Source organism: Ranitomeya imitator, chromosome 4 (genome assembly GCF_032444005.1).
Source record: "Ranitomeya imitator isolate aRanImi1 chromosome 4, aRanImi1.pri, whole genome shotgun sequence".
Lineage (NCBI taxonomy): Eukaryota > Metazoa > Chordata > Amphibia > Anura > Dendrobatidae > Ranitomeya > Ranitomeya imitator.
In genome coordinates, this window is record NC_091285.1 from 520,845,919 (window position 1) to 520,918,007 (window position 72,089).

Genomic DNA, 72,089 nt, shown 5'->3' on the forward strand with positions numbered 1-72,089 from the left:
TGTCAGCTGCTGGTGTTGGTCCACTGTGTTTCATCAAGGGCAGGGTCAATGCAGCTAGCTATCAGGAGATTTTGGAGCACTTCATGCTTCCATCGGCTGAAATGCTTTATGGAGATGAAGATTTCATTTTTCAGCACGACCTGGCACCTGCTCACAGTGCCAAAACCACTGGTAAATGGTTTACTGACCATGGTATTACTGTGCTCAATTGGCCTGCCAACTCTCCTGACCTGAACCCCATAGAGAATCTGTGGGATATTGTGAAGAGAAAGTTGAGAGACGCAAGACCCAACACTCTGGATGAGCTTAAGGCCGCTATTGAAGCATCCTGGGCCTCCATAACATCTCAGCAGTGTCACAGGCTGATTGCCTCCATGCCACGCCGCATTGAAGCAGTCATTTCTGCCAAAGGATTCCCGACCAAGTATTGAGTGCATAACTGAACATTATTATTTGTTGGTTTTTTTGTTTGTTATTAAAAAACACTTTTATTTGATTGGATGGGTGAAATATGCTAATTTATTGAGACAGGTTTTTTGGGTTATCAGGAGTTGTATGCCAAAATCATCAGTATTAAAACAATAAAAGACCTGACAAATTTCAGTTGGTGGATAATGAATCTATAATATATGAAAGTTTAATTGTAATCATTACATTATGGTAAATAATGAAATTTAACACTATATGCTAATTTTTTGAGAAGGACCTGTATTTACAGATATGTCAAAAATTTGCCCTAATTTTTACAGACTGTCCACGAATTTCTGGATGGATGGCAACCCTGCCCTTCATCACTCCAATGCGCGTTTTATATCCAATTTGTAAGGGAGTGATTGATAACCTCATTGATAGCATGCCAAGTCATGCAAGTACATTTATTTCTGTGTCTAATGCTCATATTTGTTACTGAATGAATTTAGATGTCTTTAAAATTTGTCTTTATTTTTTTCATTACTTGCATATCATTAACATGTCTGTCTTTCCATAGCTCCATGACCTTGCCTTCTCTGTGTTGCAATGATGAGGAGCATATATGTATATAAATATATATATATATATATATATACAGTGGGTACAGAGAGTGATGAGACTAGTGATGAGCGAGTATACTCGTTACTCGGGTTTCCCCGAGCATGCTCGGGTGTCTACGAGTATTTTGGCGTGCTCGGAGATTTAGTTTTTGTCGCCACAGCTGCATGATTTGTGGCTGCTAGACAGGCTGAATATATGTGGGAATTACCTAACAAACAGTCAACCTCCACATGTGTTCAGGCTGTTTAGCAGCCACAAATCATGCAGCTGCGGCGACGAAAACTAAATCTCCAAGCACGCCAAAACACTCAGAGATCACCCGAGCATGCTCAGGGAAACCCGAGTAAAAAATATACTCGCTCATCACTAATTCAGACTCTTTGTTTCATTGCAGCCATTTGGTGAATTCAAAAAAGTTCATTTTTTCACATTAATGTACACTCTGCTCCCCATCTTGACTGAAGAAAAGTAGAAATGTCAAAATTTTTGCAAATTTAATTAAAAAAAAAACTGAAATATCACATGGTCATAAGTATTCAGACCCTTTGCTCAGACACTCATATTTAAATCACATTCTGTCCATTTCCTTGTGATCCTCCTTGATATGGTTTTACTCCAGCATTGAAGTCCAGCTGTGTTTAATTAAACTGATAGGACTTGATTTGGAAAGGCACACACCTGTCTATATAAGACCTCACAGCTTACAGTGCATGTCAGACCAACTGAGAATCATGAGGTCAAGGGAACTGGCCAAGGAGCTCAGAGACAGAATTTTGACAAGGCACAGATCTGACCAAGGTTACAAAAGAATTTCTGCAGTACTCAGGGTTCCTAAGAGCACAGTGGCCTCCATAATCCATAAATGGAAGACTTTTGGGAGCACCAGAAGTCTTAGACCTAGCCGTCCAGCCAAACTGAGCAATTGTGGGAGCCTTGGTGAGAGAGGTAAAGAAGAACCCCAAGATCACTGTGGCTGAGCTCCAGAGATGCAGTAGGGAGATGGGAGAAAGTTCCACAAAGTCAACTATCACTGCAGCCCTCCACCAGTCAGGCCTTTATGGCAGAGTGGTCCGACGGAAGCCTCTCCTCAGTGCAAGACATGTGAAAGCCCAGACAGAGTTTGCTGAAAAAAAACAAAAACAAGAAGGACTCCCAGACTATAATAAATAAGATTCTCTGGTCTGATGAGACGAAGATAGACATTTTTGGTGATAATTCTAAGCAGTATGTGTAGAGAAAACCAGGCACTGCTCATCACCTGCCCAATACAATCCCAACATTGAAACGTGGTGGCAGCATCATGCTATAGGGGTGTTTTTCAGCTGCAGGGACAGGTCAGCTGGTTGTCATTGAAGGAAACATGAATGCGGCCAAGTACAGATATATCCAGGATGAAAACCTCTTCCAGAGCGCTCTGGACCTCAGACTTGGCCGAAGTTTCACCTTCCAACAAAGCAATGAACCTAAGCACACAGCTAAAATAACAAAGGAGTGGCTTCGGAACAACTCTGTGACCATTCTTGACTGGCCCAGCTAGAGCCCTGACCTAAACCTAATTGAGCATCTCTAGAGAAACCTGAAAATGGCTGTCCACCAACGCCGATCATAAGCATAATGGCAATGGCCGACACATGCGCACTGATATGTTGATGTTGTAGTAGAATTCATCATTGAAATGGCGTCAGAGTCAGTGCGTGCTCATACCACGCTATCTGGCACCATTTTTGTGAAGACACTGTGTCTGCGAATTCGCATATACAGTATCGTCAATAAAATGATGCCATAAATTAGAGTATGCCCACGTGCTGACTCTAATGTAGTAAGGGGATAATGGCGACGGCTGGTACTTGTGCAATGCTATGTTGACGTTGTAGTACAATTCTTCAATAAAATGGTACCAGAGTCAATGTGTGCGCATTACACAATATCTGGTGTCATTTTGTTGGAGACACTGTGCCTGCGATTTCGCACATACAGTGTCTTCAATAAAATGGCACCATTTTGCAATATGCACTCTTGCTGACTCCGGCGCCACACTGCGCAGGCGCTGCCCATCCCGGAAGGATGCATCCACCGTTATATAGAAGATATACATATTTTTATTATATAATAAAGAGTAACAGTAATAATATTTCTCTCCTAGCAAATGAAATCTGACTACTGCAACCAAAATCAATGTATGTGACATTTGCATGTAATGATTTCTTCAGCTCAGGAAGCAGTAATGATGTTAAGAATACCTGAATTGTCATCATTCTCTTTTATGCTCTCTTGAACATGAAATAACAGTGCAGCCACGCTATGGAAAAATGACAATCAGCGGTATTACTTGTCACCTGCAAGATTATGAAAAGACTAGTTTCCTATGGCAAAGTTATAATGTGGTACAATTCTATCACGTAATTACTATTACAATAAAAGACAATAAAAGATTGATGTCTTCCTGTGTATGTTTTCATATCAAATTTATGCTATTTGGAAGGTAAAGGGAAGATATTAAAATTCAATTTTAATTAAATAAAGCAATTAAATCTAATCCAGGCATCAATTATGCATTCAAGGTAAACATAATCAAATGTATCTAAAAAGAAGGGTTATTCCAGGTACCAAGTCACTTTTTTTCTGTGTGATATTTCAACCCAAATCCTCAGAAATAGCCTCGTCAGATCTCTTCTGGGTGGTGCATGCATAAAGAACATGTACAACCCCTGGCAAAAATTATGTAATCACCGGACTTGGAGGATGTTCATTCAGTTGTTTATTTTTTATTTAAAAAAAGCAGATCACAGACATGGCACAAAACTAAAGTCATTTCAAATGGCAACTTTCTGGCTTTAATAAACACTAAAATAAATCAAGAACAAACAATGTGGTAGTCAGTATTTGTTACTTTTTTAGAACAAGCAGAGGGGAAAAATTATGAACACACTCAATTATGTGGGAATAAATTATGAAATCACCCTCTAAATTTCAATTCCAAAAACTAAAACCTGCATCAAATTAGATCTGCTATTTATTCTGCACCTAAAAAGGAGTGATCACACCTTGGAGAGCTGTTGCACCAATTGGACTGACATGAATCATGGCTCCTACACGAGAGATGTCAATTGAAACAAAGGAGAGGATTATCAAACTCTTAAAAGAGGGTAAATCATTACGCAATGTTGCAAAAGATGTTGCTTGTTCACAGTCAGCTGTGTCTAAAATCTGGACCAAATACAAACAACATGGGAAGGGTTATTAAAGGCAAACATACTAGTAGACCAAGGAAGACATCAAAGCGTCAAGACCGGAAACTTAAAGCAATATTTCTCCAAAACAGGAAATGCACAACAATACAAATGAGGAACGAATGGGTGGAAACTGGAGTCAACGTCTATGACCGAACTGTAAGAAATTTCCTAAAGGAAATGGGATTTACAGAAAAGCTAAACGAAAGCCATTACTAACACCTAACAGTCATTGATGATATGGGGCTGCACGTCAGGTAAAGGCACTAGGGAGATGGCTGTCATTACATCTTGAATAAATGCACAAGTTTATGTTGATATTTTGGACACTTTTCTTATCCCATCAATTGAAAGGATGTATGGGGATGAAGAAAACATTTTTCAAGATGATAATGCATCCTGCCATAGAGCAAAAACTGTGCAAACATTCCTTGAAAAAAGACACATAAGGTCAATGTCATGGCCTGCAAATAGTCAGGATCTCAATCCAACTGAAAATCTTTGGTGGAAGTTGAAGAAAATGGTCCATGACAAGGCTCCAACCTGCAAAGCTGATCTGGCAACAGCAATCAGAGAAAGTTGGAGCCAGATTGATGAAGAGTACTGTTTGACACTCATTAAAGGGAACCTGTCACCTGAATTTGGGACCGGTTTTCGGTCATATGGGCGGAGTTTTTGGGTGTTTGATTCACCCTTTCCTTACCCGCTGGCCGCAATATTGGATTGAAGTTCGTTCTATGTCCTCCGTAGTACACGCCTGCGCAAGGCAAGGCAAGGATCGGGTGAGTGCTGTTTTTCTTGTTAGTTTTTCCAATATAATCAATTGTATTATACAATAAATATAAACATTTCAGTTAGTTAGATCATTTTAATGGATTTGTCTGTAGAGATGTGTGTGACGCCCGAGAGACCGGGGTACCCAGCACCGGACCAATGGGGTCTGTCTCTTGAGGGGGATGTCACGGGTGGCTTGACCCGGTGCTGTGGCCTCAGGCAATGCACAGTGTAAAGGGTATCGAGAGGGAACAGGCACTTACTTGATCAGCAGCAGGTTCTCCCAGCGGTGATGATCCCAATCCTGGATAGATGGCTATTGTCCAAATGAAAGACTGAGGCACTGAAACGTTTAACCAGTTTACTTTAACAAAAAAGGATTTACAACCAGTCCTGTCACCGGAGTCTGTATGGGAACTCTGAGTTACTTTGACCCTGCCGGGGTCTTCGCCTCTTATTGTACGCAATATCTGTGTGGCCCTGCTGCTGTATGTGAACTGGCTGCCGGCCCAATCTGTCCCCTCCGGGTCCTGGTTCGACAGGCAACCCGAGTCCTTTTATCGGCTTACCCCCTCCAGGAGTACCGCTGAACTCTGTGACTGTTGCTGCGTCCAGCCCTAGTGAAGCTGATATCACCTCACGTTTTTCCGGTTGCTGTATTATATGTAATGAATACAGCCACGGATCCGGTATCCGTCTTTGCGCCTGTTCTGGGTAGTGATTAATGCTACCCGGTTCTCACAATGTCCTTTTTCTCTATCCCTCTTCTCCTCAGGCCGGTGATTTGGGCCTGGAAACCGTCATAGGGCTGTTAGACATTCAGCTGTATGACCTCTCACTTTCAGCTCCTTAGCCCAACTCCCCAACTGCCAGTTCTTCTCTCAGACCAGAATGGATCAAGGGGAGTCTCTGGAGCTCCCCCTTCTGGCCGGAGGAGGTAGTGCAGTCTTGCTATTTTAGTATTTGTATTCAGTGTCAGTAACTATATTTGTGGCAAATACCTCTAGGGGTGCCACATTCCCCCTTAGTTAAGAACAGTACTCCGGGACTGTGGGACGATAACATTTTGAAATAACAATTAATATGTACAGAGTCTTAAAAATGAAAAGTTACAAAAACCACTCAAGGAAACAAAAATAGAGTTCTGTAAAAAGTCACTTCAAATAGCGTCCATTAATACAGTTCTATCCTTGAAGGTACTAGGAAAGGCACTGCACTTTGTGTCCAAGAATTTAGTTCCATTTTTCCAACGGAGTTATCAATATAACGTCTAAAGAAAGTTCAAAAAGAGCAAAAAGCAAAGTTCAAAAAGCAGTCTTTCCGGAGCTTTGATTTAGTGCCTCCGGGCTGATAAAAAGTTCAAGAATATGCAAGAAGTTCATACAGACAAGTCTCTGTAGGTACTGGGCTTAAACGTTGCAGAATGATAACAATGACTATAGTTTTATAGTTGGTAATCTGCATACCTGGCCGGTAATTGACCCTGGGTACTACACTGTGATCTACGTAACAGCGGTATCTCTCCATGTGGTGTACTACTGTCTACTGCGGATGTAGTATCTGCCCGCTCTGCTAAAGATAATTCCACGACTATGGAGTTGGCAAGTCCACCGTGAATGGGATCACTCTGATCAGGAATCTGTTCTTCCTGGCCTGGAATCTCCTGTAGTACGGGGTCAGCCTCTTCCTGTCTTGGGACTTCTGGTATTGGGTTCGGTGTTGGGTAAAAGGCCACCATGGGAACCACTACTGCACCATGGTATGTTAGTAGGGTTTTGGGAAAGTCTCCTATACAGGTGTGATACATTTCCTCTTCTTTTTCCTTTACTGGTTGGACCTGCATGGGTTGAAAAACTTCTGGTTCTGGCTGGACAACGTCTGTCTCTTTCAATGCTTCCGGACATAATTTAAGATTGTCTCTTGACACTAGTACAGATGATAAGCCCCCGTTTTTGCTAATGAGACACATTTTAGGATTATCCATTCTTGTTGGTAAAACTGTGTAGGGTACGGCTTCCCACTGATTGTCTAGTTTATTGGTTCGACGATTTCTCTTGAGCACTTGGTCACCCGGTCTTAATGGGGTCGCTAGAGCATTCTGGTTGAAAGTTCGCTCTTGTCTTTCTCTAGTTTCCTGAAGGCTTCTTTCCACACTCTATTGCACTTGGCGATACTGCTTTTGCCGTATGATATCCCAATTGGAGTCTTGGACTTCTGCGTCTGCTTTCAGAATTCCCATTTCTAGATCGATTGGTAATTGGCCGGGTCTTGCACGTATAAGGTAAGCTGGGGTGCAATTGGTGGAACTCACCGGGACATGATTATACAGATCCACCAAGTCAGGCAATTTCTCTGGCCATTGATTCCTTTCTGCCTCAGGTAAAGTCTTTAGTAGTTCTATTACAATATGGTTCATCTTCTCGCATAAGCCGTTTGTTTGTGGATGATAGGCCGCCGTCCGGATCTTTTTGCAACCATACATATTACAGAATTCTCTGAAGATCTCTGATTCAAAGGCTGTACCTTGGTCGGTGAGAACCTGTTCCGGATATCCATGGGGTCTACAAAAGTACGTTTGGAACGCTTTGGCTGCTGTTTTTGCTGTCAGATCTTTTACGGGTACTACTACCAAGAAGCGTGAATAATGGTCCACGATGGTCAAGGCATAGACATAGCCGGACCGGCTTGGTGTCAACTTCACGTGGTCCATGGCTACAAGTTCAAGTGGTTGTTTGGTGATTATGGGCTGCAGTGGTGCTCTTTGGTTCTTTTGATCGTTTCTTCTGAGGTTGCACGGGCCACAATTTCTGCACCACTGTTCGATTGATTTTCTCATCCCGACCCAATAAAATCTTTCTCTTAGAAGTACTTCTAACTTTTTCCAACCGAAGTGACCAGCACCATTATGGTAAGCTTCGAGGACCATCTTGACATCTTGTTTAGGCACGATAATCTGCCAAACCAATTCATGTGTTTTCGGATTGGTGTACCTTCTACAGAGCTTCCCTTGATACAGGAACATTTTGCCTCTCTCTTTCCAGAGTTGATGCGTCTCTTCTGGGGCATCCTCATCGGGATATGCACTTTGCTCAGTTAACAGTTCCTTCACCAACTTCACAGCCGGATTGCTGTCTTGGGTATCAGCCCATCTATGGTGTGCTAACGGATTAAAATTCACCTCTTGTTGTTTCTGATAGGTACTTGACTGATGATGTTTTGCCTTGGGATGATGGAAGGCTGGTAGTTCAATTTCTTCAAGCTCCCCCGTTTCTTCTTCTACATCTCTCAAGTGTGGCATCCGGGATAGGGCATCGGCATTTCCATTCTTGCGACCTGCACGATACTTGATCTTGAAGTTGTAATTAGATAACCGGGCTATTCATCGCTGTTCTAACGCACCTAATTTGGCTGTGTCCAGGTGGGTCAACGGATTGTTGTCAGTATAGACAATAAATTCTGCAGCAGCCAGATAGTGTTTGAAACGTTCAGTCACAGCCCAAACTACTGCCAGTAGTTCCAATTTGAAGGAGCTATAATTTTCTGGATTTCTTTCAGTAGGCCGGAGCTTTCTACTTGCAAAGGCGATGACTTTCTCCCGACCTTCTTGCTTTTGTGACAGCACCGCTCCTAGTCCCACATTACTGGCATCGGTGTAGAGGATGAAAGGTTGATGGTAATCTGGGTATGCCAGAACCTCTTCTCCGGTTAGTGCCTTCTTTAGTTGTTCAAAGGAGTCTTCCCTTTCATCGTTCCACTGAAAAGGAGGGTTTCGGTTTGAAGGTTTCTTCGTCTGCCCTACCAAGGCGTCTTGCAAGGGTGCTGCCAATTTGGTAAATCCTTTTATAAATCTGCGATAGTAACCCACCAATCCCAGGAATTGCCTCACTTCTTTTGCGTTGGTAGGTCTTGGCCAATCCCTTATGGCGCTTATTTTCTCGGGATCCGGTGCTACTCCCTCCGAACTCACGATGTGTCCCAGGTACTGTACCTTTGGCTTGAGAAGGTGACATTTGGATGGCTTGATTTTCATGCCATACCTGGATAAGGCTTCGAACACTTCTGCCAGGTCTATTAAGTGTTGTTCGTAAGTCTTTGAGTAGACGATCACATCATCTAGGTACAGGAGGACGGTCTCGAAGTTCTTGTGTCCGAGGCAGCATTCCATCAGCCGCTGGAAGGTACCGGATGCGTTGCAGAGTCCGAATGGCATGCGATTAAATTCACATAGACCCATTGGTGTGGTGAATGCCGTCTTTTCCTTATCTCTCTCAGCCACAGGGACTTGCCAATACCCGCTTGTTAAGTCTAAGGTGGAAAAATAATTAGCAGATTTCAAAGCAGTCAAGGACTCTTCTATCCTAGGCAAGGGGTAGGCGTCTTTATGGGTGATGTTATTAATCCGCCGGTAGTCTACGCACATTGTCATGGTTCCGTCCTTTTTTTTGACAAGCACTAGAGGGGCCGCCCAGGGGCTACAGCTGTCTCTTATTACCCCGGCCTGTTTCATCTCCCTCAGCATATCTTTTGCACATTGATAGTGAGCGGGCGGTATGGGTCTATATCTTTCTTTTATTGGGGGATGGTCACTGGTGGGGATTGTGTGTTCTACCCCTTCTATCCGTCCGAAGTCCAATGGGTGTTTACTGAAGACTTGTTCATATTCCGTCACTAGCCTATACACCCCTTGTTTTTGATGGGTAGGTGTTGAATTTATGCCCACGTGTAGCTGTTGACACCAATCCTCCAATTCTCCGTCTGAGCCGTTGCCTTCCACCTGACAGGTTGGTTCTAAGGGCTCAATGGTTGTGATGGCATTGTTGTCAACAGTATATAGCTTTGCCACTGTAGCATACCTTGGCAAAGTGACCTCTTCCTCTCCACAGTTCAAAAGTCGTACCGGCACTCGTCCCCGGTGTACCTCGACTACCCCTCGTGCTGTGAGTATAGTGGGCCTGCTGTCGGTGTACACTGGTTCTATTAAGGCTTGATAATCTCGTCCCTTAGTACCAATGGCTGCTCTACACCATACCAGCATTTCTGTTTTTGGTGGGATTACAATAGATGTTGGATCACTTACCCTCACACTGCCGATTTCTCCACCTGCAACTTCTACCTGTTGCCTTAACATCAATACTTTTATTTCCCTTTGGAGAACTCTCTGCTGGCAGGATTGGGCAGTTTCAGCAATTTGCTGTAAGACAGAAATAACTTCGGAAAAGCAGTTCTCTAACACATTCATTCCTATCAATACAGTTGGTTCACAGTTCCGCCGGTCAACATCAACAACAATTATACCCTGTTTCTTCAATTCTACTTTACCAATCTTTATAGTCATCTCCCTGAATCCTAGTTTCGGTACCAACTTACCATTACTGGCCCATATATCTAGTTCAACATCAGAGGGCCCTTTATCAATATCTGCATCAGCCCAGTATCTCTTATAAAGGATATACGGTGTAGATGAAATCTGGGAACCTGTGTCCAGCAAAGCATTGAGGGGAATTCCGTACAGCACGATAGGGATAATGGGTCGTCCTCCGATGCACCTGTCGTGCCAGGGTGTTGGGCCTTGAAAGTTCATTCCTGCGAAGCGGCCCGCATTCACAGGGGATTCCCGTTTAAATCACAATCTCGTGCAAAGTGGCCTGGCTGCTGGCAACGGCGGCAAATGGGCTGTCCATCCGGTTGGTAGCGGTCGCGGGGTCGTCCTCTCCATGTCGGGTATCTCCGGGGTCTCATCCATGGAACATCCTCTCTACGGTTTGCGAACTCTATCTTGGGTCCTCTCATCTCCTGCATGGTTTTAGCCATTGAAGCAAAAACATTAGTTAAAGAGTCAAGCTTTTGTTGAAGAGCCTCATTAGTACTGGGCCCCAGGGGCTTAGCAATGGCCCCGGACATAGCTGATGTCACTGGCACTCCCTGTTGTTGAGGTGCCTCTGCCATAGGTTGCGCAGGATCCTGATCCCGAGGTGCCTCTGCCAGCTCGAGACGTATAGCGCTCTCCTTTAATTGAGCAAATGTCAATTCAGGGTTCTTAAAAACAAGCATGCTCACATGCCCCCAGTGAGAAGGGGTGTAGAGTCCCTCAATAAATTGATCTCTTAGCAGTTTATCCGCTCCGGTGTTAAAAATGGGTTCAGCCAGTGTAAGTGATTTAAGGGCTTCCTGCAGGTTTAAGGCAAAGTCTCTCACGCCCTCATTAACTTTTTGTTTGCAATTAAAGAATCGTATTTTAGCTTTGCTGCTGGCAGTGGTTTCAAATGTAGCTTTTAATCCAGCAAATATGCGTTCAACAGTGCCTTTTAGATCAGCTGCCCATGCTGTGACTTCTCGCTTAGCATGGCCACTTAACTGCATCATCAGGAGACTAACACGCTGAACTTCACCCACAGGGAACATGTTAAAATGGGCCAGCATCTTTTCTCTGAAATCGTCAAGGGTATTAGGCTCACCTTCATACATTGGAAGCCACGGGCCACCTGGGGTATATGGCATCAGCACCGGTATGATGGGCGCCACTCCTTGCACAGCTGTGCTACCAGACGCTCTATCGACACTCTGTCTTTCAGCTGCATTAGCGCCGCCGGGTGCTGCGGCGTCTCCGTGCTGCGACATACTGTGCCCCCTTAGTTAATCCGGACCCTTCCGGTCCTCCGCTTCCGTCGGGATAGTGTAGATTCGTTCTGCTGTGCAGCAGGATTGGTTTTCCCCTTGCTCTGACGTCAGAGCGCTCAGCTTGGTGCCGCCCACAATGACACGCCCCCTGCTGCTCCCGCCTGCCGCACGCTCTGTAATGGCGGATTCTGAAGTTTTTCAGTTAGACTGGGGCTCAGGTAATGGCGTAGCTCAATTAACAGTCTCGCACCTAACGGTTATGAGGTGATTACCTCAGGGGATGGCGGCCATCTTTACTCCATTATAACCAATGGGGAAAAGTCACTTTCAATAGTTTTTAATGGGAAATGGAATTCTCTTTAATAAAGTCAATTTTCACGATTTTTCATCCAAGTTTTCAAAGTTTTGGGCTCCAATCACGGCACACAATACCCGGTATATGGGCTGGCTCAATCCTGTTCGTGACGCCAATTGTGACGCCCGAGAGACCGGGGTACCCAGCACCGGACCAATGGGGTCTGTCTCTTGAGGGGGATGTCACGGGTGGCTTGACCCGGTGCTGTGGCCTCAGGCAATGCACAGTGTAAAGGGTATCGAGAGGGATCAGGCACTTACTTGATCAGCAGCAGGTTCTCCCAGCGGTGATGATCCCAATCCTGGATAGATGGCTATTGTCCAAATGAAAGACTGAGGCACTGAAACGTTTAACCAGTTTACTTTAACAAAAAAGGATTTACAACCAGTCCTGTCACCGGAGTCTGTATGGGAACTCTGAGTTACTTTGACCCTGCCGGGGTCTTCGCCTCTTATTGTACGCAATATCTGTGTGGCCCTGCTGCTGTATGTGAACTGGCTGCCGGCCCAATCTGTCCCCTCCGGGTCCTGGTTCGACGGGCAACCCGAGTCCTTTTATCGGCTTACCCCCTCCAGGAGTACCGCTGAACTCTGTGACTGTTGCTGCGTCCAGCCCTAGTGAAGCTGATATCACCTCACGTTTTTCCGGTTGCTGTATTATATGTAATGAATACAGCCACGGATCCGGTATCCGTCTTTGCGCCTGTTCTGGGTAGTGATTAATGCTACCCGGTTCTCACAATGTCCTTTTTCTCTATCCCTCTTCTCCTCAGGCCGGTGATTTGGGCCTGGAAACCGTCATAGGGCTGTTAGACATTCAGCTGTATGACCTCTCACTTTCAGCTCCTTAGCCCAACTGCCAGTTCTTCTCTCAGACCAGAATGGATCAAGGGGAGTCTCTGGAGCTCCCCCTTCTGGCCGGAGGAGGTAGTGCAGTCTTGCTATTTTAGTATTTGTATTCAGTGTCAGTAACTATATTTGTGGCAAATACCTCTAGGGGTGCCACATGTGCAAGTACTAAATTTTTAGGTGCTCGTTGCTCGAACCGAGCAATTCCTAATACCCACATGCTCATTTCGAGTAACGAGTATAATGGGAGTCAGTGGGACCCTACAAACAAGTTTGAGGGGGCAGTCAAAATGTTCAAATGGATGGGAAAAGTGCTGAATGAAAAGAAAACAGCATGGTGAAGACTTCTGGAAGTATGTGCTGTCACACTTTTACTCCACTTTAACCCCTTTCTGACCTCGGACGGGATAGTACGTCCAAGGTCAGAACCCCCGCTTTGATGCGGCGGTTTGATGCGGGCTCCGGCGGTGAGCCCGCATCAAAGCCGGGACATGTCAGCTGTTTTGAACAGCTAACATGTGCCCGCAATAGCAGCAGGTGAAATCGTGATTCACCCGCCGCTATTAACTAGTTAAATGCCGCTGTCAAACGCTGACAGCGGCATTTAACTGGCTCTTCTGGCCATCCAGCCGGAAATGAGCGTGTCGCTGACCCCCGTCACGTGATCGGGGATCAGCGATGCTTCTGCATAGTAACCATAGAGGTCCTTGAGGCCTCTATGGTTACTGACCCGGCTAGCTGTGAGCACCACCCTGTGGTCGGCGCTCATAGCACACCTGCATTTCTGCTGCATAGCAGTGATCTGATGATCGCTGCTATGTAGCAGAGGCGATCGAGTTGTGCCAGCTTCTAGCCTCCTATGGAAGCTATGGCAAAAATAAAAAATATATATATATATATAAAAGTTTAAATCACCCCCCTTTCGCCCCATTCAAAATAAATCAATAAAAAAAAATCAAACCTACACATATTTGGTATCGCCGAGTTCAGAATCGCCCGATCTATCAATAAACAAAGCATTAATCTGATCGCTAAACAGCGTAGCGAGAAAAAAATTGAAACGCCAGAATTACGTTTAATGGGTCGTCGCGACATTGCATTACAATGCAATAACGGGCGATCAAAAGAAAGTATTTGCACCAAAATGGTATCATTAAAAACACCAGCTCGGCATGCAAAAATAAGCCCTCAACCGACCCCAGATCATGAAAAATGGAGACGCTACGGGTATTGGAAAATGGCGCAATTTTTTTTTTTTTTAGCGAAGTTTGAAATTTTTTTCACCACTTAGATAAAAAATAACCTAGACATGTTAGGTGTCTTATGAACTTGTAATGACCTGGGGAATCATAATGGCAGGTCAGTTTTAGCATTTAGTGAACCTAGCAAAAAAGCCAAACAAAAACCAAGTGTGGGATTGCACTTTTTTTCCCATTTTCTAGTACACGACATGCTAAAACCAATGATGTCTTTCAAAAGCACAACTTGTTTCACAAAAAATAAGCCCTCACATGACCATATTGACGGAAAAATAAAAAAGTTATGGCTCTGGGAAGGTGGGGAGCGAAAAACGAACACGGAAAAATGGAAAATCCCAAGGTCATGAAGGGGTTAAGGAGTGACAATAAAGGATTCCAAATAGATGAGAAACTGCATTTTACAGGAGAAAAGAAGGGTTAACAAACACTTTTTCCTGTATAATGACTCATATATAAGGCAAAATTTAGGAAGAAATAAATACATTTGAATTTAAGTAAGCGTAAATTGATTTTTTGTATTTAAAAATTGGAAACTTCATTGCAATTTATGAAGGATGCAAGAACTGCCAGAAATTAGGGACTCAGATACACCCTGTATTAGTGCAGTCTCACACGTCCAGATAATTCCGGTACCGGAAAAATTGGCACCGGAATTATCCGTGTCCGTGTGCCGGTGCGTTTCTGTGGCACATCAGTGTGGCACACGTGCGGCACACATGTGCCGCCGGTGTGCCCACTTGGTACCACACGCACCGTGCAGGAGACAGCACTAAAGTTTAGCGCTGCCCCCTGCATCTGGTGCTGAAGCCGCGATTCATATCTTCCCTGCAGCAGCGTTTGCTGTAGAGAAGATATGAATAATCGTGTTTAAAATAAAGATCCATGACCCCACTCCCCTCCCACCCCCTGTGCGTCCCCCCCCCCCCTCACGCTGTTATTAAAATACCCACCCGGCTCCCTCGCTGGCTGGCGCTGCTTCCTGTCCTGGCCGCACCTTCTACTGTATGGGCGGTCACGTGGGGCCGCTCATTTACACTAATGAATGTGCGGCTCCACCCCTATGGGAGGTGGAGCCGCATATTCATGATTGTAATGGGCGGCCCATCGTGACCATAGAGGTGGAGCCACATATTCATTACTGTATGAGCGGTAACGGTGACCGCTCAATACAGGAAGAAGATGTAGCGGTGGAAGAAGCAGGGACGGAGCGCCAGGAGCAGGTAAGTATACAGGGAGGGGGAGCGCAGCGCTGCGCGATATTTACCTCTCCTCGTTCCAGTGCGGCTCCGTCTTCAGCGTCCTCTGGCAGTTATGCTCAGGTCAGAGGGTGCGGTGACGTAGTCAGTGCACGCCCTCTGCTGAACGTCAGTGCCGAAGACGGAGCCACACGAGGAGTAGGTAAAAGTGCCAGGGTCCTGAGCGACGGAGAGGTGAGTATGTGATTTTTTTTTTCTTTTATGGCAGCAAAAGCAAATGGGGCAAGTGGCTGTGCGGAGCATCTTATGAGGCCATAACACTTGTGCAGCACTATAAGGGACAAGTGTCTGTGGAGCATCTATATGGGGCCATAACACTAGTGCAGAATTATATGGGGCAAGTGACTGTACGGAGCATCTGTATGAGGCCATAACACTTGTGCAGCACTATATGGGGCAAGTGACTGTACGGAGCATCTTATGGGGCCATAACACTTGTGCAGCACTATAAGGGGCAAGTGGCTGTGCGGAGCATCTTATGGGGCCATAACACTTGTGCAGCACTATAAGGGGCAAGTGGCTGTGCGGAGCATCTTATGGGGCCATAACACTTGTGCAGCACTATAAGGGGCAAGTGGCTGTGCGGAGCATCTAATGGGGCCATAACACTTGTGCAGCACTATAAGGGGCAAGTGACTGTGGAGCATCTTATGGGGCCCTAACACTTGTGCAGCACTATATGGGGCAAGTGACTGTGGAGCATCTTATGGGGCCATAACACTTGTGCAGCACTATATGGGGCAAGTGGCTGTGCGGAGCATCTGTATGAGGCCATAACACTTGTGCAGCACTATAAGGGGCAAGTGGCTATACGGAGCATCTTATGGGGCCATAACACTTGTGCAGCACTATATGGGGCAAGTGGCTGTGCGGAGCATCTTATGGGGCCATAACACTTGTGCAGCACTATAAGGGGCAAGTGGCTGTGCGGAGCATCTTATGGGGCCATAACACTTGAGCAGCACTATAAGGGGCAAGTGGCTGTGCGGAGCATCTAATGGGGCCATAACACTTGTGCAGCACTATAAGGGGCAAGTGGCTGTGTGGAGCATCTTATTGGGCCATAACACTTGTGCAGCACTATAAGGGGCAAGTGGCTGTGCGGAGCATCTTATTGGGCCATAACACTTGTGCAGCACTATAAGGGGCAAGTGGCTGTGCGGAGCATCTTATTGGGCCATAACACTTGTGCAGCACTATAAGGGGCAAGTGGCTGTGCGGAGCATCTTATGGGGCCATAACACTTGTGCAGCACTATATGGGGCAAGTGGCTGTGCGGAGCATCTTATGGGGCCATAACACTTGTGCAGCACTATATGTGGCAAGTGACTGTATGGAGCATCTTATGGGGCCATAACGCTTGTGCAGCACTATATAGGGCAAATATCTCTATGGAGCATCTTATGGGGCCCTTATTACCCTTTATGCATGATTATATGGGGCATATTTTAATATGGACCATCTAATGGGGCCCATCAAACTTTATGGAGCATTATATGGGGCTCCTGATTCAATATGGATATTCAAAAACACTTAACCTACTGATGTCTCAATTAATTTTACTTTTATTGGTATCTATTTTTACTTTTGACATTTACCGGCAGCTGCTGCATTTCCCACCCTAGGCTTATACTCGAGTCATTAAGTTTTCCCAGTTTTTTGTGGCAAAATTAGGGGAGTCGGCTTATACTCGGGTCGGCTTATACTCGAGTATATACAGTACAGACCAAAAGTTTGGACACACCTTCTCATTTAATGATTTTTCCGTATTTTCATGACTATGAAAATTGTAAATTCACACTAAAGGCATCAAAACTATGAATTAACACATGTGGAATTATATACTTACAAAAAATTGTGAAACAACTGAAAATATGTCTTATATTCTAGGTTCTTCAAAGTAGCCTCCTTCTGTTTTGAAGACTGCTTTGCACACTCTTGGCATTCTCTTGATGAGCTTCAAGAGGTAGTCACCGGAAATGGTCTTCCAACAATCTTGAAGGAGTTCCCAGAGATGCTTAGCACTTGTTGGCCCTTTTGCCTTCACTCTGCGGTCCAGCTCACCCCAAAACATCAGGTCATCTGTCATAGCACCCCATCACTTTCCTTCTTGGTCGAATAGCCCTTACACAGCCTGGAGGTGTGTTTGGGGTCATTGTCCTGTTGAAAAATAAATGATGGTCCAACGAAACGCAAACTGGATGAAATACCATGCCGCTGCAAGATGCTGTGGTAGCCATGCTGGTTCAGTACGCCTTCAATTTTGAATAAATCCCCAACACTGTCACCAGCAAAACACCCCCACACCATCACACCTCCTCCATGCTTCACGGTGGGAACCAGGCATGTAGAGTCCATCCTTTCACCTTTTCTGCGTCGCACAAAGACACAGTGGTTGGAACCAAAGATCTCAAATTTGGACTCATCAGACCAAAGCACAGATTTCCACTGGTCTATTGTCCATTCCTTGTGTTCTTTAGCCCAAACAAGTCTCTTCTGTTTGGTGCCTGTCCTTAGCAGTGGTTTCCTAGCAGCTATTTTACCATGAAGGCCTGGTGCATACAGTCTCCTCTTAACATTTGTTGGAGAGATGCGTCTGCTGCTAGAACTCTGTGTGGCATTGACCTGGTCTCTAATCTGAGCTGCTGTTAACCTGCGATTTTTGAGGCTGGTGACTCAGATAAACTTATCCTCAGAAGCAGAGGTGACTCTTGGTCTTCCTTTCCTGGGGCGGTCCTCATGTGAGCCAGGTTCTTTGTAGCGCTTGATGGTTTTTGCAACTGCACTTGGGGACACTTTCAAAGTTTTCCCAATTTTTTGGACTGACTGACCTTCATTTCTTAAAGTAATGATGGCCACTCGTTTTTCTTTACTTAGCTGCTTTTTTCTTGCCATAATACAAATTCTAACAGTCTATTCAGAAGGACTATCAGTGGTGTATCAACCAGACTTCTGCGCAACACAACTGATGGTCCCAACCCCATTTATAAGGCAAGAAATCCCACTTATTAAAACTGACTGGGCACACCTGAGAAGTGAAAACCATTTCCGGTGACTACCTCTTGAAGCTCATCAAGAGAATGCCAAGAGTGTGCAAAGCAGTCATCAAAGCAAAAGGTGGCTACTTTGAAGAACCTAGAATATAAGACATATTTTCAGTTGTTTCACACTTTTTTTAAGTATATAATTCCACATGTGTTAATTCATAGTTTTGATGCCTTCAGTGTGAATTTACAATTTTCATAGTCATGAAAATACGGAAAAATCTTTAAATGAGAAGGTGTGTCCAAACTTTTGGTCTGTACTGTACGTTAAATGTACACTCCTAATGTGAATTTCCAAATCTTAACCCTGAGATATGAAAAATAGTGAATATATTGTGAGAGGCTGTCACAATTCCTCTGCTCAGACTGTCTGGGACTCTATGATGGACAGCTCTTTTATCCTATTCTGTGCTGGGGCGTGCTGAGCTGTCGGTGCTTTGATTGACAGCTCGGTTGACCTATCTGACTGGATGGTACAAAGATTTCCACAGGTGCTCCATGTTCTTGGTATTTGTCCTGCTATTTAGGTGAGCTGTCTGGCCCAGATCATTGCCAGTCAAAAGCTTGTTCAGAGCTTGTGCTCTCTGGTGTGGTCACCTGTACCATGTGCTATAAATTCTGATCTTCTGCTGCTGACTTTTGGACCGTGTTCTGACTACCCATTTGTTATTGCCCCTTTGCATCTGATATTCTGCTGCTGACCTTTGGACCGTGTTCAGACTACCCATTTGTCATTGCCCCTTTGGTTATCTGCTATTTCTCTGGTATTCTGACCCTGGCATGTGACCTGACTTACGACTTTATATTTTCCCTTGGTTCCCTTGATCTTTTGGTGTTGACCCCGGAAAGCCTGAGTGTGCTGAATCACGGCCTGGCCGTCGGTTGTGACTAGCGTCACAGAAGCGTTCAGTTGTTTGAGTTGCTCTGGTCAGATCACACATAATGATGAATATTAAGAAATGTTCAAATGCACAATAATAATTTGATTCTAGCATGTGAAGCTTTTTAGTTTACATACATTGTCTATTACCTTTTGTTATCATGTTTTACTGCCAATGAGCAGCCAGTGAATGGCAGATAATACTTTTAGGTGGCGCATGTGTAACACCCCAAAGTCCTGGTTGTTACAGTGGCATTGCTTTCCTCACAGGGAAAGTGATGTCTTGCTTGGAAGCGAGGGAAGATCTCTTTCATCAGGTAAACACAAGCATACAACATGCTCACACTCCAGGCCAAAAGGGGGAGCTCTGATCCAGCTTATGGGTGGCTTCCCATATTCTGGTCTGGAGGGATAGTCAGTCAGTTAGTTAGTTCCTGTCAGGGAATGCCAGAGAGGAGCTTGTCAAGGAACATCAGCTTAAGCAGAGCTGGTAAGGAAGGAGTATAGCTGAGCAGACGTGGGAGTCTGCAGCTCCTTGCAGACAGTAAAGTGAGATAAAGGACTGAGGGGCCATACAGCCATGAGAAAGAGCTGCAGCTCCTGGATAGTGATAACACAGAAAGATGAACAGATTTGTAGTGAGCATGCAAGAGAGCGAAGCACAGACGAGTGACAACAGGGGAGGACAGCTGCGATTGGGCTACCTACCTGCAAAGTACAGATACCGGTATCCGGAAGACTGAGGTTGTGAGGGACTCCAAGACTTACTACAGAAACTGGCAGGACAGCTGAGCTACACGTAACCTGTCCACACTAATACCCAGGAGACACAGTGGTGCATAGAGTCTGGGTCGTGATAGAGACCCTGTAAAAAGGCTAGAGTTAGTGAGGACCTTAAAAGAAGCCACAGGCAGTAAGGGACTACACCACTGCGCTAATACGAAGGCTTTTAACTCCACCTGGTAAAGGGGACTCTGAACTCGCTTCCAAGCCGGCCGGACCCTGCCTGTACCTGTGATCTGGTGCCCTATACTGCGGTTGCCTGAAGCCTACAGTAAATCAGGTAAAGAGACTGCAAACCTGTGTCCTCCGTTTCTTACCGCACCGCCCACCATCTTCATCTACACAGCGGGAGCCCTGGGGACCGACTTCACCTGTGGGAAGTTATACCATCTTAGCTGCCATAACATCACCCCAGTGGACCCCTTTAAGCAGCGTCAGTCCACACTGACCAAATACCACAGGTGGCGTCACGTACGCAAACAAAAAGAGGCCCGGCCACATCCTGCAAAAAAAGGACTATGAGGACCCTTGACGTTGGGCTGCGAGCTTACTTTATTTTGGCCAAAATATTAAACCAATACCTCATATAGTGTATGTGTTTATCATATGCATACATTTTTTGCACTATATCATAATTTTTTTTTTGCAGGATGTGGCTGGGCCTCTTTTTGTTGGTTAGGTTTTTCTGGGGCGTCTGTCACTGTGTTCTGCATATTATAGTGCTGGGCAGCCCGCCTGTTAATACAAGGGGCGTCATTAATAGGTTGCATACCAGACACTGTGCACCACACTTATCAGTGTGACTGGCGCCCTATGTGAGTTATATCAATGTGCATTTTTTCTACTAGGCGGCCAACCCCTGCAATGTCTGGTTGGTGTGGGGGTGGCTGTTTTTATCAGGTAGTTTGCACCTGTGCCGCCCCTAGCCTTTATCAGTGGAGGCCTGCTGCATCCTGCTAAGTGTGCATTTGTCATCAGACAGGGTTTTGGGAAGGCCATATCTCATGGTATGTATTTAAACTTCCCCACAACAGTATCACGGACCTGCCTGTTGTGTTCCTTAGTCTTCATGATGCTTTCTGTTCTTCAAACAGAACCCTGAGACTATCACAGAGCAGGTGCATTTATACGGAGACTTGATTACACAGAGGTGGATTATATTTATCATCATTAGGCATTTAGGACAACATTGGATCATTCAGAGATCCACAATGAACTTCTGAAGTGAGTTTGCCGCACTGAAAGTAAAGGGGCAGAATAATATTTCACGCCCCACTTTTCAGTTTTTGAATTTCCACAAAAATTTAAAATAACCAATAAATTTCATTCAACTTCACAATTGTGTTCCACTTGTCGTTGATTCTTCGCCAAAAATTTACATTTGGTATCTTTATGTTCGAAGCATGATATGTGGGAAAAGGTTGAAAAGTTCCAGAGGGCTGAATACTTTCACAAGGCTCTGTATCTCTCCATCTAATCTAAAACTATGACTAAAACCAGGACATGTTCCTCTTGTTAACTGACCCTGCCCCTCCCACACTGGAGCTGTTCCTGTATACATTAACTGTATCTATCTTAAACCTGCCTACTTCCTGAACTTATTGTGCCCAATCCTATCTTATTTCCAAATTTTAACCTATGTCCTATGTGCTCATCTTATCCTTTCCCTATATCTAATACATTTATCAGAACACATTGAGTCATCCACATAATATAGCAATACATTAACCACGTACCTTGCTGCCTATAAGGTTCTATGCAATATAAAACACTTTTTCGTATACACAGGTTATAACAGTTTTTCAAATCAAGGGAGAATCAGATGACCGTCCAACAAATATGAAAGGCTGAAGCCTACTTTATGAATGTAAGAAGGTGTTCTTACATTCATAAAGTAGGCTTCAGCCTTTCATATTTTGTTGTTCTTTTTAGCTTGTGCAATGAATAGGAGTTTGTAAAGGGAACCTGTCACTTCATTTATGCTGCCCAAATCACGGAAACATGGATCAGAGCCTGACTGCATGATTTCAACCATGTTTTTTTTAGAACCTTTGAATGTCACATCATTAAAGATTTCAAATCAACACTGAAAATGTTTGTTTGAAGAAAAAATCAATTAAAAAGTTTACTTTTTATTTCAATTTTGTCACATAATTTCTAGACTCATAGGAGATTAAAAAAGGGGTCTTCAGGGAGAGAGGAAGCAATACAAATGGTACACCCTGTCCTGCTCCTACATACCTCAACATGGCTGGTGAAGGAACTGCAGCATGCTCTGATACTAGAATAACGGATCAGGAAGCTTTATTCCAATACTTCTAGAATAGAGGGAGAGAACACAAACTAAACCAATGCTTAACAAGTCACACATTACTAAAGCAAAAAGGTAAGAATCATTTTCCCTGTGTCTTTCCTTCTGTTGCAGTGGAAGCACACACTATTATCAGTCCATTTACTGTACTGGTTATGTTATGTTCACATGTAGTAGATTCATTGCAGAAAATTTCTGCATCAGAAGTATATTCTATATATAGGGCTAAGTTTACACATGGTTGATTTGTCAGGATTTAATGGAGCTTGTTGAAATCTATGTTCATGCTGCACAATCAACTTCAGATGTTTCTGCATCACGGGCATTGATTTCTTACAAATCATTCAGTTGTTTAGAACATTACCATAATTTCCGCAATAAATTTGCCATTATCTCTGAATTTCAGATTCCTAAAACATGAATTCCTGTTCCACTAATGCACCGACCTTCAATTTCATTATTGTAAAATGAAGATTACAGGTTGCATATAGTTAACATTAATCGTTGTAACAGAACTCATAATTATACTGGAAATTCTAGGATTTCTTCTTTTTTATGTTAGCTAGAAAATCACAAATAAACAAAAAAAATCTAAAAAGAAATGAGTAAGAGTAGAAGTCATCCACATTTGCAAATTTAAATTCAGAATCAGATATTAGTATTTGTTAGTTATATAAAATGATCCCAATAAAATTCAAATGGGAGTCTGTTGGTGATCCATCATTTATTCCACTGGAACCTGCTGCACGCTTCTATTCTTGTTTATGGTGTCTACAACACAAGTGCCTACATTACATTAAGCATTGTTTTTAATAGGTACAAATATTTATGCTCCTATTTATTAAAATATGAAATAAATTAAATGATTATACACATCATAAAAGGAGTATACAATACCAGTACAGATATATACAGATATTAAAACTATGTATTGAAATATAGCTGGAAGTATATCACTGCATTAATATTACTTCAGGGTTGCTATTTGCTCACTATGATATCTAGTATCTATGTCTAGCTAACAGAGGATTGCTATATACAGCGTTGTAAGAAAATGATACATTATGCTCAATATTAGAAATGGTGGAATCGGTCCATCTGCAGCGTCCAACCCGCAGCGTCCAGATGTTTCAGCATGGTGGATGGGAGATGCAGAGACGCACATGCAGCGCGTCTTTCCAGACCGCAGCATGTCTATTTATCTTGCGGAGACGCGAGTCTGCATAAGAAAAATTTCACCCGTGCAATGTATTGAGAGGCGGTGATTCCGCACGGTTCAATGAACACATGAGAATGCTGGGTCTGGGGGAAAATGTGTGTAAATGGGTAAGTAACTGGCTTAGTGATAGAAAGTAGAGGGTGGTTATAAATGGTATACTCTCTAATTGGGTCGCTGTGACCAGTGGGGTACCGCAGGGGTCGGTGTTGGTATTGGGACCGATTTTCTTCAACATATTTATTAACGATCTGGTAGAAGGTTTACACAGTAAAATATCGATATTTGCAGATGATACAAAACTATGTAAAGCAGTCAATACAAAAGAAGATTGTATTCTGCTACAGATGGATCTGAATAAGTTGGAAACTTGGGCTGAAAGGTGGCAGATGTGGTCTAACAATGATAAATGTAAGGTTATTCACATGGGAAGAAGGAATCAATATCACCATTACTGTTCTGAATTCAGCTTTTGGGCTCCCTCCGGTGGTTGTAGAGGGTAATGCAGTTGTGCCTGGACTGCAGGAGTGGACAGGTGTATCTACTAATTGCAAAACTGACTGGGGTATATAGCTTTGCTGGATCCTTTAGTCAGTGCCAGTTGTCCATTGTTCTTGAAGGATTCACTTCCCTGCTGGTCTCTCCAGTTTGCTGTGTTTTTCTACAAAGATAAGTCCTGGCTTTGTTTTTGCTGTCCACCTGCAGTGGACCTTATAGTTCTGTGCATTTTCATGTTTTTGTCTTGTCCAGCTTGGTCTGTGAAGGATTTTTTGCAGCCTAGCTATTTCTCTGGAGATGCAGATATACCCCCCATGTCTTTAGTCAGATGTGGTGATCCGTATTTTCTGCGGTGGATATTTTCTAGTGTTTTTATACTGACCGCATAGTACTCTGTTCTATTCTTTCTTTTTAGCTAGTATGGCCTCCTATGCTAAAATCTGATTTCATATCTGCGTATGTTTTTTCCCTCTCCTCTCACAGTCAATATTTGTGGGGGGCTATCTGTCCTTTGGGGATTTTCTCTGAGGCAAGATAGGTTTCCTGTTTCTGTCTTTAGGGGTAGTTAGATCTTAGGCTGTGTCGAGGGGTCTAGGGAGTGTTAGGTACCCCCCACGGCTGCTTCTAGTTGCGCTGCTAGGTTCAGGGTTTGCGGTCAGTACAGGGACCACCTTCTCCAGAGTACGTCTCATGCTGCTCCAAGGCCACCAGATCATAACAGTACAACTGGCCAACAATGAGTTAATTGCATCTCAGAAGAAGGGTGGAAAGATTTTGAGCCATTTTTTTTTCCTTAGCCTGTTTGGTCTGTTCCTCCCTCTTTACCTCTGGGTGGCTACGGAGTCTAGTATTAACATGAATGTTCAGGAGTTAGTTTCTCGGGTGGATCAGCTTGCTGCTAGGGTACAGGGTATTTCAGATTTCATTGTTCAGACTCCTGCCTTAGAGCCTAAGATTCCCACTCCTGATTTATTCTTTGGTGACAGATCCAAATTTTTGAGTTTCAAAAATAACTGTAAACTGTTTTTTTGCATTAAGACCCCGGTCTTCTGGTGATCCTATTCAGCAGGTTAAAATCATCATATCTCTGCTGCGTGGTGACCCACAGGATTGGGCATTTTCCCTGGAATCTGGCAATCCTGCTTTGCTTAATGTTGATTTGTTCTTTCAAGCATTGGGGTTGTTGTATGATGAGCCTAATTCTGTGGATGAGGCTGAGAAAATCTTGTTAGCCCTGTGTCAAGGTCAAGAAGCGGCAGAATTGTATTGCCAGAAATTTAGAAAATGGTCTGTACTGACTAAATGGAATGAGGATGCCTTGGCGGCAATTTTCAGAAAGGGTCTTTCTGAATCCGTTAAAGATGTTATGGTGGGGTTCCCCACGCCTGCTGGTCTGAGTGATTCTATGTCTCTGGCCATTCAGATTAATCGGCGCTTGCTTGAGTGCAGAATTGTGCACACTGTGGCGTTGTCCTCTGAGCAGAGCCCTGAGCCTATGCAGTGTGATAGGATTTTGTCTAGAGCTGAACGTCAAACATTCAGGCGTCAGATTAGGTTGTGTTTTTACTGCGGCGATTCTGCTCATGTTATTTCTGATTGCCCTAAGCGTACTAAGAGAATCGCTAGTTCTGTTGCCATCAGTACTATACAACCTAAATTTCTGTTATCTGTGACCTTGATCTGCTCATTATCATCATTTTCTGTCATGGCATTTGTAGATTCAGGCGCCGCTCTGAACTTAATGGACTTAGAATTTGCCAGACGTTGTGGTTTTCCCTTGCAGCCTTTGCAGAACCCTATTCCTTTGAGGGGCATTGATGCTACACCGTTGGCTAAAAATAAACCTCAGTTTTGGACACAGCTGACCATGCGCATGGCGCTAGCCCATCAGGAAGATTGTCGTTTTCTGGTGTTGCATAATTTGCATGATGATATTGTGCTGGGTTTTCCATGGTTGCAGCTACATAATCCGGTGTTAGATTGGAAATCCATGTCTGTGACTAGTTGGGGTTGTCAGGGGGTTCATGATCAGGTTCCTTTGATGTCAATCTCCTCTCCCCCCTCTTCTGAAGTTCCTGAGTTTTTGTCTGACTTCCAGGATGTATTCGATGAGCCCAAATCCAGTTCCCTTCCACTGCATAGGGACTGTGATTGTGCTATTGATTTGATTTCAGGTTGTAAGTTCCCTAAGGGCCGACTTTTCAACCTGTCTGTGCCTGAACATACCGCCATGCGGAGCTATATTAAGGAGTCTTTGGAAAAAGGGCATATTCGGCCATCTTCTTCACCGTTGGGAGCGGGGTTCTTTTTTGTTGCCAAGAAAGATGGCTCCTTGAGACCCTGTATTGATTATTGCCTCTTGAATAAGATCACGGTTAAATTTCAATACCCCTTGCCTTTGCTTACTGATTTGTTTGTTAGGATTAAGGGGTCTAGCTGGTTTACTAAGATTGACCTTCGAGGGGCATATAATCTTATTCGTATCAAGCAGGGTGACGAATGGAAAACTGCATCTAATACGCCCGAAGGCCATTTTGAATACCTTGTGATGCCATTCGGACTCTCTAATGCCCCATCTGTGTTCCAATCCTTCATGCATGATATCTTTCGGAGTTATCTTGATAAATTCATGGTTGTATATTTGGATGATATTTTGATTTTTTCCAATGATTGGGAGTCTCATGTGAAACAGGTCAGGATGGTATTTCAGATCCTCCGTAATAATGCTTTATTTGTGAAGGGGTCGAAGTGCCTCTTTGGAGTGCAGAAGGTTTTTTTTTGGGGTTTCATTTTTTCTCCCTCATCTATAGAAATGGATCCGGTTAAGGTTCAGGCCATTCATGATTGGATTCGTCCCACATCTGTGAAGAGCCTTCAGAAATTCTTGGGCTCTGCTAATTTTTATCGTCATTTTATTGCCAACTTCTCCAGTGTGGTTAAACCTCTAACCGATTTGACCAGGAAAGGCGCTGATGTGACGAATTGGTCCTCCGCGGCTGTTTCTGCCTTTCAGGAGCTTAAACGCCGATTTACTTCTGCCCCTGTGTTGCGTCAGCCAGATGTTTCTCTTCCATTTCAGGTTGAGGTTGACGCGTCTGAGATTGGGGCAGGGGCCATTTTGTCTCAGAGGAATTCTGATGGTTCCTTGATGAAACCGTGTGCCTTCTTTTCTCGGAAGTTTTCGCCTGCGGAACGCAATTATGATGTCGGCAATCGGGAGTTGTTGGCTATGAAGTGGGCATTTGAGGAGTGGCGACATTGGCTTGAGGGGGCCAAGCACTGTATTGTGGTCCTGACCGATCATAAGAATCTGATTTACCTCGAGTCTGCCAAATGGCTGAATCCTAGACAGGCTCGATGGTCCCTGTTTTTCTCCCGTTTTGATTTTGTGGTCTCGTACATTCCTGGTACTAAGAATGTTAAGGCGGATGCCCTCTCTAGGAGTTTTTTTCCTGATTCCCCTGGGGTTCTTGAGCCGGTCGGCATTTTGAAGGAAGGGGTGATTCTTTCTGCCATCTCCCCTGATTTGCGGCGGGTTCTTTAGGAGTTTCAGGCTGATAAGCCTGACCGTTGTCCTGTGGGGAAACTGTTTGTTCCTGATAGATGGACTAGTAAAGTGATTTCTGAAGTTCATTGTTCTGTGTTGGCTGGCCATCCTGGGATTTTTGGTACCAGAGATTTGGTTGGTAGGTCCTTTTGGTGGCCTTCTTTGTCACGGGATGTGCGTTCTTTTGTGCAGTCCTGTGGGATTTGTGCGCGGGCTAAGTCTTGCTGTTCCCACGCTAGTGGGTTGCTTTTGCCATTGCCGGTCCCTGAGAGACCTTGGACGCATATTTCTATGGATTTTATTTCCGATCTTCCTGTTTCCCAAAGAATGTCGGTTATCTGGGTTGTCTGTGACCGATTTTCTAAGATGGTTCATTTGGTGCCTTTGCCTAAATTGCCTTCTTCTTCTGATTTGGTTCCGTTGTTTTTTCAGCATGTGGTACGTTTGCATGGTATTCCGGAGAATATTGTGTCCGACAGAGGTTCCCTGTTTGTTTCTAGGTTTTGGCGGGCCTTTTGTGCCAAGCTGGGCATTGATTTGTCTTTTTCCTCTGCATTTCATCCTCAGACAAATGGCCAGACTGAGTGAACTAATCAGACCTTGGAGACCTATTTGAGATGCTTTGTGTCTGCTGATCAGGATGATTGGGTGGCTTTCTTGCCATTGGCCGAGTTTGCCCTTAATAATAGGGCTAGTTCGGCTACTTTGGTTTCGCCTTTTTTTTTGTAATTTTGGTTTTCATCCTCGTTTTTTTTCTGGGCAGGTTGAGCCTTCTGACCTTCCTGGTGTGGATTCTGTGGTCGATAGGTTGCAGCAGATTTGGGCTTGTGTGGTGGACAATTTGATGGTGTCTCAGGAGGAGGCTCAGCGTTTTGCTAACCGTCGTCGGTGTGTTGGTTCCCGGCTTCGGGTTGGTGATCTGGTTTGGTTATCTTCCCGTCATGTTCCTATGAAGGTTTCTTCCCCTAAGTTTAAGCCTCGATTTATTGGTCCTTATAGGATTTCTGAGTTTATTAATCCGGTGTCCTTTCGCCTGGCGCTTCCGGCCTCTTTTGCTATTCATAATGTCTTCCATAGATCTTTGTTGCGGAAATATGTGGAGCCCGTTGTTCCCTCTGTTGATCCTCCGGCCCCTGTATTGGTCGATGGGGAGTTGGAATATGTTGTTGAGAAGATTTTGGATTCCCGTTTTTCGAGGCGGAAGCTTCAGTACCTTGTCAAGTGGAAGGGTTATGGCCAGGAGGATAATTCTTGGGTTTCTGCCTCTGATGTCCATGCCGTTGATTTGGTTCGTGCCTTTCATCGGGCTCATCCTGATCGGCCTGCGGGCTCTGGTGAGGGTTCGGTGACCCCTCCTCAAGGGGGGGTACTGTTGTGAATTCAGCTTTTGGGCTCCCTCTGGTGGTTGTAGAGGGTAATGCAGTTGTGCCTGGACTGCAGGAGTGGACAGGTGTATCTACTAATTGCAAAACTGACTGGGGTATATAGCTTTGCTGGATCCTTTAGTCAGTGCCAGTTGTCCATTGTTTTTGAAGGATTCACTTCCCTGCTGGTCTCTCCAGTTTGCTGTGTTTTTCTACAAAGATAAGTCCTGGCTTTGTTTTTGCTGTCCACCTGCAGTGGACCTTATAGTTCTGTGCATTTTCATGTTTTTGTCTTGGCCAGCTTGGTCTGTGAAGGATTTTTTGCAGCCTAGCTATTTCTCTGGAGATGCATGTCTTTAGTCAGATGTGGTGATCCGTATTTTCTGCGGTGGATATTTTCTAGTGTTTTTATACTGACCGCATAGTACTCTGTTCTATTCTTTCTTATTAGCTAGTATGGCCTCCTATGCAAAAATCTGATTTCATATCTGCGTAGGTTTCCTGTTTCTGTCTTTAGGGGTAGTTAGATCTTAGGCTGTGTCGAGGGGTCTAGGGAGTGTTAGGTACCCCCCACGGCTGCTTCTAGTTGCGCTGCTAGGTTCAGGGTTTGCGGTCAGTACAGGGACCACCTTCTCCAGAGTACATCTCATGCTGCTCCAAGGCCACCAGATCATAACACATTACACACTTAACGGGAAACCACTGGGTAAATCTGACATGGAGAAGGACTTGGGGTTCCTAGTTAATGATAAACTTACCTGGAGCAGCCAGTGCCAGGCAGCAGCTGCCAAGGCAAACAGGATCATGGGGTGGATTAAAAGAGGTCTGGATGCACATGATGAGAGCATTATACTGCCTCTGTACAAACCCCTAGTTAGACCGCACATGGAATACTGTGTACAGTTTTGGGCACCGGTGCTCAGGAAGGATATAATGGAACTAGAATGAGTACAAGGGGGGCAACAAAATTAATAAAGGGGATGGGGGAACTACAATACCCAGAGAGATTAGGAAAATTAGGATTATTTAGTCTAGAAAAAAGACGACTGAGGGGCAATCGAATAACCATGTAAAAGTATATAAGGGGACAATACAAATATCTCTCCGAGGATCTGTTTATATCAAGGAAGGTGACGGTCACAAGGGGGCATTGTCTGTGTGGAGGAGAGAAGGTTTTTCCACAAACATAGAAGAGGATTCTTTACTGTTACTTGGGATTTATTCTGACTGAATATAGGCTGAATTGGATGGACAAATGTCTTTTTTCGGCCTTGCTAACTTTGTTACTATGTTGCTATGATTCACCTGCGTTCAAAAGCCGGCAGCGCTTTGGGCGGAGCAGATATGTGCTGTGTCCAAAGCGCTGCCGATTACTGACCATGGGGACATAGCCTTCGAGTTGAATTTCATTACATACGCAGGTCCTGGTAAATTGGAATAACTTGCGATTTGATTGTAATAAATTGCAAAAAAATGGTTGGATAAGTCACAGAAAGGTGACATGACCTCAGACACAACTATACAAGTTCCCCATAATGCCTTGCAGCAGCTATCACATTACAAGGTTTTGCACAGCCAATTAAAAGGGGCTATCACATCCTGTATAAAAACCTAAGCAGGGATTGCAGCAGTTGTTTTACAGTGAAGGATAGAGAGAGGACATCAGAGATCACAACTTAAAAAAGAGTCAGGAAACTAATCCCTAAAGCATTGAACAAATAAGTTAATAATTTGTGGAGTAACTGCCAGAAGATGATAGTAGAAATCTACAATACAGAGTTGCAATAAGAAGAGAGCAAGTTAGGTCAGGTGACAGTGGTAGCTCCAGTGCAATTGATTAATGATATTATGTATCAATATCTATTCTGCAAGATTTGGGTTCAAATTTCACACATTTTTCATTCCTATTGCAGAAAAGGGCAGTTCAATAGTTTAGAATCATAAAATCAATGTCCTTCGATGTGCTGGGGGATACTCTCTCCCACTCCCTTTTCCCTTCACCCTCACCCTGCATCTACCCCTCTCCCTGTTTCTCTCATAGTAATTGGAATATTTGAGATTTGCTGCAAATAAATTTAGTGCAAATGTAATTTTGGGGAAAAATTCCCCCAAACCTTGTGAATTCGATTTTCAAAAGCTTCAATCATAAACAAAGTCATAATTTATAGACTACCACTCTCAGGAGATGTTAGAATAATAGGTAGGGAAAACTGCTCAAGATAGAAGAATAAGATGAATATGAAATTCTGCTTTAACCCCTGTTGAAAATAAGGGTAAATGATAATGATTTACTATAAAGAATAAGAGAAAGCACCAAAATAATAAGTGTTGCATGGTTGTTGCATAATTCTTTTACTTAGAAAATATTTGACTCATAAGTTAAAGGGGTTGTCTGGTCATATGATATTCTTGACTTATCCTTAGGATAGGTGATCAGCTTAAGATCAGTGGGGACCCGACAGCCTGGACCCCAGCGATCAGCTGTTATTAGCTCTGACAGCAATCGGATGCAAACATTGAACACCACAGCACGGCGCAGCTATGTTCAATGTGTAGTGGCCGCAGGTGATGACTGCAGATCAGCTATATATTGTGTGGGGTTACGTAGTGCAGCTCCATTCAATGCTTATATCCAGCTGCCCGAGCCTATAACAGATGATCGGTCATAATGCCGGGTATCCCCACCAATTTGATAGGTCATCAATATCATAAAACTGGACAACCGCTTTAAGCACAGAAAATAAATAATAAAATTAAATTTTAAAAAGTTTATTCACATTGTTAATGTCGGCTCTATTTAGTGGGCTTCCGAAAAGGAAGTTTTAAAATCTATATATATAATTGTCTAAGGGTTTTTCCGTCTGTCTGTCTGTCTGTCTGTCTTTCTGTCTGTCTGTCTGTCTGTCTGTCTGTCCTGGAAATCCCGCGTCTCTGATTGGTCGAGGCCGCCAGGCCTTGACCAATCAGAGACCGGCACAGCATCGACGTAGAAATCCCGCGTCTCTGATTGGTCGAGGCCGCCAGGCCTCGACCAATCAGAGACGGGCACAGCGACGATGATGTCATAATGGTTGCCATGGCGACAATGATGTCATAAAGGTTGCCTCGACCAATCAGCGACGGGCATAGTCTGCCGCGAATTCTGGAATCATCATTGTCCATATACTACGGGGACATGCATATTCTAGAATACCCGATGCGTTAGAATCGGGCCACAGTCTAGTATATGTATAAAACCCATCTAATGTGAATTTCCAAATCTTAACCCTGAGATATTAAAAAATACTGAATATATTGTGAGAGGCTGTCACAATTCCTCTGCTCAGAGTGTCTGGGACTCTATGATGGACAGCTCTGTTATCCTATGCTGTGCTGGGGCATGCTGCGCTAAGAGAAAAATAGTGAATATATTGTGAGAGGCTGTCACAATTCCTCTGCTCAGAGTGTCTGGGACTCTATGATGGACAGCTCTGTTATCCTATGCTGTGCTGGGGCATGCTGAGTTGTCGTTGCATTGATTGACAGCTCGGTTGACCTATCTGACTGGATGGTACAGAGATTTCCACAGGGGCTCCATGTTCTTGGTATTTGTCCTGCTATTTAGGTGAGCTGTCGGGCCCAGATCATTGCCAGTCAAAAGCTTGTTCAGAGCTTGTGCTCTCTGGTGTGGTCACCTGTACCCTGTGCTGTAAATTCTGATCTTCTTCTGCTGCTGACTTTTGGACAGTGTTCTAGCTACCCGTTTGTTATTGCCCCTTTGCATCTGATATTCTGCTGCTGACCTTTGGACCGTGTTCAGACTACCCATTTGTCATTGCCGCTTTTGTTATCTGCTATTTCTCTGGTATTCTGACCCTGGCATGTGACCTGACTTATGACTTTGTATTTTCCCTTGGTTCCCTTGATCTTTTGGTGTGGACCCCGGAAAGTCTGAGTGCGCTGAATCACAGCCTGGCCGTCGGTTGTGACTAGCATCACAGAAGAGTTCAGTTGTTTGAGTTGCTCTGGTCAGATCGCACATAATGATGAATATTAAGAAATGTTCAAATGCACAATACTAATTTGATTATAGCATGTGAAGCTTTTTAGTTTACATACATTGTCTATTACCTTTTGTTATCATGTTTTACTGCCAATGAGCAGCCAGTGAATGGCAGATAATACTTTTAGGTGGCGCATGTGCAACACCCCAAGGTCCTGGTTGTTACAGTGGCTTTGCTTTCCTCACGGGGAGAGTGATGTCTTGCTTGGAAGCGAGGGAAGATCTCTTTCATCAGGTAAACACAAGCATACAACATGCTCACACTCCAGGCCAAAAGGGCGAGCTCTGATCCAGCTTATGGGTGGCTTCCCTATATAAATATTCTGGTCTGGAGGGATAGTCAGTCAGTTAGTTAGTTCCTGTCAGGGAATGCCAGAGAGGAGCTTGTCAAGGAACATCAGCTTAAGCAGAGCTGGTAAGGAAGGAGTATAGCTGAGCAGACGTGGGAGTCTGCAGCTCCTTGCAGACAGTGAAGTGAGATAAAGGACTGAGGGGCCATGCAGCCACAAGAAAGAGCTGCAGCTCTTGGATAGTGATAACACAGAAAGACAAACAGATTTGTAGTGAGCGTGCAGGACAGCGAAGCACAGACAAGTGACAACAGGAGAGGACATCTGCGATTGGGCTACCTCCCTGCAAAGTACAGATACCGGTATCCGGAAGACTGAGGTTGTGAGGGACTCGAAGACTTACAGCAGAAACTGGCAGGACAGCTGAGCTACACGTAACCTGTCCACACTAATACCCAGGAGACACAGTGGTGCTTAGAGTCTGGGTCGTGATAGAGACCCTGAAAAGGGCTAGAGCCACCTGTCATACAGGTTAGTGTCCCACCTTTATGGAGGACAGAGAGAACTGTGAGGACCTTAAAAGAAGCCACAGGCAGTAAGGGACTACACCACTGCGCTAAGAGGAAGGCTTTTAACTCCACCTGGTAAAGGGTACTCTGAACTTACTTCCAAGCCGGCTGGACCCTGCCTGTACCTGTGATCTGGTGCCCTGGACTGCGGTTGCCTGAAGCCTACAGTAAACCAGGTAAAGAGACTGCAAACCTGTGTCCTCCATTTCTAACCACTCCGCCCACCATCTTCATCTACACACCGGGAGCCCTGGGAACCTACTTTACCTGTGGGAAGTTATACCATCTTAGCTGCCATAACATCACCTGTTATGGACCTGGTGGTTAGGAGCACCCGGCACGACCTGATAGTTAAACTCACACAGGACAAGCTCTGGGAAATGGGAGCTCTGCTGACCGCAGACCCTAATCCTATCACACACACTAGAAATAGCCGTGGAGCGTTCCTGACTCTCCCTAGATGCCTCTTCACAGCCTAAGAGCTAGCTAGCCCTAGAGATAGAAAATAAAGCCTACCTTGCCTCAGAGAAATTCCCCAAAGGAAAAGGCAGCCCCCTACATATATTGACTGTGAGTAAAGATGAAAGTCACAAACGCAGAAATGAAACAGGTTTCAGCAAAGGGAGGCCAGACTTACTAAACAGACAGAGGATAGGAAAGGTATCTTTGCGGTCAGCACAAAAAAACTACAAAAGACCACGCAGAGTGTGCAAAAAGACCTCCGCACCGACTAACGGTGCGGAGATGCCACTCTGCATCCCAGAGCTTCCAGCTAGCAAGACAAAATCATGATAACCAGCTGGACAAGGAAACAATGATCAAATAATAACTATCAGGAACTTAGCTTCTGCAGGAGAAGACAGGTCACCAGAAAGATCCAAGAGCGAACTGAACCAATGCAGGAACATTGACAGCTGGCATGGAGTAACGATCTGAGTGGAGTTAAATAGAGCAGCCAACCAAAGGATAAACCACGTCACCTGTGTAAGGAACCTCAGAAGCAGCAGCTTCACTCACAGCCACCAGAGGGAGTCCATGGACAGAACTTGCCGAAGTACCATTCACGACCACAGGAGGGAGTTCGACAACAGAATTGACAACAGTACCCCGCCCCTTGAGGAGGGGTCACCGAACCCTCACCAGAGCCCCCAGGCCGATCAGGATGAGCCAAATGAAAGGCACGAACTAGATCGGCAGCATGAACATCAGAGGCAAAAACCCAGGAATTATCTTCCTGACCATAACCCTTCCACTTGACCAGGTACTGGAGTTTCCGTCTCGAAACACGAGAATCCAAAATCTTCTCCACCACATACTCCAACTCCCCCTCGACCAACACCGGGGCAGGAGGATCAACGGAGGGAACCATAGGCGCCACGTATCTCCGCAACAACGACCTATGGAACACATTATGGATGTCAAAATAAGCTGGAAGGTCCAAACGAAATGACACAGAATTAAGAACTTCAGAAATCTTATATGGCCCAATGAAACGAGGCTTAAACTTAGGAGAGGAAACCTTCATAGGAACATGACGAGATGACAACCAAACCAAATTCCCAACACGAAGTCGGGGACCAACACAGCGCCGGCGGTTAGCGAAACGTTGAGCCTTCTCCTGGGACAATGTCAAATTGTCCACCACATGAGTCCAAATCTGCTCCAACCTGTCCACCACCGTATCCACACCAGGACAGTCTGAAGGCTCAACCTGCCCTGAAGAGAAACGAGGATGGAAACCAGAATTACAGAAAAAAGGAGAAACTAAAGTAGCCGAGCTGGCCCGATTATTAAGGGCGAACTCAGCCAAAGGCAATAAGGACACCCAATCAACCTGATCAGCAGAAACAAAGCATCTCAGATATGTTTCCAAAGTCTGATTAGTTCGTTCGGTTTGGCAATTAGTCTGAGGATGGAAAGCCGAAGAAAAAGACAAATCAATGCCCATCTTAGCACAAAAGGACCGCCAAAACCTCGAAACAAACTGGGAACCTCTATCCGAGACGATGTTCTCTGGAATGCCATGCAAACGAACCACATGCTGGAAAAACAATGGCACCAAATCAGAGGAGGAAGGCAATTTAGACAAGGGTACCAAATGGACCATCTTAGAGAAGCGATCACAAACCACCCAAATGACCAACATTCTTTGAGAAACAGGGAGATCAGAAATAAAATCCATGGAAATATGCGTCCAGGGCCTCTTCGGGACCGGCAAGGGCAAAAGCAACCCACTGGCACGAGAACAGCAGGGCTTAGCTCGAGCACAAGTCCCACAGGACTGCACAAAAGAACGCACATCCCGTGACAAAGAAGGCCACCAAAAGGATCTAGCCACCAAATCTCTGGTACCAAAGATTCCAGGATGACCAATGAACCTCAGAGATAACTCTACTAGTCCATCTATCAGGGACAAACAGTTTCTCCGTAGGACAACGGTCAGGTCTATCAGCCTGAAACTTCTGCAGCACGCGCCGCAAATCAGGGCAGATGGCAGACAAAATTACCCCTTCTTTAAGAATACCCGCCGGCTCCGGAACACCCGGAGAGTCAGGCACAAAACTCCTTGACAGGGCATCAGCCTTCACATTCTTAGATCCCGGAAGGTATGAAACCATAAAATCAAAATGGGAGAAAAAGAGCGACCATCGAGCCTGTCTAGGATTCAACCGTTTGGCAGACTCGAGATAAGTCAAATTCTTGTGATCCGTCAAGACCACCACGCGATGTTTAGCTCCTTCAAGCCAATGTCGCCACTCCTCGAATGCCCACTTTATGGCCAACAACTCTCGATTGCCAACATCATAATTGCGCTCAGCAGGCGAGAATTTTCTAGAAAAGAAGGCACATGGTTTCATCACCGAGCCATCAGAACTTCTTTGCGACAAAACAGCCCCTGCTCCAATTTCAGAAGCATCAACCTTGACCTGGAACGGGAGCGAAACATCTGACTGGCACAACACAGGGGCAGAAGAAAAACGACGCTTCAACTCCTGAAAAGCCTCTACAGCCGCAGAGGACCAATTGACCACATCAGCACCTTTCTTGGTCAAATCAGTCAACGGTTTAGCAACACTAGAAAAATTAGCGATGAAGCGACGGTAAAAATTAGCAAAGCACAGGAACTTCTGCAGGCTCTTCACAGATGTCGGCTGAGTCCAATCATAAATGGCCTGAACTTTAACAGGGTCCATCTCGATAGTAGAAGGGGAAAAAATGAAACCCAAAAATGAAACCTTCTGAACTCCAAAGAGACACTTTGACCCCTTCACAAACAAGGAATTCGCACGAAGGACCTGGAACACCATTCTGACCTGCTTCAAATGAGACTCCCAATCATCCGAAAAGACCAAAATGTCATCCAAATATACAATCATGAATCTATCCAGGTACTCTCGGAAGATGTCATGCATAAAGGACTGAAACACAGATGGAGCATTAGAAAGCCCGAATGGCATAACCAGGTACTCAAAATGGCCCTCGGGCGTATTAAATGCTGTTTTCCATTCATCGCCCTGTTTAATTCGCACAAGATTATACGCCCCTCGAAGATCTATCTTGGTGAACCAACTAGCCCCCTTAATCCGAGCAAACAAATCAGACAGCAGCGGCAAAGGATACTGAAATTTGACTGTGATCTTATTAAGAAGGCGGTAATCAATACAAGGTCTCTAAGAGCCATCCTTCTTGGCCACAAAAAAGAACCCTGCTCCCAATGGTGACGACGACGGGCGAATATGACCCTTCTCCAAGGATTCCTTTTTATAAATCCGCATAGCTGCGTGCTCTGGCACAGATAAATTAAACAGACGGCCCTTAGGAAACTTACTACCAGGAATCAAATTAATAGCACAATCGCAATCCCTATGATGAGGTAGGGCACCGGATTTGGGCTCTTCAAATACATCCCGATAATCTGATAAAAACTCAGGGACTTCAGAAGGAGTGGAAGGCGAAATTGACAAAAATGGAAAATCACCATGTACCCCCTGACAACCCCAGCCGGACACAGACATAGATTTCCAATCCAACACTGGATTATGGACCTGTAGCCATGGCAACCCCAAAACGACCACATCATGCAGATTATGCAACACCAAAAAGCGAATATCCTCCTGATGTGCAGGAGCCATGCACATGGTCAATTGAGTCCAGTATTGAGGCTTATTCTTGGCCAAAGGCGTAGCATCAATTCCTCTCAATGGAATAGGATATTGCAAGGGCTCCAAGAAAAAACCACAGCGCCTGGCAAACTCCAAGTCCATCAAATTCAGGGCAGCGCCTGAATCCACAAATGCCATAACAGAATAGGACGACAGAGAGCAAATCAGAGTAACAGACAAAAGAAATTTAGACTGTACCGTACCAATGGTGGCAGACCTAGCGAACCGCTTAGTACGCTTAGGACAATCGGAGATAGCATGAGTGGATTCACCACAGTAAAAACACAGCCCATTCCGACGTCTGTGTTCTTGCCGTTCAGCTCTGGTCAAAGTCCTATCACACTCCATAGGCTCAGGCCTATGCTCAGAGAATACCGCCAGATGGTGCACAGCAATGCGCTCACGCAAGCGCCGATCGATCTGAATGGCCAAGGACATAGACTCATTCAGACCAGCAGGCGTGGGAAATCCCACCATGACATCCTTAAGGGCTTCAGAAAGACCCTTTCTGAAAATTGCCGCCAGGGCACACTCATTCCACTGAGTAAGCACAGACCACTTTCTAAACTTCTGACAGTACACCTCCGCTTCATCTTGACCCTGACACAAAGCCAGCAAGATTTTCTCTGCCTGATCCACTGAATTTGGTTCATCATAAAGCAATCCAAGCGCCAGAAAAAACACATCTACATCACGCAATGCAGGATCTCCTGGCGCAAGGGAAAATGCCCAGTCTTGAGGGTCACCACGCAACAAAGAAATAATGATTTTTACTTGTTGAACGGGGTCACCAGAGGAGCGGGGTTTTAAAGCTAGAAACAGTTTACAATTATTTTTGAAACTCAGGAACTTAGATCTATCCCCAGAAAACAAATCAGGAATAGGAATTCTAGGCTCTAACATAGGATTCTAAACCACAAAATCTTGAATGTCTTGTACCCTTGCAGTGAGATGATCCACACAAGAGGACAGACCTTGAATGTCCATATCTACACCTGTGTCCTGAACCACCCAAAGGTTTAGGGGAAAAGAAAGACAAAACACAGTGCAAAGAAAAAAAAATGGTCTCAGAACTTCTCTTATCCCTCTATTGAGATGCATTAATACTTTGGGCCAGCTGTACTGTTATGGACCTGGTGGTTAGGAGCACCCGGCACGACCTGATAGTTAAACTCACACAGGACAAGCTCTGGGATGTGGGAGCTCTGCTGACCGCAGGCTCTAATCCTATCACAACAACTAGAAATAGCCGTGGAGCCTTCCTGACACTCCCTAGACGCCTCTTCACAGCCTAAGAGCTAGCTAGCCCTAGAGATAGAAAATAAAGCCTACCTTGCCTCAGAGAAATTCCCCAAAGGAAAAGGCAGCCCCCACATATATTGACTGTGAGTAAAGATGAAAGTCACAAACGCAGAAATGAAACAGGTTTCAGCAAAGGGAGGCCAGACTTACTAAACAGACAGAGGATAGGAAAGGTATCTTTGCGGTCAGCACAAAAAACTACAAAAGACCACGCAGAGTGTGCAAAAAGACCTCCGCACCGACTAACAGTGCGGAGATGCCACTCTGCATCCCAGAGCTTCCAGCTAGCAAGACAAAATCATGATAACCAGCTGGACAAGGAAACAATGAACAAATAATAACTATCAGGAACTTAGCTTCTGCTGCAGAAGACAGGTCACCAGAAAGATCCAAGAGCGAACTGAACCAATGCAGGAACATTGACAGCTGGCATGGAGTAACGATCTGAGTGGAGTTAAATAGAGCAGCCAACCAAAGGATAAACCACGTCACCTGTGTAAGGAACCTCAGAAGCAGCAGCTTCACTCACAGCCACCAGAGGGAGTCCATGGACAGAACTCGCCGAAGTACCATTCACGACCACAGGAGGGAGTTCGACAACAGAATTCACAACAATCACCCCAGTGGACCTCTTTAAGCAGTGTCGGTCGACACTGACCAGATACCACAGGTGGCGTCACGAACGCAAACTTTATTCAAAACCCCTTTAAGGACATTCCCTTTCACTTGGGCGCCCAGGGCCATGGACCAGCTCACCGCCAACGTGACATCCATTTAAGTACCGCACCGGGTACCAAGCACCCCACGGCCCTGGCGGGCATTTCACATATATAAGAATGACTTTGTCGGAGGTCAGTGAGATCTAGTACCGGTATCTAGTATTTTTATAGTACATAACCTTGCTATGAAATAATAGGTTGTACATTACATATCAAGACCATCGATAAGAGCCCAAACTTCGCCTACCAGGCAGCTAGCAGTTTGTTTATCACATTATATATGTTGTATTTTTGCGTGTTTAAAAACCTGTCATAATACAATGACATTAGAAAGTGAACAGAAAAATATTGTAGTGTTACAATAATTTTGCCTGTCTATAGGACACTTGTGCTTCTTATGATAGACAAAAGGAAGGGAGAAATGAACCACTAAACACATTATTTTTCACTATGTGCCTAGAAATTTGCTTCTGTGCAACCATGCAGGAAGCAGGTAAGCCATTATCATGAGTCTTGAACACAAGTGTTTAGCACAAAAACTATCACATACTGTATAAACCTTATGTGTTTTCATTATATGGTACAATGTGTAAAGTCTTTTATGAGGTATGCTTTAGGGATGAGCAGCACAAAAATGCTCAGATGCTCATTGCCCGAACCAAGCAATTCCTAATACCCGCATGCTCGTTTCAAGTAACAAGTATCATGTGAGTCAATGGGAATCAATGGGAAAGCAATGATTTTTCTGGCAAACCATACAAAGAGGCCTGGGGGGCAGTGAAAATGTTCAAATGGATGGGAAAAGTGCTGAATGGAGGGAGAACAGCAAGGGGAAGACCCCTAGAAACATCTCTAACTCCTAGATCGTTGCTGAGAACGATGGTGTCATACTTTTACTCCACTTTAAAGACTGACAATAAAACATTCCAAACCGACAAGAAATTGCATTTTACAAGAAAAAAAAATGTTAAGAAATATTTTTTTAGGTATAATGACTTGTATATAAGGCAAAATTTGAAAAGGATGTAAAAACAATTTAATTTAAGTAAACCAAAAAAATGTTTTATTAAAAAAAAAGGAAATTTCAGCATAATTTTATTTAATTTATGAACGAACAATAACTGCCAAAACTAAAGGACTCAGACACACCCTGTATTAGACATAAAGGAGGGTCTCATACACATTCTATTGAAATTGTCAGGTATTGCACTCCTAGATTCATAAAGGCTATGCACTTTTGAAGGTTATATACCAGGGAAATGTACTCCAGACCACGGAATAGTCTATTGGTGACCAATATAATACAGATAAGGGTATGTGTACACTTTGAGTAAAATATCAGCACCATTTCTTCATCACATGGCAGTAAAAACGCAGCTGCAAAAACAGGCATTTTTGGTGTATTTTTGCCTGTGTTTTTGATTGATTTGAGTGAATAGAATGTTGAAAAACGCAGGGCAAAAACTCACAGAGAATTGAAATGCTGCAGATTATTTTCTGCACCAAATCTGCAATTAAAAAATACTCAACATGTGCATGACACTTCAGGTTTCTCATTCACTTTGCTGGCATCAGGCATCAGAGAAAAACGCACCAAATCTGCAACATGTGCACACACCGCAAATTTTTGAACAATTTTTTGAAGGTTATTAACCAATGAAATGTACCCAAGAATATGTAAAACTCTACTGATGAGCAATATAATACCGATTCATTTTTTTAACAAGTTTTTGAGATTTTTATAGCAACAAAATGTATCCAAGAACATGTAATATACTATGAGTAAGCAATATGATACTGATAAATTTGTAACAAGTTTTTTTAGGCTTATATAGCAATGAAATGTACACAAGGAGGCGCAATATCCTATGGATGAGCAACATGATAACAATAAATTTGGAACACGTTTTTTGAGTGTTACATACCAGCATAATGTACCCCAGACCACGAAATAGTCTATAGGTGAGCCTTATAATGCCGATACATTTTTGAACAATTTTTTTTTGGCTTTTCTAACAACAAAATGTACCGAAGATGAAGTAATACCCTATGGATGAGCAATAAAATAATAAAATTTGGAACAAGTTTTTTGAGGGTTATATATCTACGAAATGTACCCAAGAGCACATAATACTGTATGGCTGAGAAATGTAATCCAGCAAAATTTTGAAACTTTTTTTGAGTCTTATATATCACAAAAATGTACCTCAGGACATGGAATAGTGTATGGATAAGAAATGTGAACAAACAAGCAAAATTTTCAAATGCTTTTTTGTACTGTTATATCCCACCAAAATGTGACATAAAGCACATAATACTCTATGGATGAGTAATCTAATCCTGATATATGTTTCTATGCTTTTTGTATGTTTTACATACCACCATTAAGCAACAATAACCTTGGCAAACTGTATGGATGAGTCATTTAATTCATAAAACAATTTTGAATGAAAATATTTAGAAAGTGTAGTTGATGTACTGCAGAAAGTGCAAAGCCAGACAGAAATTATGGAAGGCGATCACTGAAAGGCATCAACTGGCGGGCCTAATTAAAATATTGAAAATTACAAACACTTTATGTGATGCTGTCATCTGGTGATGTGGAAAAGTGTGGGGTAATCCAGGCTTTGTTTATTTTTTTGAGTGTGAGACTGTCTGCATTGTCGGTTGACAGGCGAAAGCGCCTGTGTGCTATGCCATGCCCCCACCCGTCAGCACTGAAAACACGCTTTTTAGCAGTTTTAGAGATCATATACCATGTAACACTATATGGCTAAGACATGGAAGCCTACAACATTTTTAAAAGCTTTTATTCACTTTTATAGATCACAGAAATGTTCACAGAGCACTTAACACTGTATGTCTGAGAAATCAAAGCCTTCAAAATTTTGAAAAGCTTCTTAGCAGTTCTAGAGATCACAGAAATGTCCACAGACCACGTAGCACTGTATGGCTGAGAATTGGAAGCCTACAAATTTATTTTTTTAAAGCTTTTGTTCACTTTTAGAGATCACAGAAATGTTCACAGAGCATGTAACACTGTATGTCTGAGAAATGGAAACCTACAAAAAAAATTAAAAGCTTTTGTTCACTTTTATAGATTACAGAAATGTTCACAGACCACGTAACACTATATGGCTGAGAAATGGAAGCCTACAAAACTTAAAAAAAAAATACTCACCGGTCTCTGCTGCGAGTGTTCTGAAGCTCTGCCTATCTCAGAGCAGCGGGCGCCATATACTGACATGTGGTATGAATTGTCATTGACTGACGCAATATACAATTTTTATTTCAGACTTTTGACATGATCAAAAGGAATTTTACCATTGTGGACGAGTTCATCCTCCTGGGACTTACAGACATGCAGGACATGCAGATATTGCTATTTATTGTATTTCTTACATGTTATATTGTTTCTTTAATTGGTAATATATTAATAATTTGGATCAGTAGCATAAATCCCCGACTCAACACTCCAATGTACTTCTTTTTGAGGAATCTCTCCTTGTTGGATATCTGCTATACATCAAGCGTTGTCCCCAAAATGCTCATTAATTTCTTATCAGTGAAGAAAACTATATCATTTGATGCTTGTTTCATTCAGTTATTCATCCACCTGTCTCTAGGAGGAGCCGAGTGCTATCTACTGCTAACAATGGCCTATGACCGGTATGTGGCCATATGCAGCCCCTTACATTATACTAATATCATGCATCCCGTCTTGTGCATTAGAATGGCAACTGCATCTTGGGTTGGAGGAATAGCAAACTCAATATTACAAACTTTCAATACATTGCAGTTACCTTTTTGCGGACCTAATGTCATTAACCACTTTTTCTGTGAGGCGCCAATATTGTTAGAGTTAGCCTGCAGAGACACATCTTTTAATAAAGTTATCATTTTCTTATGTGCCATAGTAGTAGCTCTGGTGCCGTTCTTCTGCATTCTTATTACTTACATCAATATAATCTTCAGCATAATGAAGATCCGTACAACTACAGGACGGAAAAAAGCTTTTTCCACTTGTGCTTCACACGTTGTTGTCGTCACTTTATTTTATGGTACAATTTTCATTATTTATTTGAGACCTGGGACTGGACATGTGACTAACCAAGATAAAATGGCCACCTTGTTCTACAGTGTTATCACCCCAATGATAAATCCACTGATCTACACTTTAAGAAATAAAGATGTAAAATTAGCACTGAAAGAAATGACAAGAAAGAAGATTCTACAATGAAAGACTTGACTCATTATATATAATGCTATCGGTAGTATATTCTTTGTATGCTTAGGCTTATTTCAGTTATATGAATTAGCCCTCACATATGTTTCTATGCGTATGAAGGATCAATAAATTAGTAAATGAACCTAATTATGGATATTGATGTGTGGATTTGTTGTTCTGGTCTTCAGAAATCATTGAAATAGTCTAATTATTAACCAAGTATAAAAGTAATGACTATATTACGAATTAGAAGAATCAAAGAAACCGCTAGGCATGGACCTAAAAGTATGGTGATAGGACAATGGTTATAAAGTAAAATACCTTTATTAAACAGTGGGTGTCAAAAGTTGGCACTGTGTGCAAAAGAGTGCCCGCACAAGTACAATGGTTAGATTAAAAAAGCATATTAAAAAGCAAAATATGCAAAATTAGATTGATTCATGAGAAAGAGGGGGACCACAGGGAAAGTAAGATGGTGAATAGTTAATTAAAGTGCATTGTTGATTAAACTACATAAATATTTTATGCAGCATGTCAAAAACACCCCAAGTATATATAAGAGGAGCAATCATAGGGGGGATAAGTGGGGCATATAGACTGCACAGTACATAAGGAAAAAGGAATGTGGTTAGCAGCAATAGGCATTACAGGATGGTGGTCCCGCGGTTCAAGTGCACACCTCGACCCGCGTTTTGGAGCGTAGTCCTTCGTCACCCCATGTGATTGCTCCATATATATATTTGGGGTGTTTTTGACATATTGCATCAAATATTTACGTAGATGAATGAATGTGTTAAATCTCCATACCTCTTACCTATAGGCTTATTCTTAAAGGGATTACTAGTATTTTGTACTTTAATCAACAATTCACTTTCCTTAACTATTCACCATCTTACATTCCCTGTGGTCCCCCTCTTTCTCCTGAATAAATCTAATTTTGTATATTTTGCTTTTTAATACGCTTTTTTAATCTAACCATTGTGCTTGTGTGGGCACTCTTTTGCTCACAGTGCCAACTTTTGCCACCCACTGTTTAACCCCTTAAGCTGCCGTCACACTAGCAGTATTTGGTCAGTATTTTACATCAGTATTTGTAAGCCAAAGCCAGGAGTGGAACAATTAGAGGAAAAGTATAATTGAAACATATGCACCACTTCTGTAATTATCACCCACTCCTGGTTTTGGCTTACAAATACTGATGTAAAATACTGACCAAATACTGCTAGTGTGACGGCAGCCTTAGTGACAGAGCCAATTTGGTACTTAATGACCGAGCCAATTTTTACAATTCTGACCACTGTCACTTTATGAAATTATAACTCTGGAACGCTTTAACGGATCCCGCTGATTCTGAGATTGTTTTTTCATGACATATTGGACTTCATGTTAGTGGTAACATTTCTTCGATACTACTTGTGATTATTTATGAAAAAAATGGAAATATGGCAACATTTTTTAAAATTTAGCAATTTTCACATTTTTAATTTTTATGCCCTTAAATCAGAGAGATATGTCACACAAATTAGTTAATAAATAACATTTTCCACATATCTACTTTACATCAGCACAATTTTGGAAACAAAATTTTTTTTGTTAGGAAGTTATAAGGGTTTAAAGGTGACCAGCAATTTCTCATTTTTACAACAAAATTTACAAAATCATTTTTTTAGGGACCATCTCACATTTAAAGTCACTTTGAGGGGTGTACATGACAGAAAATACCCAAACTTGACACCATTCTGAAAACTACACCCCTCAAGGTGCTCAAAACTACATTCAAGAAGTTTATTAACACTTGACGTGCTTCATAGCAACTGAAACAATGTGGAAGGAAAAAATGAACATTTAACTTTTTTTTGCAAACATTTTAATTCAGAACCAATTTATTTTATTTTCACAAGGATAAAACAAGAAAATGAACCACAAAATATGTTGTGCAATTTCTCCTGAATACGCTGATACCCCATATGTGGGGATAAACCACTGTTTGGGCACACGGCAGGGCTTGGAAGAGAAGGAGCGCCGCTTGACTTTTTCAATGCAGAATTGGCTGGAATTGAGATCGGACGCCATGTCGCATCTGGAGAGCTCCTGATGTGCCTAAACAGTAGAAACCCCCCACAAGTGACACAATTTTGGAAACTAGACCCCTTAAGGAACTTATCTAGATGTGTGGTGAGCACTTTGAACCCCCAAGTGCTTCACAGAAGTTTATAACGTAGAGCCGTGAAAATAAAAAATCACATTTTTTTCTACAAAAATGATCTTTTCGCCCCAAAATTTGTATTTTCACAAGGGTAACAGGAGAAATTAGACCACAAAAGTTGTTGTGCAATTTCTTCTGAGTACGCCAATACTCCATATGCAGGGGTAAACCACAGTTTGGGCACACGGCAGAGCTTGGAAGAAAAGGAGTTCCATTTGACTTTTTCAATGCAGAATTGACTGGAATTGAGATCGGACACCATGTCGCGTTTGGAGAGCCCCTGATGTGCCTAAACAGTGGAAACCCCCCAAAAGTGACCCCATTTTGGAAACTAGACCCTTTAAGGAACTTGTCTAGATGTGTGGTCAGCACTTTAAACCCCCAGGTGCTTCACAGAAGTTTATAACGTAGAGCTTTGAAAATAAAAAATCACATTTTTTCTACAAAAATGATCTTTTCGCCCCCAAATCTTTATTTTCACAAGGGTAACAGGAAAAATTAGACTTGAAAAGTTGTTGTGCAATTTGTCCTGAGTACGCTGATACCCCATATGTGGGGGTAAACCACTGTTTGGGCGCATGGCAGCGCTCGGAATAGAAGGAGCGCCGTATTACTCTTTCAACGCAAAATTGGCTGGAATTGAGATGGGACGCCATGTCGCGTTTGGAGAGCCCCTGATATGCCTAAACAGTGGTAACCTCCCACAAGTGACACCATTTTGGAAACTAGACCCCCCAAGGTACTTACAGTACAGACCAAAAGTTTGGACACACCTCATTTAAAGATTTTAATGTATTTTCATGACTATGAAAATTGTAAATTCAGACTGAAGGCATCAAAACTATGAATTAACACATGTGGATTTATATACTTAAAAAAGTGTGAAACAACTGAAAATATGTCTTATAGTCTAGGTTCTTCAAGTAGCCACCTTTTGCTTTGATGACTGCTTTGCACACTCTTGGCATTCTCTTGATGAGCTTCAAGAGATAGTCATGGGAAATGGTTTTCACTTCACAGGTGTGCCCTGTCACGTTTAATAAGTGGGATTTCTTGCCTTATAAATGGGGTTGGGGCCATCAGTTGTGTTGAGCAGAAGTCTGGTGGATACACAGCTCATAGCCAACTGAATAGACTGTTAGAATTTGTATTATGGCAAGAAAAAAGCAGCTAAGCAAAGAAAAATGAGTGGCCATCATTGCTTCAAGAAATGAAGGTCAGTCAGTCCGAAAAATTGGGAAAACTTTGAAAGTGTCCCCAAGTGCATTTGCAATAACCATCAAGTGCTACAAAGAAACTGGCTCACATGAGGACCGTCCAAGGAAAGGAAGACCAAGAGTCACCTCTGCTTCTGAGTTTATCCGAGTCACCATCCTCAGAAATCGCAAGTTAACAGCAGCTCAGATAAGAGACCAGGTCAATGTAATGTATAAGAATTAGATCTGTCTCTTTAAGAAAGCGAGGGTGGGAGTTGAGTGTAGTTTCTGTTTCAGTTCTAGCCTGAGGAGGAAATCTTATGCTGCTGTTATGCTGTGTGCTGGAGGAAAAGAGAAGAATAAAATACAGTTAAAGCTTACTCTCTCTTAAATTCCTTACACCGTGTGGACATTACAACTGGCGACGAGGATGGGATTGAATCACCTGCTACTGTGAGTACTGACCCCTGCTTTACTGCTTCACACGCCAGCGCCACTGAGAGACTCCATCATGGCTGAATACTTGCACATGTTCCCACAGTTTGATATGAATGATGTCACTAATCTCTCTCATAACTGGAGAAAATGGTTAAATCGATTTGAGAATTTCCTGGAAGCAATAGATATAAAAGAGGAGAACAGAAAAAGAGCCGTGTTCCTGCATTGTGCGGGCACAGGAGTCTATGACATATACAGCACATTACCAGCAGCGGAGACAGACACGTACAGCAAATGCTCTAAAGCTCTCACTGACTACTTCAACCCTAAACAAAACATCAGATATGAAAGATACAAGTTCAGGATTGCTAAGCAGCTTCCAGAAGAATCCATAGACACCTGTGTCACCCGGCTAAAAGAACTAGCACATGGGTGTGCATTTACTGACGTAGATGATGAAATCCTAACTCAAGTAATTGTCACCTGCTCGTCTAATACCATAAGGCATAAAGCTCTGCAGCAGGATCTCTCTCTGCATGATTTACTCAAGATGGCCCGTGCTATAGAGATAGCAGATCATCAGGCAACTGCAATGGAGAGTGGGGATCATTTACATGTGCATAATCTCAAACATAACAGTGCACAAGGCAAGCAGGCCCCGCAACAGAAGAAATGTTATAGATGTGGACAAGATTTCCCTCACCACATGAACAAATGTCCAGCTATAGGACGAACTTGCAGTAAATGTGGAAAAGGGAACCATGTTGCAGTTGTCTGCAAATCAGCGCCCAACAAGTCTCCTCTGCCAATTACAAAGCCTGCAAATATAAAAATGGTAAATCAGGATATAGAAGAAATGTCTGTGGCTGAGAACTATGTGTTCACAACTTCTGTCACTGGCTCAGTGCAGTCTCCATGTATTACACTCACCATCTGCAACACGGATATCACCTTTACAATAGATACAGGAGCTTCGGTGGATATCATAGACAGCAATACTTATGAACAGTTGAAAACAAAGCCAGTCTTACAGCAAGTGCATACTAAAATCTTTCCATATGGATCTAAAACACCTTTAGTTGCAATGGGACAATTTGATGCTGAACTTAGCTATAAAGAAAATAGGCAGAAAACCACGTTTCACACATTACAAGGATCAGGAGGCTGTCTTCTCAGCTATCACACTGCCTTGAAGCTAGGACTCATCCAGATTGTTCATACCATAACCGACCCTGCGGACCTGGATGTACAAGCCATGGTGAATAGTTTTCCCTCCCTATTTAGTGGATTGGGGAAATTAAAGGACTCTCAAGTGCATCTTCATGTGGATGACAGTGTTCGTCCAGTAGCCCAGGCTCACAGGCGTATTCCATTTCACCTGAGAAAGAAGGTAGAAAAGGAACTCCAATTACTCATGTATGATGATGTCATTGAAACAGTTTCTGGTCCCACTCTGTGGGTCTCTCCACTTGTGGTAGTTCCAAAACCAAAGACTCCAGAGCAGGTAAGACTGTGTGTTGACATGTGCCTGCCCATCACTGCTATTCAAAGGGAAAGACACATCTCACCCACAATTGATGACATTATTCATTTATTAAATGGAGCAACCGTTTTTTCAAAGCTCGACCTCAATAAGGGCTATCATCAATTAGAATTGAGTCCAGAATCCAGATACTTAACATTTTCCAATCATGTGGGTCTCAGAAGATACAAAAGATTGACGTTTGGGGTCTGCTCAGCAGCAGAAATTTTTCAAGATACGATAAGGAGCGTCATTCAACATATTCCAAATGCTTTTAATTACAGTGATGACATACTGGTTTTTGGGAAAACTCAAGCTGAACATAATCGTGCTCTATATGCTATCTTTGAATGTCTGCTCTCTGCTGGACTCACTTTAAACAAAGAAAAATGTGAATTTGATAAAAATTCATTGGAGTTCTATCGTCACATTTTCTCGGCGGAAGGAGTACGACCTGATCCCAAGAAAGTGGAATCCATCAGAGCAGCTTCAATTCCACAGGATGCCAGTGAAGTGCGCTCTTTTCTTGGAATGGCAAGTTACTGTGCTAGATATATTCCAAATTTTTCGACAATCAGCACTCCATTAAGGTAACTTACGAAACAAAATTGCGTTTTTCAATGGTCCCAAGACTGTCAGGCCTCTTTTGAAACAATCAAAAACGAACTCTGCTCAACAACCACCATGTCCTATTTTGATCCAGCTCTTCGAACTGAACTGATTGTGGATGCTAGTCCCGTGGGACTGGGTGCAATTTTAGCACAATACAAGGATGACAATCAAAGTCCCCACATCATTTCTTATGCAAGTAAAAGCTTAACAAGCACTGAAAGAAAGTATTCACAACCTGAAAAATAAAGCTTGGCAGTCGTCTGGGGATGTGAACACTTTCACTTATTTCTCTATGGCGCTCCCTTCACTATTGTCACAGATCATCAAGCTCTCCTTACAATTTTTGGAAATCCCCGAGCTAAAATGTCAGCACGGATTGAACGATGGGGTCTACGTCTACAGGACTATAATTCCAAAATTGTTCACAAACCTGGAAAATACAGCAATCCGGCTGATTATCTCTCAAGACATCCCACGAATGATGATTTACCTGTGCATTCCTCCATTGAAGAATACATCCACTTTGTTGCAGTTCACGCCGTGCCAAAAGAACTTTCTGTTGATCAGTTTGTGAATACGACAACAAGTGACAAGACACTCTGTGCCTTAATACAAATTATCCAAAATAGAAGGTGGCATGAAATTCAAAAGAAAAAATTTCCTGAAGATGGGATTGATTTGAAAGAGTTAAAACTATTTTCAAATGTACGTGAGGAATTATCAGTCACTGAAGATCAACTCATCCTTCGTGGTACCAAACTGGTTGTACCTAAGGTCTTGCGCAACCTAGTCATACAGATAGCACACGAAGGTCATCTAGGAATTGTTGGCACAAAAAAAGTTACTCAGAGAAAAAGTGTGGTTCCCAAATATGGATAAATTGGTGGAAGAGAAGATTAGACATTGCTCCACTTGTCAATTAATTACTCCATCATCAACTCTAGAGCCATTACAAATGTCTCTGTTACCCACTGCTGTATGGGAGGAAGTGGCAGTCAACATATATGGACCATTACCAAATGGCCAATACATTCTAGTAACAATTTATGAATATTCTAGATACCCTGTCATTTCATTCATCTCTTCAACGTCTGCTAATAGTGTCATACCAGAACTGGACGACATATTCTCTGCATATGGTATTCCAAGAGTGGTCAAAACAGATAATGGACCTCTATTCAATGGACATGTGTTTGCACAGTTTTCTGAATACTTGGGGTTCGGCCATAGAAAAATCACACCTTGCTGGCCGCAACCTAATGGAATCGTAGAACGTTTCATGCGCACCATGGGGAAACGAATCAAGGCAGCTAGCCTGGAGCACACCCCACTGAAACAGTCACTATACAAATTCCTGCGCAATTACTGCAACACGCCACATTCCACCACTAATGCTGCGCCATCTCATCTAATGTTCAGCAGAACTCTTCGTACACGGATCCCTAATGTGACCAGTCATCCCTTACCAAATGACTCTTCAGTGCGATCAACGGATTTCTTTAACAAGCAAGCCATGAAACATTATGCAGACAGAAGGCGACGGGCACAGCCATGTGCCATCAAAAGAGGTGATATGGTTGTTGTGCGTCAAAAATCAACCAACAAAACCTCAGCTGTATATAGTCCTGCAAAATATAATGTTACTGAGAGAAAAGGCAGTATGGTCACGGCTGAGCGAGACGGACACTCCATCACTCGAAATTCCTCACATTTTAAAATCATACCGCAGAACAATGGTAATGAACTCCCACCAGTGGAAGATTTGATATCCGACGGTGGAGAGGACCAACAAGAGGTGACTAATCCGTCAGCACTGGACACCCCCAATGAACCCAGAGATTACCCTACACGGGAAAGAAGGGCTCCATCGAGACTTATTGAAGAGATATAATTTAAAAAAAAGGGGAATAAGACAATACAGACACATGGTTTTTCTTGGACATTTTCGTGTTGTTACATTGTCAATGTTTGTTTTAGGTTGTTAATATATATATATATATATATATTAAAAAAAAGGGGGGATGATGTAATGTATAAGAATTAGATCTGTCTCTTTAAGAAAGCGAGGGCGGGAGTTGAGTGTAGTTTCTGTTTCAGTTCTAGCCTGAGGAGGAAATCTTATGCTGCTGTTATGCTGTGTGCTGGAGGATAAGAGAAGAATAAAATACAGTTAAAGCTTACTCTCTCTTAAATTCCTTACACCGTGTGGACATTACAGTCAATGCCACACAGAGTTCTAGCAGCAGACACATCTCTACAACAACTGTTAAGAGGAGACTTTGTGCAGCAGGCCTTCATGGTAAAATAGCTGCTAGGAAACCACTGCTAAGGACAGGCAACAAGCAGAAGAGACTTGTTTGTGTAAAGAACATAAGGAATGGACAGTAGACCAGTGGAAATCTGTGCTTTGGTCTGATGAGTCCAAATGTGAGATCTTTGGTTCCAATCACCGTGTCTTTGTGCGACGCAGAAAAGGTGAAAGGATGGACTCTACATGCCTGGTTCACACTGTGAAGCATGGAGGAGGAGGTGTGATGGTGTGGGGGTGCTTTGCTGGTGACACTGTTGGGGATTTATTCAAAATTGAAGGCATATTGAACCAGCATGGCTACCACAGCACCTTGCAGCGGCATGCTATTGCATCCAGTTTGCGTTTAGTTGGACCATCATTTATTTTTCAACAGGACAATGACCCCAAACACACCCCCAGTCTGTGTAAGGGCTAATTGACCAAGAAGGAGAATGATGGGGTGCTACGTCAGTTGACCTGGCCTCCACAGTCACCAGACCTGAACCCATTCGAGATGGTTTGGGGTGAGCTGGACCGCAGAGAGAAGGCAAAAGGGCCAACAAGTGCTAAGCATCTCTGGGAACTCCTTCAAGATTGTTGGAAGACCATTTCCAGTGACTACCTCTTGAAGTTAATCAAGAGAATGCCAAGAGTGTGCAAAGCAGTCATCAATGCAAAAGGTGGCTACTTTGAAGAACATAGAATACAAGACATATTATCAGTTGTTTCACACTTTTTTGTTAAGTATATAATTCCACATGTGTTAATTCATAGTTTTGATGCCTTCAGTGTTAATTTACAATCTTCATAGTCATGAAAATACATAAAAATCTTTAAATGAGGTGTGTCCAAACTTTTGGTCTGTACTGTATATAGAGAAAAAGCACAAAGTGGAAAATAAAACATAACTTTTAATACTCAAAAGTAGCTAAAAACAGTCACCCAAGTGAACATATAATACGGGACCATGTCACCACCATATACAATGGACACAGAGAGATGACAGGTCCTATACAGGATTAAAAGTTTCCAGCAATATATGCGGAATCAATCCGGAATAAAGTATCCAAAAGAAGCTGTTCAACAATCTATAAGACAGCAACTGACTCTATACCACCAGACGCATATAGACACAATAGACAGTAATCAGCATGTACTGTAAAATATGCTTACTGTACTAATGAATAAACAGGAATGGTCTCACCAATTCCGTGGGCAGGCAAGGGAGCACCGGATATTCTTTTAATCAAGCAGACATCCGGACCATGAAGAGATGACAGTCCCTATGTCAATCCCTATGGGGCTACAGTAAACTATCCCCCGAGCTCCCGCCCTTACAAGGGCAGTCCACATCTACCCCTGTAAAGATATGCCCTGCACTCTCCCTATGTTGTCCGGACGCGTTTCTTCCAAGCTCAAGTCATCAGGGGACTCGCTTGTGTAAGGGGATTAAGTGCAAATAACAGAGGGACAAAAGGTCCTGCCCCCCTCTATGCTGTCCTGCAAAGAGTGAGGGGTTAGGGCAATGCTTAAATAGGAAGTGTGAAATGTCACGTCCCCAACAAAGGGCCAACTGAATGCAAAGCAGCTGAAGGTAGTTAGGGTAGAAGCTGATTAATGACGGCAGCACACTGTATGATTCATACGAGAAGTAATCCGGCACTGGATAAACACCCAGGTATACATAATAGAACACTCACAGGTCCGGTGATGTCACACGCCCAGCCACATGTGGAGCACACAAATCCACTATAAGGGAGGTATTTCCGGTGCTACGTCCCGAAACCGGAAGTGCACATTACCATGACGACCCAGTAATGCGTACTTAGGAAAACATTCATGCACGCTGTAAACTGCATAGGAAGTGGTCCCCAGCACTCAATGAGCACCCCAGTCTAAATAGACATGCAATGCTCACACACGATGTCCCATGCTAGACCTCTGTGCAGCGTGTGTCTCCGCGCAAAAGGTACTTCAGGTCCCGAGTCCCGGAACCGGAAGTGTACGCTACCCAGCAACCAGGCAGTACACGCTCCAGGATACGCTCACCAAAACAATAAGGTCCTCAACACGAAAAGGAAGAGCGGTCCCAAAGGAGCAATGCATAGCGCTGCAAGTAAAAAAAGCGTAACGCTGAATAAGGCTAGAGATACCAAAACCGGAACTACTACGTTACTATGAGGGCATGTATACCTATGTATATAGATAGGTGGTGAGCATTTTGAACGTCCAAGTGCTTCACAGAAGTTTGGCACAGAGCCATGAAAATAAAAAATCATTTTTTCCCACAAAAATGATTTTTTAGCCCCCATTTTTTTTTTAATTTTCGCAAGGGTAACAGGAGAAATTGGACCCTAAAAGTTGTTGTCCAATCAGTCCTGAGTACGCTGATACCCCATATGTGGGGGTAAACTACTGTTTGACGTACCTAAACAGTGGAAACCCCCAATTCTATCTCAAATCGTAACCCCAACACACCCCTAACGCTAATCCCAACCCAATCCATAACCCTAATCAAAACACTAACCCCAAAACACCCCTGACCCTAATCCCAACAATAACCATAACCCTAATTACAACCCTAACGCCAAAACACCCCTAACCCTAATCCCAACCCTAATCCTAATCAAATCCCTAAGCCCAACACACTCCTAATCATAATCTCAACCCTAACCTCAAACCTAACCCCAACCCTAACCTTAACCCTAATCCCAAACGTAACCCTAATGCCTACCTTAACCTTAATCCTAACCCTAACCCCAACTCTAACCCTAACTGTTATGACCTGGTGGTCAGGACAATAATGGACCTGGTGGTTAAGAGCACAGGGAATGACCTGATAGTTACTGATAATAAAGGACGAGCTCTGGGACGTGGGAACTCTGCTGACCGCAATCCCTAATCCTATCAAACACACTAGAAATAGCCGTGGATTGCGCCTAACGCTCCCTATGCAACTCGGCACAGCCTAAGGAACTAGCTAGCCCTGAAGATAGAAAAATAAAGCCTACCTTGCCTCAGAGAAATTCCCCAAAGGAAAAGGCAGCCCCCCACATATAATGACTGTGAGTAAAGATGAAAATACAAACACAGAGATGAAATAGATTTAGCAAAGTGAGGCCCGACTTACTGAACAGACCGAGGATAGGAAAGGTTACTTTGCCTTCAGCACAAAAACCTACAAAAAGACCACGCAGAGGGCGCAAAAAGACCCTCTGCACCGACTCACGGTGCGGAGGCGCTACCTCTGCGTCCCAGAGCTTCCAGCAAGCAAGAGAACAATAAAAATAGCAAGCTGGACAGAAAAATAGCAAACAAAAGAAATACAAGCTGGAACTTAGCTTCTGCTGGGAAGACAGGTCACAAGAACGATCCAGGAGTGAACAAGACCAATACTGGAACATTGACAGGTGGCATGGAGCAAAGATCTAAGTGGAGTTAAATAGATCAGCCATCTAACGAATAAACCTCGTCACCTGTGGAAGGAAACTCAGAAACACCCACCAGAGGAAGTCCATGGACAGAACCAGCCGAAGTACCATTCATGACCACAGGAGGGAGACCGACAACAGAATTCACAACACCTAACTTTAGCCCCAACCCTAACCCTAATTTTAGCCCCAACCCTAACCCTAACTTTAGCACCAACCCCAACCCTAACTTTAGCCCTAACCCTAAACCTAACTTTAGCCCCAACCCTAACCCTAGGCTTAACCCTAAACCTAGCCCTAACCCTAACCCTAATTGGAAAATAGAAATACATACATTTTTTTATTTTATCATTTTTTCCTATCTAAGGGGTGATAAAGGGGGGTTATTTACTATTTTTTTTTATTTTGATCACTGTGAGAAGATCCCACAGTGACCAAAATAAAACAAGAGGAAGAATCTTCCTCTGCCGGCCGGCACATAACGGGGGCGCACTGCGCATGCACCCGCCATTTTCTTCCCGGAGGAAGAAGGCGGTGGCCAGGAGGGGACGCAGGAGGACCCAGGGACACCGGTAAGTATGATAGGGTCCCTGAATCCCCCTATTTCTCTGTCCTTTGATGTGCGATCACATGAGAGGACAGAGAATGACACGCCACTTTTTTTGCGTTCGCCGGTAAATGGTTAATTACCGGTGATCGCAAAACAGGGGTCGGTAAAAAACTACCCCGATCATGTTCTTTGGGGTCTCGGCTACCGGCTGCCGGAAAAAGATGGTGGCGCCCATCGGGAGCCACAAGGAGCATCGGGGGAGACGGGTGAGTATCGGGGGGCTATCAGGGACCCCATTTCTCTGTCCTCTGATGTGTGATCAGATCGGAGGACAGAGAAATTAAATTGGAAATCGCGTTTTTTGGTTTTTTTTGCGGCTGCAGGTAAACGGTTAATTACCTGCGGTCGCAATGCGGGTCGGTAAAACCCCCCCGTAACCTGTTCTCTGGGGTCTCGGCTACCCTCGGCAATCGAGACCCCAGAGAAAATCTGACACTGGGGGGCGCTATTCACTTTTTCCACAGCGCCGTTGATTAACAGTGCTGTGGTTTAAGTACCCTTAACTGCCGCCGTTAAAAGGCGTATCGGCGGTCGTTAAGGAGTTAATAAAGGTGTTTTACTTTATTACCATTGACCTATCACCATTCTTTTTAGGTCCATGCCTAGTGGTTTCTTTGGTTCTTCACTTTTAGAATGGTCCATCAATTCTTTAGGACGTACATGCCAATATTTACGTATACTATATGCACAGATTTCTTTAATTCCATTTGAGCTGCTACGCCAAATTTTTCTGTATGTTCTTATATCACAAATTTGTAAGAATACTAGTAATTCAATCACTCAGCATTCTCAATACATTTGTGTGGTTTTATAGTTTGATTAATTTGCATTTTTGTAGATAGTGGTGTATTGCTAATATCAGCAGGCCAAGCGGCTGCTTTGGTGCCCATTAATTGGGCTACACAGTGTTGGCATCTTCATGGATTATGATGTCTGTAAAGGGTTGTGAAAATTATTGGCACTATACACGCAAATAAAATAAATCCTTTGGATGCAGAAACAGTTGAATGCAATGGTAGAACAAGGGAGCTGTCGGGATTCTGCTCCACCATTCAGCATGTGCGTCTGAGACTCAGATCAGCAGGCGCAATGAGATCGCTAGATCATGTCTGTTGCTCAGAGTCTCAGTCCCCACCAAATACAGACCGGAGCAGAGCACTGTTGGACCAGGGCCTGGTGAGAATTTTTTTAAATTAATTTTATCAGTCAGTTGTTGTGGAGGAAAGCTGCATCATAAAGTGCAGGGAAACCGTGTAAGCCATTATGCAGTCCGTGTGCGATAATGGGGGTCATCATACAGTGTTGGAAGCTGTGAAGACCATCATACTATATTGGGGCATCATACTATTTGTCTGGTCCATCATACTGTGTGGGGTTCATTAAGAGTATCATACGATCTATGGGGAAGCATCATACTATGGTTGAGACGCCATCATACTATTTGAAGGCAAGTATACTGTGTGGAAGATACTAATTGTTGGCATCATGCTGTGTTGGGGTCTATGGTGATCATAGGCATCATACATTGTGGGGAGGTTGTTGGGCCATCATACTGTTGGTGGAACATTATTGTGTGGAGGTGACTGGAAGCAATATACTGGTGAGGGGGGACCATAGGGGCACAATACTGTGGTACAAATTTTTTTTTGTTAGGAAGTTATAAGGGTTAAAAGTTGAACAGCGATTTCTCATTTATCCAACAAAATTTACAAAACCATTATTTTTAGGGATTACCTCACATTTGAAGTGAATTTGAGTCATCTATATGACAGAAAATACCCCAAATTGACACCATTCTAAAACTTCACACCGAGGCGTAGCTAGGGTTTTGGTTCGGGGGGGGGGCGAAACTTCTGAGTGGGTCCCTAATGGTGGAGGAGAACCTCAGAAGATGATTGCACTGTTGCTGAAAATAATCTCTATATGAAGACCAATATTGATATTACCGCCATATGGTCACTGGTAGACACCAGTCCTACAGAACATATAAGAGATCACAGCACAGTTATAGATGGTGACTTACAGCTGACGTTCTTTCTGATGGAATCGTTCACTTTTCACGCCTTCTCCATTGGGCCCAGACCGACATGACAACTCCTCTAGCCAGGACTCGACTACAGAGAATACAACAAAGACACATTTCACATCTCACATTTTCAGCCCCAACACTATCTATTCCCAACCTGCACAAACTCCTCATCCTTCTGGTACTCCAATGCTGCTGCCATATATGTTGCTAGTACTGCGCCTGCTGTGTGGTTCTGTGTGCCCTCTAAATTCTAAAGCAACCCTCTAGAATATAGTAATGCCGGGTACAAGTGCCCTAGAAAACAGTGCCCACATTTTGTCCCCTAAAAAGTAATATTGCCCTGTGTGCCCCTTTGACAGTCACAGTAACCTTAATTCCCTTATAACAATAAGTGCCCACTTTACATTTAATAATGTCCCGAGTCTCCCCCCTATACAACTCCTCTATACATAATATGATGCTCTCTTATACACAGTAAAATGCCCCCTCACTGTATATATACTGACCCCATAGTGGCCCCCAAACTGCTTAATGGCTCCAACGCTGTATGACAGCCACCTCACTGTAATCTCCACACTGTATGATGGTCCCCTAGAAAACCTCCATATAGCAAAATACACCATAGTCCTCAATATAGTATAATGCACTCCCCATAGGTCTCCATATTGTATAATGCACTTCCCATAGGTCCACCGTCTCTTTATAGTATAATGCACTCCCCATAGGCAGAAGCTATATAGTATAATGCACTCCCCATAGGCCTCCATATAGTATAATGCATGACCCATAGGCCTCCTTATAGTATAATGCACGCCCCATAGGCCTCCATATTGTATAATGCACTCCCCATAGGCAGACTCTATATAAAGTATAATGCACTCCCCATAGGCCTCCATATAGCATAACGCACTCCCTATAGGTCTCCATATAGTATAATGCACTCCCAATAGGCAGACTCTATAGTATACTGAACTCCCCATGGGCAGACTCTATTGTGTAATGCACCCCTATAGACAGCCTCTGCAGTGTTATGCACCCCTATAGGCAGCCTCTTTAGTGTAATGCTCCCCCATAGGCAGCCTCTATAATGTAGTGCACACCCATAGGCAGCCTCTGTAGTGTAATGCACCTCCATATGCATCCTCTAGAATGTAATGCAACCCCATAGGCAGCCTCTGTAGTGTAATGCAGCCCCATAGCCATCCTCTGTAGAATAATGCAGCCCCATAGGCATCCCTTATAATGTAATGCACCCCCATTGCCACCCTCTGTAGTATAATGCACCCCCATAGCCACCCTCTGTAGTATAATGCACCCCCATAGCCACCCTCTGTAGTATAATGCACCCCCATAGCCATCCTCTGTAGAATAATGCAGCCCCATAGGCATCCTTTATAATGTAATGCACCCCCATTGCCACCCTCTGTAGTATAATGCACCCCCATAGCCACCCTCTGTAGTATAATGCACCCCCATAGCCACCCTCTGTAGTATAATGCACTCCCATAGCCACCATCTGTAGTATAATGCACCCCCATAGCCACCCTCTGTAGTGTAATGTAGCACTATAAACTAAATACTCACCTTTTTTCCTTCTGGTTCCTGCCCTGCTCCATACTGCAGGCGCCGAGTTTTGATGTCCTCGCCCCCACTGTCAGTGTCGGTGTCGGTGACGTCAGACACTGAGACAGGGATGATAGGAGAGAGAGCGTAAGCTCCCTCTCTCATCACTGCAGTTAGCTGTATTGGACTCCAGCCAATACAGCTGACCCTGCGATGATGGGTGGGGTCCCACTGCTGGCACAGGGCCCCCCGCCTGCTAAGGGGCCCCATAGCGGCCAGGCGGTAGTGCGGGGAGATCAATTCTCCCTGCTCTGTTGCAGAATGTAACTGTATCGGCGTGCTGTACACGCCGATACAGTTACAGTAGCATAGCTCCAGGTGGACCCCCTCAGAACGCAGGGCCCAGCGCTATGGCCCCCTCTGCCCCCCGGTAGCTATGCTACTGTTCATACCTCAAGGTACCCAAAATCACATTCAAGAAGTTTACTAACAATTAAGATGCTTGACCGAAACTGAAGCAATATGGAAAGAAAAGAATTACATTTAACTTTTATTCACAAAATTTTTTACTTTAGACCCATTTTTATAATTTTCACAAGAGAAGAGAAGAAATTGGATGCCAAAATTTGTTGTGCAGTTTCTCCTGAGCATGCCGAGTGCGTTTGGAAAGCCCCTGATTTGCATAAAAAGTGTAAACCCCCACAACTGACCCCATTTTAGAAACTAGACCCATCAAGGAACGTATCTAGATGTGTGGTGAGCACTTTGAATCCCCAGGTGCTTAACAGAAGTTTATAACATATGTTGTGAAAATAAAAAAAATCCAATTTTTTCCACAAAATAATCATTTATCCCCCAATTTTTTATTGTAATGTTAACAGGAGAAAACAAACTGCATCATTTGTTGTGCAATTTTTCATGACTACGCTGATTCCACAGCATGTTTGTGTGCACAGCAGAGCTCGTAATTGAATGAGCACCCCCGGCATGTTGCTTCCTCGGGTTCTCTCTCACCACGGTTTTAGCAGGTTGATGTGGTACACCTGGTATGGCTCTCTTCTCCCTGGCTGGTAGAACTTGTAGTTGACATAACTCAGTTTTTTGGCCACCTAGTTGACGTAACTCATTTTTTTGTCCACCTCAAATGGCCTTTGCCACTTGGACGGAAATTTACTTTCCACTGTGGATATTAACATCAACACCCCGTCTTCAGGCCTGAATCAGTCTCAGTCTCGCCGACCAATTGTAGACCATTGCCTGGGCCTCTTGTGCTTGAAGTAGACTCTCCCTCATAATTGGCAGGGCCGCCATCAGGGCATTACAGCCGTGACTGGCGTATGGGGCCCGGTGAGCAGAGGGGGCCCGCATCAGGCCCCCTCTTACCTGCTCACCGGGCCCCTACCGGCAGCCGCAGGCTGAACCGGGCCCTTTAGTGGCGGCCGGCGCTACAGCTGTTTAACGCTATTGACGTGCGGGCCCGCGCCCGCACGTCAATAGTTAACAGCCGCAGCGTGCAGGTCGCCGGCGTCTGACGTCATTGTCAGTCGCCGGTAAGTGCACAGTGCAGCTGCGTGGAGAGAGCAGGAGCGCGGCAGGTAAGCAGAACTTCTTTTTTTTTTATTGAGAGCGGCGATCCGGGAGGGGTGGCCCAGGGCAGTAAAGCTGGACACAGGGGGGGCAGAAAGCTGGACACAGAGGGGGCAGTAAAGCTGGACACAGTGGGGGCAGAAAGCTGGACACAGAGGGGGCAGTAAAGCTGGATACAGGGGGGCAGAAAGCTGGACACAGAGGGGGCAGTAAAGCTGGACACAGTGGGGGCAGAAAGCTGGACACAGAGGGGGCAGTAAAGCTGGACACATGGGGGGCAGAAAGCTGGACCGAGGGGGGGCAGAAAGCTGGACACAGGGGGGGCAGAAAGCTGGACACAGAGGGGGCAGTAAAGCTGGACACAGGGGGGCAGAAAGCTGGACACAGGGGGGGCAGAAAGCTTGACACAGGGGGGCAGAGTGCTGGACAGAGATGGGGCAGAGTGCTGGACAGAGATGGGGCAGAGTGCTGGACAGAGATGGGGCAGAGTACTGGACAGAGATGGGGCAGAGTGCTGGACAGAGATGGGGCAGAGTGCTGGACAGAGATGGGGCAGGATTGGACACAGATGGGGCAGAGTGCTGGACACAGATGGGGCAGGATTGGACACAGATGGGGCAGAGTGCTGGACACAGATGGGGCAGAGTGCTGGACACAGATGGGGCAGAGTGCTGGACACAGATGGGGCAGAGTGCTGGACACAGATGGGGCAGAGTGCTGGACACTGATGGGGCAGAGTGCTGGACACAGATGGGGCAGAGTGCTGGACACTGATGGGGCAGAGTGCTGGACACTGATGGGGCAGAGTGCTGGACACAGATGGGGCAGAGTGCTGGACACAGATGGGGCAGAGTGCTGGACACAGATGGGGCAGGATTGGACACAGATGGGGCAGAGTGCTGGACACAGATGAGGCAGGATTGGACACAGATGGGGCAGAGTGCTGGACACAGATGGGGCAGAGTGCTGGACACAGATGGGGCAGGATTGGAAACAGATGGGGCAGAATGGAGACAGATGGGGCAAGATTGGAGACAGATGGGGCAGGATGAATACGATGGAGACAGATGGGGCAGGATGGGGAGATCATATGGGGCAGAATAGATACTCATGAGGGCAGGATGGGAGAACATATGGCTGGAGCCTGGAATGAGACACACGGGGGCTAGGATGGCGAATATTACCATAGGGGCTAATTAAGGGATATTATTATTGCAGTGATGTATTTATTTTATTTTTGAGTATACTGTTTTAAATGGGGGGCGGTCCTGTTACTGTGTAGAGTGATACTATGTTGCCTTCTTCATGCGGTGTAATGTAGAAGTTGGGAAAATTAAGTAATGTGTTCTACAAGCGGAACTCGAGATAACTGTTTTATTTCCTGCAGAGACGAGTCCTGGCTGGATGAAGTGATGGCGGTCTGTGCTGGATGAAAGATGAAGGACTTCAACTAGAGACGTCACTGGTGAGTCAGTGTTACCTATACACTGACACTATACACTGTATACTATATACAGAGGTCCTGTGTACAATGTCACCAGTGATCACAGTATTACCTATACATTATATACAGAGCTCCTGTGTGTAATGTCACCGGTGATCACTGTATTACCTGTACACAGACACTGCTTAGTAATTACAGATCTCCTGTGCATAATGGCACTGATGGTGATAGTATTGTGGTTTTTTTTTTTATTACTGATCAGTATTGTAGTATTCAGTCATTTGTGGTAATATGCGGTCTGGTCATGGTGTAGCGGTATTTGTTCCTTGTATTTTATATTATTCGATCACTGTGGTGGTAATATGTCATCTGGTCATAGTGCTGTGTTCCTTGTATGTGGTATTATAGGTCATTTTAAAAATTCAAAAATAAATAAAAATATACCTAAATTGTATTGCATATTTTAACAAATATTTAGTAGGTTACAGTAGAGTAGGGCCCGGCCAAAAGTGTCTACCGTGTTATGGTGGCGGCTTAAAAAATCTTTTGGCCAAAACAAAAGCTGCCGGCTATATGTGTGATCTGGTGATGGGAACTGTTAATGTGTGATAGGTGAGAAGTGGAGATTTTCCAAGAGAGAGCGGTGGGACTGTGGACAGTTCATGGGGTGGAGCCTGGAGTCGGAGCTGGGGTGGAGCCTGGGCGGAGTTTCAAGGGGGCCCCGAAAATTTTGCCAGTATGGGGCCCCAAAATTTCTAGTGGCAGCCCTGATAATTGGCATTACCTTTTCCGTCCTGTCCTGGGCCACATGCTCGATGATGCTCCGATGGGGTGTAACCTCTGCTTCCCAGGTCTCCTTCGTAATGTCCAGAACAGAATGTAAATAACAGATACGAGAGTAGGCAATCCCAGTCTTGGCCATCCTTCTCCACAACCTTCTTAAGCATGGACTTTAGGGGTCTTGTTGAACTGCTATACCAGGATGGCTGTCTATGAATGGTACACTGACATCCTCAGTTGTGTACTCTGGAGAGCCTTACACAACTCCCTCATCACTTTGGACATAAAAGGAGTTCCTTGGTCTGTCAGGATCTCCTATGGCAGGCCCATCCAGGAGAAAATATGGACTAATTCTCGGGCTATACTTTTAACTGAGGAGTTTCTCAGTAGTACAGCCGCTAGGTACTGTGTTGCATACTCCGTCATCACCATGATGTACTGGTGCCCCCTGGTGGACTTATCAAGGGGCCTGACAAGATCCATGGCAATCTGGTCAAATAAGACCTCTATAATGGGCAACAGCACTAGGAGACTGTGGAAGTGAGACACTGGAACAGTTAGCTGATAGGTAGGGCATGAGCAGCAGAAATTAACAATGTCTCTGTGACATCCAGGTCTAGCTCTCGGGCTATACTTCTGGGGGAGGAGTTTCTCAGTGGTACCGTCTCTGGGTACCAGGTTGCATAGTCCATCACCATTAGAGTGTACTGATGCCCCCTGGTGGTCTTAACTAGGGGCCCATCAAGGTCTATAGCAATCCGATCAAATGGGATCTCTATAATGGGCAGCGGCACTAGGGGCCTGCGGAAGTGGTACATTGGAGCAGCTAACTGACAGGTATGACGGGACCGACAGAAATTAACAATGTCTCTGTGACATCCAGGCCAGTAGAACCTCGGAAGGACCCCCTCTTGAGTTTTGTCTACTACCAGATGCCCACCAAATACATGAGAATGGGCCAGGACTAGTACTAGGGATGAGCGAATAGCTTCGGATAACTCCTTATCTGAATATCTATAGTGCTTACCAAATAGCTGCATCGAGAAACCAGAAACCAGATACCTGGAGTGCTCCTGATAATCAGCTGTTCGGTGCCATAGCTGCATGTGTAGCGGTTGTGTGACAGTCACAACACATGCATGGAGAGCCTGTGGAAGCGCTGGCATAGCGCAAAACGGCCGTCGTTCTGACCTGCTTGCACTATCTCCTTTCCTCACTCTCCTGGCCATGGACTCTTTTTAATGAAGACTCCATAAAGCTAAGGATTTTTCATATCGGTGAGTGCTTTTCTTTTTTCTATTGTACAAGTTATAAAAATGTGGTTTCCCTTTAATCGAACTGACACAAAGAATGAAGCTGCCTTATCAATTTTACCACATGCGGAAAGACATTAAAAAAATTCCTAAATTGCTGTTTTTTGTTCATTCTACTTTCCAAAAATCGGAATAGGAAGTGATGAAAAAAGATCATGTGTCTGAAAATGGTACCAATAAAAATGTCAACATCGTCCCGCAAAAAACAGGCCCTCACATGACTGTTTCAGCAGAAATATGGAAAAACTAGATTGTGGCCCGATTCTAACGCATCGGGTATTCTAGAATATGCATGTCCCCGTAGTATATGGACAATGATGATTCCAGAATTCGCGGCAGACTGTGCCCGTCGCTGATTGGTCGAGGCAACCTTTATGACATCATCGTCACCATGGCAACCATTATGACATCTACGTCAATACTGTGCCCGTCGCTGAATCAGAAACGTGGGATTTCTATGTCCTTTATGACATCATCGTCGCTGTGTCCGTTGCTGATTGGTCGAGGCCTGGCGGCCTCGACCAATCAGAGACGCGGGATTTCCAGGACAGACAGACAGACAGACAGACGGAAAAACCCTTAGGTTTTTCGTGCCTGATTGGTCGAAGCAACCTTTATGACATCATCGTCGCCATGGCAACCATTATGACATCTACGTCGATACTGTGCCCGTCGCTGAATCAGAAACGTGGGATTTCTACCTCCTTTATGACATCATCGTCGCTGTGCCCGTCGCTGATTGGTCGAGGAGGACTGATCAATATAGAAGTGTCAGGAGGACTGATCAATATAGAAGTGTCAGGAGGACTGATCAATATAGAATGTCAGGAGGACTGATCAATATAGAAGTGTCAGGAGGACTGATCAATATAGAGGTATCAGGAGGACTGATCAATATAGAAGTGTCACGAGGACTGATCAATATAGAAGTGTCAGGAGGACTGATCAATATAGAGGTGTCAGGAGGACTGATCAATATAGAAGTGTCAGGAGGACTGATCAATATAGAAGTGTCAGGAGGACTGATCAATATAGAAGTGTCAGGAGGACTGATCAATATAGAAGTGTCAGGAGGACTGATCAATATAGAAGTGTCAGGAGGACTGATCAATATAGAAGTGTCAGGAGGACTGATCAATATAGAAGTGTCAGGAGGACTGATCAATATAGAAGTGTCAGGAGGACTGATCAATATAGAAGTGTCAGGAAGACTGATCAATATAGAAGTGTCAGGAGGACTGATCAATATAGAAGTGTCAGGAGGACTGATCAATATAGAGGTGTCAGGAGGACTGATCAATATAGAAGTGTCAGGAGGACTGATCAATATAGAAGTGTCAGGAGGACTGATCAATATAGAAGTGTCAGGAAGACTGATCAATATAGAAGTGTCAGGAGGACTGATCAATATAGAGGTGTCAGGAGGACTGATCAATATAGAAGTGTCAGGAGGACTGATCAATATAGAGGTGTCAGGAGGACTGATCAATATAGAAGTGTCAGGAGGACTGATCAATATAGAGGTATCAGGAGGACTGATCAATATAGAAGTGTCAGGAGGAATGATCAATACAGAAGTGTCAGGAGGAATGATCAATACAGAAGTGTCAGGAGGAATGATCAATATAGAAGTGTCAGGAGGACTGATCAATATAGAAGTGTCAGGAGGATTTATCAATATAGAGGTGTCAGGAGGACTGATCAATATAGAATGTCAGGAAGACTGATCAATATAGAGGTATCAGGAGGACTGATCAATATAGAAGTGTCAGGAGGACTGATCAATATAGAAGTGTCAGGAGGACTGATCAATATAGAAATGTCAGGAGGACTGATCAATACAGAAGTGTCAGGAGGAATGATCAATATAGAAGTGTCAGGAGGATTTATCAATATAGAGGTGTCAGGAGGACTGATCAATATAGAATGTCAGGAGGACTGATCAATATAGAGGTATCAGGAGGACTGATCAATATAGAAGTGTCAGGAGGACTGATCAATATAGAAGTGTCAGGAGGACTGATCAATATAGAAGTGTCAGGAGGACTGATCAATATAGAGGTATCAGGAGGACTGATCAATATAGAAGTGTCAGGAGGACTGATCAATACAGAAGTGTCAGGAGGACTGATCAATATAGAAGTGTCAATCAGAGACGCGGGATTTCTACGTCGATGCTGTGCCCGTCGCTGATTGGTCGAGGCCTGGCGGCCTTCACCAATCAGAGACGTGGGATTTCCAGGACAGACAGACAGACAGAAAGACAGACAGACAGACAGATGGAAAAACCCTTAGTCAATATAGAGGTGTCAGGAAGACTGATCAATATAGAAGTGTCAGGAGGACTGATCAATATAGAGGTATCAGGAGGACTGATCAATATAGAAGTGTCAGGAGGACTGATCAATATAGATGTGTCAGGAGGACTGATCAATATAGAAGTGTCAGGAGGAATGATCAATATAGAAGTGTCAGGAGGACTGATCAATATTGAAGTGTCAGGAGGACTGATCAATATAGAAGTGTCAGGAGGACTGATCAATATAGAAGTGTCAGGAGGACTGATCAATATAGAAGTGTCAGGAGGACTGATCAATATAGAGGTATCAGGAGGACTGATCAATATAGAAGTGTCAGGAGGACTGATCAATATAGAATGTCAGGAGGACTGATCAATATAGAGGTATCAGGAGGACTGATCAATATAGAAGTGTCAGGAGGACTGATCAATATAGAGGTATCAGGAGGACTGATCAATATAGAAGTGTCAGGAGGACTGATCAATATAGAAGTGTCAGGAGGACTGATCAATATAGAGGTATCAGGAGGACTGATCAATATAGAAGTGTCAGGAGGACTGATCAATATAGAATGTCAGGAGGACTGATCAATATAGAGGTATCAGGAGGACTGATCAATATAGAAGTGTCAGGAGGACTGATCAATATAGAGGTATCAGGAGGACTGATCAATATAGAAGTGTCAGGAGGACTGATCAATATAGAAGTGTCAGGAGGACTGATCAATATAGAAGTGTCAAGAGGACTGATCAATATAGAAGTGTCAGGATGACTGATCAATATTGAAGTGTCAGGAGGACTGATCAATATAGAAGTGTCAGGAGGACTGATCAATATAGAAGTGTCAGGAGGACTGATCAATATAGAGGTATCAGGAGGACTGATCAATACAGAAGTGGCGGCCTCGACCAATCAGAGACGTGGGATTTCTACGTCGATGCTGTGCCGGTCTCTGATTGGTCGAGGCCTGGCGGCCTCGACCAATCAGAGACGCGGGATTTCCAGGACAGACAGACAGACAGACAGAAAAACCCTTAGGCAATTATATATATAGATTATTATAATTGCTCTCAAAATATGGCGATGCAAAAACTATTTTTTATTTTTTTTAAAAAGGGTTTTTTAGTGTGTGACAGCAGCCAAAAATAACAAGTCATAAATCAGGTATCACTGTAATCGCACTGACACAGAATAAAGTCATCTAATCACTTATACCGCATGAGGAACAGCATAAAAAATAAATAAACCAATTCTTCACCTGCTGTTGAATTGTTCATTCTGCTTCCCAAACATCGCAATAAGGCTCGGCGCACAATTATCCTGTGCTCTACACTCATTGCTTACACCGGGTTTCTATGCATATGGCTAGAGTCACATTTGCCGTATGAAAAATCGGTCCAATTCCCCCGGCCGAGAATCGCACCAATGTTCTCCGTATGGTGATCCATATGTAATTTGTTTGCAATGCGATATGTATCCGTGTGACATCCGTATGGGTTTACATTTCTCACTGATTTTCCCCATTGAATTTAATGGCTCAATGGGGTGAAATGAGGAAAATGCTTGCGTATTTCTTACAAGTCACATGGATGGTCCACTAAATGCTAAAACTGACCTGCCACTATGATTCTCCAGGTCATTATGAGTTCATAAACACCAAACATTTCTAGGTTCTTTTTCAACTAAGTGGTGAAAAAAAATTCAAAACATTGCCAAAAAAAAAGCGCAATTTTTCGTTACCGTAGCATCTCCATTTTTCGTTATCTGGGGTTGGGTTGAGGGCATATCTTTTGCAAGCCGAGCTAATGTTTTTAATGATACCTCTTTGGTGCAGTTACGTTCTTTTGATCGCCTGTTTAATGCAATGTCGCGGTGTCCAAAAAAGCGTAATTTGACTTTTTTTCTCGCTATGCCGTTTACTGATAAGGTTAATCCTTTTTTTTCATTGATAAATCGGGCGATTCTGAATGCGGCGATACCAAATATGTGTATGTGTTTTGAATGGGGCGAAAGGGGGGTGATTTCAACTTTTTTTTTTTTTTCATATTTTTAAAAACATTTTTTTTCATTTTGGCATGCTTCAATAGCCTCCATTGAAGGCTAGGAGCTGCCACAACTCGATTGCCTCTGCTACATAGAGGCGATGCTCAGATCGCCCCTATGTTGCTATGAGCGCCAACCACAGGACCTCACCGCTGGAGCCCGCATCAAAGTGGGGGTTCTGACATGGGATGTACTATTCCATCCGATGGCAGAAAGGGGGGCTTCCATGTTACTCGTAGTACAAAGACTAAGAAAGCTAAATGGTTCTCGCCCCCCCAAAACAAATTCAGAAAATTCTGCGCTCCCAAATCCAAATGCCCCTTCCCTTCTGAGAGCCACAGTGTGCCTAAACCAGGGCCGGACTGGGACTGAAATTCAGCCCTGGCATTTGAAGTTACACAGGCCCACTTGTCACATGGTGACTGTATAATATCTTTGTACACCTGTAGGTTACAAGAAGTGAGGGGAGTGTAACACGACAATATAACATATAATTACAGCTGTATCCAGCAGTACAGCTCAGTCCTATTTATTGCTTTTAGTTGCAGTACCAAGAAAAGCCGCTACTTTACCTCTTCAGAGTCGCTGGGTCTCGCCCGGTCTGAGCTAGAAGTGGGGGTGTCTGATAGACACCTCTCCATTACTTACACCAGGGATTGATAGCAGCTGACATTACGCAGCTGACATCAACCCTAAAAATCATTACACATACCAGAATTAAATGCTTTGGTGGCTGGGAAAAGTAGTAGAGTTAGCGCTATTCCCAGGCGTCGGGTGCTAACTACAACTGTCATGACCCTTGCCTGGTCTCCCTGCGAAGCATTTCTGCTGTATTTACATGCACTGATCTCAAGCCGCTAAACGAGTGTGATCGACAATACTGAAATCATTCGCTTGTTTCCCGGCCTCTTTACACCAACTGAGAAAGAATGAAGGGAACAGAACAATCACAATTAGATCTGTCCCCATACAGTATCATGTTATCAGCAGCACATCTACAGTTTACACCGGCGATGTGCTGCTGAGAACAAGGATTTCTGTTCCCACATAAACAATCCAATCACTCGATAAATAGGCTGCATATTGCTTGTTTAGTATAATACACCCCATAGTCCTCCATATATTATAATGTGCACCTCAGTCCTCCATATAGTATAATACACACCTCAGTCCTTCATATAGTATAATACACTCCTCAGTTCTCCATATAGTATAATACACTCCTCAGTCCTCCATCCTCCATATAGTATAATACACTCCTCAGTCCTCCATATAGTATAATGTACTGCCACAGTCCTCCAAATAGTATAATACCCTTCTCATAGTGCTCCATATAGTATAATGCACCGCCATAGTCATCCATGTTGTACAACTCACTTCCCATAGTATAATGCACCCCATAGTTCTTCATATAGTTTAATGCATTCCCCATAGTCCTCGATACAGTATAATGCAGCCCACATATAGTATAATTATGCCACTCCAGAGTATAATGCTGCCACCCCACATAATATATTGTAGCCCCCTGAGTATAATGCAACCCCCAGAGAATATAATGCAGCCCCCTGATATAGTATAATGCAGCCCCTGCATATATATGGTAGCACCCTCATAGAGCATAATGCAGCCCCCCATAGAATATAATGTAGCCCCTCCATAGAATACAATGCAGCCCTCCTCATAGTATAATGCAGCTCCCCATAGAATATAATGTAGCCCACTCATAGAGTATGATACAATCACCCCTCATAGAATATAATGTAGCCCCCAGAGAATGTTATACAGCCCCCCATAGAAGTGTAATACAGCCCCCCCCCCCGTAGAATATAATACAGCACCCCATAGAATGTAATACAGCCCACCTCCCCACATAATATAATACAACCCCCATGGAATATAATGTAGCCACCATAGAATGTAATACAGCCCCCCATAGAATGTAATACAGCCCCCCCATAGAATGTAATACAGCACAGCCCCCATAGAATGTAATACAGCCCAGCCCCCATAGAATGTAATACAACACAGCCCCCATAGAATGTAATGCCGCCAGCCCCCATAGAATGTAATGCAGCCAGCCCCCATAGAATGTAATGCAGACACCCCAATAAAATGTAATACAGCACAGCCCCCATAGAATGTAATGCAGACAGCCCCTATAGAATGTAATGCTGCCAGACCCCACAGAATGTAATAAAGCCCCTCCAATAGAATGTAATGCAGCCAGCCCCCATAGAATGTAATACAGCCCTCCAACAGAATGTAATACAGCACAGCCCCCTTAGAATGTAATGCAGCCAGCCCCCATAGAATGTAATGCAGCCAGCCCCCATAGAATGTAATGCAGCCAGCCCCCATAGAATGTAATGCAGCCAGCCTCCATAGAATGTAATGCAG

General features: G+C 43.8%; 1 protein-coding gene across 1 annotated transcript; it reads left to right on the forward strand.

Moving 5' to 3' along the window:
• Positions 1-22,376: 22,376 nt before the first annotated feature.
• Positions 22,377-44,475, forward strand: LOC138674235 (putative olfactory receptor 2B8). Its single transcript, XM_069762132.1, has 2 exons — positions 22,377-22,465; positions 43,396-44,475. Exon 2 carries the CDS (start codon positions 43,405-43,407, stop codon positions 44,338-44,340), a length of 936 nt encoding a protein of 311 aa, XP_069618233.1. The 5' UTR covers positions 22,377-22,465; positions 43,396-43,404; the 3' UTR covers positions 44,341-44,475.
• Positions 44,476-72,089: the final 27,614 nt, after the last annotated feature.

What these genes read in the sequence shown, in the direction of transcription:
- LOC138674235 (XM_069762132.1), top strand. Translation starts at nt 43,405, where the DNA reads ATGATCAAAAGGAATTTTACCATTGTGGACGAGTTCATCCTCCTGGGA.